The sequence below is a fragment of the Euleptes europaea genome, chromosome 7 (genome assembly GCF_029931775.1).
Source record: "Euleptes europaea isolate rEulEur1 chromosome 7, rEulEur1.hap1, whole genome shotgun sequence".
Classification (NCBI taxonomy): Eukaryota; Metazoa; Chordata; class Lepidosauria; order Squamata; family Sphaerodactylidae; genus Euleptes; species Euleptes europaea.
The window spans coordinates 82,353,707-82,425,795 of NC_079318.1; the positions used below are offsets into that span (position 1 = coordinate 82,353,707).

The following is a 72,089-nucleotide window of genomic DNA, read 5'->3' on the forward strand; positions in this document are numbered from 1 at the left end:
CAGGAGAGCCTGGCAAGAAAAGCTGGAAAACTCAGCAAGGTATGAGGGCTCACACCGAGGCCTTAGGTCAATGGAGAGCATTGCCCGCTCTCTTGCTCCACACACATCACCACCATATGGGTGTGTGTGTGTGGGAGACCGGCTGTGGGCTACTTAAGAATCACAGGGCCTTTTCATGATTTTTAATATTTTCACCTATTTCAAAGTTTTGATGGAATGATGTTCTGCCCATGCACAGAGATACTCATTTTTATTAGGCCTTTTATGCATGGGGTTGTTCCCCTCATCGTCACCCCCCTGACCACTTCGGGGCTTCGTTTTGATTAGGCATGTATTTCCCGACCTTCAGAAGTCTCCCCTTGCGTGTACACCGCGTTTTCAAGATGCTGTTTTACCCCGAGTTTAAAGTCTGCCTCGATCCCAAGTTGAAAGCTGGTCCTGTGCACGTTTGTCACTTTGAGTTCTTCTCCCCACGCCTGTTCTCGCTTCTTCCTCCCACGTGTCTGTCCCCCTCATCCAACCCCTCCCCTAGAAGCCATTTGCAAGTGCACCAGCAAGAGAGACCATGAGGCTACTTAGTCAGTTTCACAGCAAGTGTGGGTCAGTTTCAGATCGAACAGCTGAAAGAAGGCTGAAATAATTACAAAGCAGAGTTTTCAGGAGGGAGGGACTCACACGTGGTTCAGAAGCTCCACATTTTCACTGGGGATGCATAATTGATCACAAGGTACTCCTGGAATTTCTTCGGAGCAAAAAGCCCCTGTGCATAGTGTTTTGAGAATTCAACAGCAAATACTGTGCAGTTCCAGCAGAAACAGGCCTTGTATAAAAGACCTTACTCTTTCATATGTTCCACAGCTAAATTATGGCATTTAAAACCAGGTTCTTGAGCTAAGTCTGGATTTTAAGGTTAGGATATTGCTAGGGTTGTAGGGTTGCCAGCCTCCAGGCGGTAACTGTAAACGACAACCAGCATGGGGCTCAACAGAATAACATCCATGGTTGCCTTTTGAATTCCACACCTAGGACACCCCAATTCTCTGTATGAACTCATTAGCGCCGACAGTTGTTTGATTCTGTTTGTTTTCAGTTAAGTTCATGGTTCTATATACAGCACATGTATTAGAAGCACCAAAGGACTGAGGAGTTATCAACCTTTTGAGGTGTTTAAAGGGAAGTTGTAATAAAAGTATGTTTAGAGTTAAATATAATTACATGGATATGTTATTCTGGTGAGCCCCATGCGGGTTGTCGTTTACAGTTTCTACTAGAGCAGCATAGGTTTCTTGTTTGTTTATAGTAACCTCCAGGTGGGGGCTGGAGATCTCCCGCTATTACAACTGATCCCCAAGGGTTGGGAAATATCTGGAGATTTTGGGGGTGGAGCCTGAGGAGGGTGGGTTTGGGCAGGGGAGCGACTTCAATGGGGTATAATGTCATAGACTCCACCTTCCAAAGCAGCCATTTTCTCCAGGTGAACTGATCTCTATCGCTCAGAGATCAGTTGTAATAGCGGGAGATCTCCAGCCACCACTTGGAGGTTGGCAATCCTAATCTCAGCAGAAGAAAATTTGGTGGAAGAGAATCATACAGTCCAACAACCTACACTTTTTCAATGAAGGATTCAGGACAGATAAAAGAAAATGTTTCCTTACACAATGCAAGTTTACTTATGGACTTGCTGGCCAAGTGTGGGGATGGCCACTGGCTTAGATGACTTTCAAAAAAGATCTGACGTATTTACGGAGGAGGGGAGGTCTACTGACAGCTATTAACCCCATGATAGCAAAATGGAACCTCCATGTTCAGAGGGAATTTACCTCTGAATTCCAATTTCTGAGGAACAGTAGCAGGGGAAAGCTTTTCTCTTCATGCCATTTTTCTAAGCTTCTCTGATGCATCTCGCTGGTTGCTTATGGAAACAGGATGCTGGATTTAATTGGTCTGATTCACCAGGGGTCCTATGCCCCTATTTTCATTGTGAAATGAATGGTCTACACAAGGCATTTGGGGTTATTTTTGTATGGAGTTATGAGCCTCTTGGAATGCAACAGTCCAAGCACAGCATATCCAATGACTTTTGCAGATTCTGGAGAGGTGGGGGTATAAACGCTCTAAAAATAAATATATGCATCCCAATGTTATCTGTAGTTTGGTTTGGAAATGTGTTTTCTTTTCTCTTTCTCCAGGAATTTCTGGAAGAGGTGAACATGGAACAACCTATGTGAGTATCTAGCTCTTAAGTTACTTTGATTTGGGATAACAAGTTCAGGCAATGGTTATGATTCCATGCTCTCCAACTTGTCCATATTTAATAGTGTCTCTGCTGTCTACACATCAAGTTACTCTTAAAAGTACAGCTATGGTGGCACTGCCAACACCTACTCTCACATTTTTCCACATCTTGTGATATCTGCTACTGCAAACTTAATAAACAGAGGCCATTGGAGACTTGAAAGTATGAAACACACTTTGTTGAGTAGTGTACACCCGTGATACTCAGTGGCTGGGAAGCCACAAGCTGCTCTTTTTAATGTGTCCCCTTGCGGCCCTTCTGAGGACTGTCCCCCAATATGGCACCTGCCACATGTTTCAGAAATAGGGTTGCCAACCTCCAGGTAATAGCAAAAGATCTCCTGTTATTACAACTGATCTCCAGCCAATAGAGATCAGTTCACCTGGAGAAAATAGCCGCTTTGGCAATTGGACTCTGTGGCATTGAAGTCCCTTTCCTCCCCAAACCCTGCCCTCCTCAGGCTCCACCCCAAAAATCTCCCACCAGTGGCAAAGAGGGACCTGGCAACCCTACCAATTGATAAAGCGGCCATTTTCTCCAGGAGATCTGATCTCTATCGGCTGGAGATCAGTAGTAATAGCGGGAGATCTCCAGCTAGTACCTGGAGGTTGGCAACCCTAGCTGGTGTTCCCCAGAACTACTACATTCCAGGCACATACTCATGGACCACTTTGGTTCCTACTGTCATTACAGCTCCCCCCAGTTGCAACAGCCAACATCTTCAGTCAGAAAGGATGAGGAACACTCTGGATCAGGCCAGAAAGATCTACAGAAAACTTGGGAAGAATTGGAAGCTTTAAAGGGAAAATTCAGCAAGTAAGTAAAGGGAAAATTCAGCAAGTGGCCATTGGGCAAGGGACAGCTCTCTTATGGGGAGAATTTAATCTGGAGCTAGAAATGTAAATTTTTTTGGGGGGGGGAAACCTCCTGCAACTCTGATACTAGTGTTGTTTCTGTATATGCTTCCTTCCAGGCTTCAGCAAGATTATTCAGACACATGGCAGACTAACCAACTACTGGAAGAGAAACTTCAGAATATTGTAAGGGAGACTTTGGGTTTTTTGGGGGGGGGCGGAGGTATGGCAGAGGATGTATTAGAGAAACCCTTGATTTTAAGCACTTTTGGCAAATTATGTGGGTTAAAGAGCAAACTGGCTGGCTGCTGCACACCCCTTACCCCCTTCCATATCTCAAAGATGAAAACAGGAACACGCTTGTAGCCCCTATTGCCAACAGGGCTGGAGAAAAATGCCCTGTCCCTTTAATTAAGGCTTAATGAGTGGAAATGGGCAACTGAAGGGAGAGCCAGTGTGGTGTAGTGGTTAAGAGCAGCAGACTCTAATCTGGAGAACGGGGTTTGAGTCCCCACTCCTCCACATGAAGCCTTCTGGGTGACCTTGGGCTAGTCACAGTTCTTTCAGAACTCTCTCAGCCCCACCTATCTCACAAGGTGCCTGTTGTGGGTTGGCAATTGTAAGCCGCTTTGAGACTCCTTGCGGTAGAGAAATCAAGGTATAAAAACCAACCAACAAGAGGGAAGGCTCCTTGGGCTAGTTTCCAGCTTTGGTGGGTGGAGTGGTAGGATTGTGGGTTGGATCCATGTCACAGGGAGCAAACTGATCCCTGACGGTACTGCCATCGCCTCAGGGGCTGAAACTTGCATGAGTCCAAGAGGTAAGGGCTGGCATAAGCCATGCCAGGAATCGTCTTCTCCCACACTGCGATCCTAGCATTGTACCTTGGGGGCTTTTCTTGGTTGCTTGGGCAGCCCTGTGTGCTGCTGTTAGGCAAGTCTGGTGTGGATTGCCTGCCCTTGCTGGTGTGCTGTTTTAAAACAATCATTCCCTCACACTGGGAGCTGTCATTTTACAAGCCTATGCCCTGACCTGGATAGCCCCAGGCCGAGATCTTGTCAGATCTCAGAAGCTAAGCTGGGTCGACACTGGTAAGTATTTGGATGGGAGACCTCCAAGGAATACCAGGGCCATGATGCAGAGCCAGGCAATGGCAAACCACCTCCGGATGTCTCTTGCCTTGAAAACCCCACCAGGGTTCGCCATAAGTCAGATGTGACTTGAAGGCAATTAAAAAAAAAAAATCCACAAAGGTCCTTCTCTTTCTCCCTAGGGAACCCTGGGGAAGGTATTTTAGCAAAGGAGGTGAAGAAATCTCTCAGCTGAGCCCCTTTATCAAATCCCCAGAATTATTTGGTGTATTGACATAGCCGTGAAGCTGGTATGAAATGACTGCACGTTTGTATCGTAGCAATGCACACTTCATGTTGCCCTGCCCTGCCATTCCTCCCCTCCAGGCTCAGAGCATGGCCGAAGAGAGGCAAGCGTTGAACCAGCGGATTAATGAACTCCTGGAGAGGCTTGCCATGGCCCAAAATACCATTAGCCCCTTGGATAAACTCAATGTAAGTTTTGGAATCAAAGAGGTGCAGGGAAACGGGGTGTGTTTTGAGGGGCTGTCTGTGGTCTGAGATGGTGGTGCTGATACCCTGGGGAGGGGGGCAGTCCTAAACCAATCTCCTGATAGAAAGATATGGAGGACGTCTCAAATCTTTGGCCTTCAAGTCTTACCTCTACTGGCACAAGAATAAGGACTTTTATCTCTGGGAAATATGGGAATGCAACATTTTAACAAAAACAGTGTGATTGCTATTTGCATCATAATTGAGAGCCAGTGTAGTGTAGTGGTTAAGAGCAGTGGACTCTAATGTGGTGAACTGGGTTGGTTTCCCCACTCCTCCACGTGAAGCCTACTGGGTGACCTTGGGCTAGTCACGGTTCTCTTAGAACTCTTTCAGCTCCACCTACCTCATAAGGTGTCTATTGTGGGGAGGGTAAGGGAAGGTGATTGTAAGCCGGGTTGAGTCTCCTTACTGGTTAGTGGCTCAGGGAATGGGGGGGGGGAGCTTATCTAAATGTTACTTACTTTTTAACCTACTCTTTCCAGGGAGGTCAAGGAAACACACACGATTCCACCACTTTTATCCTCACAAAAACCCTATGGGGTAGGTGAGACTGAGATAGTAAATGGCCAATGGTCCACCCGTTAAGATTTGTGATTGAGTGGGAATTTGAACCCAGATACTACACCCACCACTCTAACTGATACACCAAACTAGCTCCTCCTAACACCATTTTAATTGTGTGGTTTTGTATATGGAATAAATAATGTAAGGTAGTCCATAAAAGGCTTTGCTAGAGAAGATGATTTTTTTAAAAAACTGTGTATCTACACTACAGATTTAAATAGGTTTAGTAGTCAGTCCTCCTCAGAGAATCTCAGGAATTGTAATTCTTCTCTAACATAGAATTCTCAGCCGCATCACCAAATTACAATTCCCAAGATGACACCAAACTACAGTTACCCATTCCTGTGGTTTGATATCAATAAAAAAGTATGCTTGTCTGTGTAGAAGTCATGTCTGACTGGCCTGTGGGGTCTCCTCAATCCCTTGACCCTTTTCAGATCTCAGGGCTGCTATCCAAATCCGATGTGGAGCACCAGCGAAACGAGAAGGCCGGGTCCCCTGACAGTTTTTGTTCTCTGAGCATCTTGGATGTCGCACCCCCTCCTGATTTCATGGACGGCACCTCTGACGCTCATCCCACACCCGGCCAGTCTGACTCGGCCACCGAAACCCGTAAGTTAGGCTGCAGCTCTGAGTCAGACACAGCTGTCCCCAACGGAGAGGAGACCCCACTGTTGGGCTACAAGGCCCTAACGCCACCACCAGAAGTACCCAACATGCTTTGCAGGAGCCACACCCAGGGGACAGCCTTCAAGCCTTGGAAACCGACGTCCACAAGGTTCTCTGTTGAGCACGTCAACTCGACAGAGAGTGAGTACAGTGGAGAGGAAACCACTCCGCTGTGCCCTCTCCCGACACCACGCTTCTTATACTTGAGGCAAGAGGCCCTGGTGGCTCCCTCAGGGCCTAGCAGTTTCCCTCCTTTGCCAGGCCCGGAGTCTGTTGTCTTTGGATTGGGGCATCCTGCTTCACCCTCTGGCTTTCCACCAGGCGGGCAACTGGTGCCAGAGCTCAGCAGCTCTGAGAACTCTGACGAAGGCGAAATTTCATGGTGTCCAGGCTTGATGGAGAAGACGTCGGGATCCCACCTAGATTATCAGGCGGCCCAAAAGATGTTAGACAGCCTGCTCTGCAAGAACCCCGAGCAAGAGAAGAGCCAGAAGGGGAAGGAACCATTCCAGGCTGGTAGACTGGGAGGCTTCAGCTTAGCCAGTTACCAAGAGGGGAGTGGGCCAGGCCGAACTTCGGGCCACCAACACAGAATTCGCTACTGTCAGGACTTCTCAAACCCTGTGGAGGAACTGGTGGAGGGGAAGAGCTACCCCTGCCCCCAGTATGTCAGAGGGTCACTCCCAAGGGGTGCCAAGGGAGAAGCAGTGGGGCTGGAGAGCATCGATGCTGCTCAAGACTCTACATCACTCTGAAGAGGGAAGACTGCCACCAGTGTGGGAGAAAGCACTCAAATGCTGCATGCTCCTATTCCCTAATTCCATAGTATGAGACAGCAACGTAGACTTCCTCTGAATGTGGAGGATCCACTTAAGTGTTTTGATTTAATAGTTCTTGATAACCTTTTCTTCTTCTCTGTGAATGTATTGAGACAGCAAGGGAAGAGGTCTGCTGCAGTACAAGACAGCTCTGTGTGTTGAGTCAGTGGGGGAAAAGTCATGGTTAATGATAACGGGGACTGGATAGAACCGCTATACATTTGTGCTCCTGACTATCCGATAAGCACCAAATGGTGACAAGTTATGTCTTAGCCTGGAATTGTGATAAAAGTTCATTCCCCAGTACAATCGGGGCTCAGTCTTTCTGCTTGTCAACTGCAGGCTGGGCATCAGCTGTAATAAAACTGTTTTCTTGAATAGCGGTCTCGGGTCTCTCTCCTCTGCGAACCTCCATTTTCCCGCAACAATATGTGAGGGAAAGCTGGTTCCAGTTACTCAGTGCTGAGAAGAGTGGTTTACAGGATGTTTTGCCAAATACCTTCATGGCGTTTGGGCTGAAAAGAGGTTCTGGGGTTGTCCAAGTACCAGTGAAGAAGAAGAAGAGTTGCTTTTTATACCCCACTTTTTCTTTACCTTTAAGGAGTCTCAAAGTGGCTTACAATTGCCTTCCCTTCTCCGTCCCCCAACACGCACCTTGTGAGGTAGGTGAGGCTGAGAGAGTTTGGAGAGAACTTTGACTAGCCCACGGCCACCCAGCAGGCTTCAGGGATAACAGTGGGGAAACCAACCCGGGTCACCAGATTAGTGTCCACCGCTCATGAGGAGGAGTGGGGAATCAAACCCGGTTCCCCAGATTAGAGTCCATCGCTCTTAACCACTACACCACACTGGTTCTGACAGACCCTTCTTCCTTCTTCCAGGACGGTCTTTGCTTTGGTTTTGTTTCCCTTTAATAAAAAAGATGTGAAGCTGAAGAATAAAGCTGTCTGTCCTTGCTGTTGTGTGTGAGGTTTTGTTGTGGGATGTCAGGTCGCTTGGATGCAATTTTTGCATTTTAGTTTATTTATTTATATCCTGCTTTTCTCCCCAGTTGGCACCCAAAAGCAGCTCAGAACATCATTCTCCCCTCTTCCATTCTCTCACAACAAGAACCCTGTGAGGTAGTCCAGGCTGAGAGTTTGTGACAGACCCATGGTCACCCACTAGGGTTGCCAGGTCCCTCTTCACCACCGGTGGGAGGTTTTTGGGGCAGAGCCTGAGGAAGGCAGGGTTTGGGGAGGGGAGGGACTTCAATGCCATACATTCCAATTGCCAGAGCAGCCATTTTCTCCAGGGGAACTGATCTCTATCGGCTGGAGATCAGTTGTAATAGCAGGAGATCTCCAGCTAGTACCTGGAGGTTGAGCATCAGAACAAGAACCAGCACGGTGACCAAGTTGCAATTAGTTATGTAATGAATGCAAGTAATATACAAAATATTGGATAATTTGCAAAATCTGAAAGAAAGTAGCGTAGCAACTATGAATCTACAAATTGCATGGAGTGCTATGTAGCCAAACAAGTCTAACATACAATATACATTATAACATGCTCCATGGTAGAAAATCCTATTTAGCACACATTGTGGTAATGGAAAAGGTACACAATAAATAAACAATAATCCATCCACTGTGCGATATAAATTCAAAGTCCAACTCGTGAGGTGAGCGCAAAAAGGAGCGGCCGGCTTCAAAAGATCCTTTTAGAACCGTTCTTCCTCAGTCACGATGATGCAGATGAAATGGACACGAGCTCCTATCGAACACTTTTCCATGGAGCCGAAATCTCAAAGCACTCAACGCTTAAAGCCATGTTTAATCGAAGGTATCTTTGGAAACCTTTCTTGCCAGTTTGTACTGGAAAAAGGCAACCCTATCTGTCAGATTAAACAAATTGTGTGTGTGTGGGGGGTCATATTTGCACTTTAAGTGAAAAAATCACTACCGAGCAGGCTGAAGAGCGAGCAAACCAACAAATCCTGGAAAGCTGCCAACTAGGGCTACATCCACAAGACAAGAATTTTCCATTTTCTATTAATTGCCCCGCCAAGTGCAGAGGCATCCGCACCAGCAACAGAGCGTCCGCACAGGGGTTTTCTGTGCCGTTTCCTTTATCATCCACCAGTTTCCAAAACAAAAGAATGGGTCTGTTGAGAAATCACCTGGTCTTGATCACCAGCTGTCCAAAGTCTGTGTGATTCGCAAGAAAATACAGTCTTTGATGGGCCAGTTGTCATTGAAGAAGCACGTTTGGTGAGTCTGCAACCACTTTTTTACTGCCCATGGCCAAGGTTGAAGCAGAGGACAAGCGTTCACATGATGGTTTTAATGCTGAGCAGTATGCTAATGTCAGCATTAAGAGCGTGGAATGGTTTTGCCAAACAGCATGTAGTCCCAGGCAATATCTTTCGGAAACAGAGCAGAAAACCCCCACAGTGGGGAAAAGTTTCTTTCCAATGGTCAATGCCAAGTATATTGATAGTAGTAGCACTGGGGAGGAACGTAGAGAGCTGCTGCCAGTCAGACTAAGGTCAAGTGCACACATGCCCCTTAAAACGCTCGACACCCCTAGTCCACTGCTACTATCGGGCCCAGGTGAAAAACGAAGAGGCCGTTAAATGCTCAACTGTCAGCTTTGTGATGTGGGAAAAAACAGAAAGGCCATTTTAACCTGTGTGGTTTGTCCTGGGTTTCCAAATGTGTTTCCCCCTCGTTTTATTCCCTGAGCTGTCCAGTTAAAAGATCTCAGGTAGCATTGCTGCTTGACGACTTGGAGAGCCACTTGCCAGTCAGAGAAGGCAGTTCTGAACGACGGGACCAGTCGTCTGATTCAGGTCAGAACAGCTATATGTATGTTAAAGGGAATCCTGTAAATCAGAATGCATTTGTTTAGATATTTAGCCCCTGCTTTTCTCCCCAACAAAATGGCTTATAGCACCCCTCCCCCATTTTGTCATCCCAACAACACCCCTGTGAGGTACGTTAGGCTGCAAGAGAATGTGACTGGGCCAGGGTCACCCGGCAAGCTTCCATTCATTCATTCATTCATTCATTCATTCATTCATTCATTCATTCATTCATTTACTTATTTACTTACTTACTTACTTAATTTATACCCTGTCTTTCTCCCCAAAGGGTATCCGAAGTGGATCGCATCATTCCTCCATTTTATCCTCAGAAACAACCCTGTGTGGTAGGTTAGGCTGAGAGTGTGTAACTGGCCCAAGGACACCCAGCAAGCTTCCATGTTCGAGTCAGGATTCAAACCTGGGTCTCCCAGATGCTGTTCCAAGGGTGTCTGACAGGCATGAAGGCCAAATTACACGTGAAGGGGAAAGGTGTGTTTGTTCATGAATAAAGGAAAATGGTCTGCTTTGAACATGAAGGAGGCAGGCAGGTGAACTTCTCTCTCCTTTACCTTACTTCTCTGTGCTCTTTGAACATTTTCCTTCTCCATTCAGCTCATTTCCTTTTATCAGCCCATCCCAACTGTTCAAAGGTCATGTGAGCACTGAAGATGTTACCCTATCTGTCCCCGCCCAAGTCATAGGCATAGGGTTGGAGTCTTCTTTGTTTCCATAGCCAGCCTTCTTCTTCCTCTGGTACTGGGAGACATGGCAGAATGCAGGAGGAACTGGAAATATATCCTTGCATCGGTGCTTTCTGGCGCTGCAGTGCTGACCATTGGAATCTTGCTTGGCCACTATGCAATTCCCAAAGGCACAGATGGCCCTGCAGCCCCCAGCTGGGTTCACAGCCTGTCACAAGATCTGGATGAAGATCAGCTCCAAGACTTTATGAAGCAAGTGGAGGCCAACAGAATCCGTGAGGACCTCCGGTAACATTGGGAACCATCTCCTAATGTTCTAGGTTTGGGAGGAGGGGAGATGGGGTAATTCTGGTGGGATGTGTATGCTTCTGTAATCCAACCTTATCTAAACAAAAAAGTGTGTGTGTGTGTTAAGTGCCATCAAGTTGCTTCTGACTTATGGTGACTCTATGAATCAATGTCCTCCAAAATATCCTATCATTAACAACCTTGCTCATATCTTGCAAACTGAGGGCTGGGGCTTAATTGACTGAGTCAATCCATCTCATGTTGGGTCTTCCTCTTTTCTTGCTGCCTTCAGCTTTTCCTAGCATTGTCTTTTTCATTGACTCTTGTCATAATGTGACCAAAGTACAATAGCCTCAGTTTAGTCATTTTAGCTTCTAGGGACAGTTCAGGCTTGATTTGATCTAGAAACCACTTATTTGTTTTTTGGCAGTCCAGGGTATCCATAACACTCTCTTCCAACACCACATTTCAAAGGAATCTACTTTCTTACTGTCAGCTTTTTTCATTGTCCAGCTTTCACACCCATACATAGTCATACAGAATTTTATGGCATGAATTAACTTGATCTTGGTGGCCAGTGACACATTCTTACACTTAAGAATCTTTTCTATCTCCTTCATGGCTGCCCTTCCCAGTCTCAATCTCCTTCTGATTTCTTGGTTGCAGTCTCCCTTTTGGTTAATGATGGAGCCAAGGAATAGAAAGTCTTAAACAATTTCAATTTCCGCATTGTCCACCTTAAAGTTGAATAATTCTCCAACAGTCATTACTTTTGTCTTCTTGATGGTCAGCTGTAGTCCTGCTTTGGCACTTTCTCCTTTAACTTTCAGCAGTAGTCATTTCAAGTCTTTGCTATTTTCTGACAGTAATGTAGTATCAACAGCATATCTCAAATTGTTAATGTTCCTCTTCCCAATTTTCACTCCACCTTCATCTAAATCTAATCCAGCTTTCCTAATGATATGTTCTGAATACAGGTTGAAGAGATAGGGAGATAAAATACATCTTTGTCTAACACCTTTGCCAATTGGAAACCATTCTGTTTCTCCATATCCTGTCGTAACAGTACTCTCTTGTCCAGAGTACAGTTTGCGCATTAAAACAATCAGATGTAGTGGCACACCCATTTCCTTTAAAACCAGCCACAGCCTTTCATGATCCACACAGTTAAACGTTTTGCTGTAATCTATGAAACAGAATCTGATTTTCTTCTCAAATTATCTTGTATGCTCCAGTAACCAACGTAAATTTGCAATAAGATCTTTAGTGCCTCTTCTTTTTCTGAATCCAGCTTGAACATCAGGCATTTCTTGTTCAATATATGGTAACTGTCTTTGTTGTAAGATTTTGAGCATCATTTTACTAATGTGAGAAATTAATGCCATGGTCCAATTGGGATGTAAATTGACCCTTTCCAGTCTGTGGGCCATTGTTTTGTTTTCCATATTTGTTGGCATATTCTTGTCAAGATTTTGATGGACTCCAGAAAAAAATATATACTACTATCCACTTGCCCAAATATATTTCAGGATTAGTTGCTCAGGCACACTGGCAGCTCAGAAGAAGTTATCCCCTTCTGATCCCACTGACAGGGTCACACTGTTATTGTTACAGGTGCTAATGTGGATTAGGGCTCATCATTCATCTAATAATGTAGACTCTAGTCCACAAAAGATCCTGCCATTATGAATCTATTAGTCTTTAAGGCTCCTTATTGGTTTTGCTGCAACAAGTTAACATGGGGATTCCCTCTCTCTCTCTATCCCAGTTTGCAAAAGTTTCTGGAGATACTTGTTACTTGCCATAAGTGGCCAGGCCAAGACAGTGCTACTGTCTTCAATTTAAAACCTGTATGGGATTTTAAAATGAAGGGGGGTATTTAGGGGAAGTTTAGAAAGAAGTGACAATACAGGAATATGATAGAGATTTATTAAGTAATCAATATGGAGAGTTTTAAGCACTGCCACAGTTCATTTGCCACAGGATGTGGTGAAAGGCACAAGCGATTGACATTAAAGGACGATCAGTCACATTAATAGAGGTTAATGGCTATTAATAGCTATTAGCCACAATAATTAGTGTATGGAATTTGCAGCCACAAGATGGTGCTGATGGCCATTTGTTTAGATGGCTGTAAAGGGAGACTGGGAAGGAAGGTGGAATGGTACAGCCACATCAGATCTTAGACACATAGCTGTCACAAGGACTTTCAGTCGGACGTGCGCCTGGAATACTGTACAGAAGGTCCCAGATTCGATCCCCGGCGTCTCCAGTGAAAGGGACTAGGCAAGGAGGTGATGTGAAAGACCTACGCCTGAGACCCTGGAGAGACATGGAGAGGGCCGTGGCTCAATGGTAGAGCATCTGCTTGGCATGCAGACGGTCCCAGGTTCAATCCCCGGCATCTCCAGTTAAAGGGACCAGGCAAGTAGGTGATGTGAAAGACCTTTCTCTGCCTGAGACCCTGGAGAGCTGCTGCCGGTCTGAGTAGACAATACTGACCAAGGGTCTTATTCAATATAAGGCAGCTTCATGTGTTCATGTGACACACTCACCAGCCAGTCCTGGTCTTTCATATTAGGACCTTGTCCTCCAAGCCCCACATGGCTACCACTGATGGGGACAAAGAACTGGTGCAGCTGTTGCTGAATCGCTGGAAGAACCCTGAAACTGGTTTGGACAATGCTACAGAGGTGGTCTATGACGTGTTCCTATCTTTCCCCGACTCAGAGAGACCAAACAGCGTGGCCGTGGGTAAGCACTGGATATGGGCTTTGGGGAGAGGTGGGGTAGAAAGGGATTCCTACCTGTTGGCATTTGTTTAAATGTCAGAGGTCATGGTGGCGACCACACATAGTTGGATGTTGTACTATCATTGGGCTATAGCAATAATTTTTAACTGGCTTCCCTTGTCCACAGCAGGCCAGACAGCCCGGCTTAGCTTGAGCTCATCTGAGTTTGGGGGCTAAGCAGGGTTAGCCACAGTCGGATGGGAGAGGGAGACCACTGAGAAAGACTGGAATTGCTCCGGTGGAAGGCAATGGCAAACCACCTCTGCTTCTCTCTTGCTTGGAACATCCTGTGGATGGGGTTGCCATGAGTCACTCGACAGAAGTATCTTCTTCTTCTGTCATCCATACAGGAAAATCCAGTTGTAAATGATTGCTGTAGCACAATGATAGCGCAATATCCATTGATGCATGGATGTAGCCTAAGGTTGTTCTGCCCTGATGTTGAAACCACTCACCTAGTGATACCCAACATCCTGCCCTCAAGCAACATGGCGCCCCTCCAGTGTTTTTCCTGGTCCTCACTTGCTTCATCCCCAAAGCATCTCTTTCCCGCAGCAAACAGCCTATCCAAGTTGTCATCTATTTTATTGGAGGTGCTTCAGATGAGCCCAGGAGGCATCACCTTTGATTCTGCTGGGAGCACCCATTTAGAAACAGTTGCCTCCATCTAAGGAGGGTGCTTGTCTTGGAACCTCCTAACATTTTATGGAACCTTCCAATGTTTTGTGATTGGACTCAGTCCCGAAGGCAACCATTTTCTTATGATGCCCACTACTTGTTGTCAACATTCCAAAAGTGCCCAAAGGTTCAACAAGATTGGGGATCCCTGAGCTTGACTATTGAAACAATAATGAAAATCAGAACCGGAAAACCAAGTAGATAACGATAAGATTTGCACACCACTTCAGGGTAGCTTACCAAATGCAGCTTAGTAAATTCACATCAGAAGTGACATTGGAAGAAGAAGAAACAGAGTTGGTTTTTATATGCCGACTTTCTCTACCACTTAAGGAAGAATCAAACCGGCTTACAATCACCTTCCCTCCCCACAACAGACACCCTGTGAGATAGGTGGGGCTGAGAGAGCTCGAAGAGAGCTGTGACTAGTCCAAGGTGTCCCAGCTGGCTTCATGTGTAGAAGTGGGGAAACAAATCCAGTTCACCAGATTAGCGTCCCCCACTCATGTGGAGGAGTGGGGAATCAAACCCGGTTCTCCAGATCAGAGTCCACCACTCCAAACCATCGCTCTTAACCACTACACCACAGGGATTTCCTGTTTAATAACTGCTCCTAAGCCACTATGCCACAATACCCTAAGCCAGCTAACATTTCCACCCCAAATATATGCTAAAGGCAAGTAAACGTGCTTCATAGTGCCTTATGTAATTGGAAAATTTTATATTTAATTGTCAGGTTATTCTTTGGACCTCATACTTAGCTCTGTGGCAAATCAGATAAGGTCTGCTTGAAGCTCCTTCCTTTCAAGCTATTTTAGAAGCTCTAGTTTAGCAATGCTTTGCTTTCATGAAGTTGCAAATGATCTTCTTGCAGTGTCTTCATTGTGGGCTATCAGCTGCTCAAGATCAGAAAAGTTTTAAAGTGGTAAATCCTTGCAAGACTGAGCCTGGTAGCTTTCTGGACTTAAAAAGATGTCAAAGCTGTGCCAAGAGTTCCGAGTAGATCCAGCAGTTCAAGTTCTGACTGCCTGTTTTAATCAGCACCCCCAACAACCTTGTGAGGTAGGCTAGGATAAGAAAGTTACTGGACCATAGACACTTTATAACTAAGTGGTGATTTAAATCCAAGTTTCCCCAGTCTAACGTGCTAACGTCTACACTTAGGGTTGTGGGAGGTTTTTGGGGCAGAGCCTGAGGAGGGTGGGGTTTGGGGAGGGACTTCGATGCCATAGAATCCAATTGCCAAAGTGGCCATTTCCTCCAGATGAACTGATCTCTTTTAGCTGGAGATCAGTTGTAATAGCAGGAGAACTCCAGCTATTACCTGGCGGTTGAGCAAGGAAGAGTAATTGTAACAAGCACACAAGCCACAAAATTCTGTGATTCAAAGCTGAGTATATTCAAGGTAATGATGCTAAAGTAACATATGTAACTTAAAATGCATAATTGCATCAATACGTATGCACCAAGCAGTACACAAATTCTCTACAACAATATAACAAGACAGGAAAACAGTATCCAAAAGCCAAGCTGGAAAGCTTCCAAAAGCGGGGTTGAAAAAAAGTCCTGCAATAGCAATGAGGAGCATGTGCACTGTAAGTGGCGAAAGGATGAGGCAGGTCGCGATCCTGCGTCTTGGCTGGAGGCTTGATAAATATAGTTATACACAGCAATTCTTGTGCAGACCAAAGTAGAGAAATGGTGAAAACTGTCCTTACACCCCACAACAGGCTGGGTGTCCAAGGCTGCAACGAGGCCTGGAATGTATGAGCCTTGGATAGGATCAGTAATGTTGGTCTGTATGCATGTGAAATGACAAGCACCGGTTAAACTTGTTTCGTATCCTTCTTCAGAAACAGGTAACACATATAAACTCCATCAGACTGCAGCATTTGCAGTTCACGGAAGGACTCGTTGGCAACCCTTTCTACACTACAGCAGCTCTGTAGCAAGGAATTTCCAGAGAAAACAAAACTAGCCAGGATAAAACCGAAATTGGCAGTTTCAAGAAGAAGGGGGAGAGGGGAGATTAACCTTAAAATTTCGTTTGGGGCAGGCAAAATTCTTAGGCCAAGCTATGGAGATTAGCCCGTTTTAGCACAATAAAAAAATCTAGCGGCACCTTAAACAATATTTATTTCCAAATGAGCTTCCGTGAATCCCAGCTCACTTTCTCAGCTATGGAAGCCCAGTAAAGGAATGGATCCAGTGGAATGTAAGTACCGGTAACTATACTCTTAAGAATAGGATGGCAGATTGCAGTACATCGTGCCCTGACCAAGTTCTCCTCCTCTTTTCTGCCAGTGTTGGAAAATGGCACCCAAGCCTTCATTTCCCGACAGAAAGAGAAAAATCTCACAGCGTACCAGGACGACCCAGCAGTGGTCCAGCCCTATGCAGCTTATGCGCCTCCAGGGAACCCACAGGTACAAAATGCGTAGGCCCCTTTTGTGTTGGCTTATACGACTATCTAATCTCTAACTTTACTATCTGTGCTTGGAATTTGCCCCTTTTAAAGGCCAGTCAAGGACGCTACCTCAGGATCCTACAGTGGTTGCCATGTCAATGTGTGCTTATTGTATTTAGTGCCCTGCTGTTGGCATGGCTTCCAGCCCGGCCGATAGCAAAGTGTCCCTGGAAATGATAAAAGGCCCATTTGTCCTTAAATTGCCCTACCGGCAGATAACTCCCAGCAAATATTTGTCTAAGGACTGAATCCCCACTCCGGTTGCCATGCCAATGGTCACTTAAACAGACTGTCCCGCCTCATATTGCCACGGCAACAATCATGGACCCCAAGGAGGAAGATGTGGAGTTGCCACTCTCCAGATGGGGCCTGTGTGGTTCTCCAGGAATTACAGCTGATCTCCAGATGACAGATATCAGTTCTCCAGGAGAAAATGAGAGCTTTGGAGAGTGGATAATATGGTATTACATCCTTGCTGAGCTCCCTCCCCTTCCCAAACCCCACCTTCCACTCCCGAATCTCCAGGAATTTCCCATCCTAGAGTTGGCAACCTAAGGTCAGTTGCTCCCCAGAGTTGCTGTCTCTTCCTGTCCCCAAGCTATCAATGATTCACCCCCAGGTCCGACTGGTCATCCCTTCAGGGTGCCATGCTAATGGGTTACCTCAGATAGGGTTGCCAGCTCTGGGTTGGGAATTACCTGGAGATTTTTTTTGGGGGGTGGGCCTGTGGAGGGCAGGGTTTGGGGAGAGGAGGGACCTCAGCAGTGTACGACGGCATCGAATCCACCCTCCAAGGCATTTATTTTCTACAAAAGAACTGATCTTGGTCATCTGGAGATCAATTGTAATAGCAGGAGATCTCCAGGTGCCACCTGGAGGTTGGCAACCCTACCTCTGGAGATGAACCTGCTTCCTCATTTAACTTCTACGTATGCCCACCTTTCTATCTAATTTTACCCACCCTTCGTCTAAGAAACTCAGGACAGTATAATAGATTTCCCCTCCTCTAATTTATCCTCACAGCAACCCCATGAGGGTGGTTAGTGTAAGAGGGCTTTGCTACACATTGCAAAATTCCCTCAATTGGCCTTCTATTATTGTAGGAAGTTATTTCCGATCTAGGGTACTGTTCTTCCACTAACTCTTTTTTTAAATCACTTTTCCAGGGGAAATTGGTCTATGCTAATCAGGGCAAACTGAGCGATTACCAAGAATTAGTCCGAAATGGCATTGATCTGAATGGTACAATAGCCATAACCCGTTATGGAGGGGCCGGCCGAGCCACCAAGGTGAGGGGCGGGGGCTGGGGGCATACAAGTTTTCTTCCGTGGATATTAAAAAAGCCACAATAACAACATTTCATGATAAATTTTACTGAAATAATGTTCAGTTGTATTTAAGGTGCATTGTTATTATGATTGATGATAAAATATTAATTTGCAAGGTTTAAGACTTTAATCCTATATTTAAAAAATAACATCATTTAGCTCCGTCAGTGATATCATAGGTTGGTTGCAAGTAACATTAAAGTAATTCTCTACTATAACTTTACACAAGATCCATCCATGAGGATGGTCCACCCCAGGAGGTTGATGGACCCGGATGGTTTCATGACATCTCTGGGGAATTTTTCGGCCAGCAAGGTTGGTGTTCCTGTCGCAACCCTAGTCAATCAGTGGAATATGGAGATGACCTAGGCTGTGGACATGATCCCTCTGGAGCGCCCTTTACTCTCCTGCAGAGCCCAGAATGCTCCTTGGTTTTACTGAGGAGCTTGGACATGTGAAGCAGCTAGGCATATGGTTGGAGAGCAAGTTGAGAAAAACTCAACGTCATTCTGACTGATCACAGTTGAGAACGCATCATCGAGCTTACTCAGTGGCAGCGATGGCAGGAAAGTGCGCTCACTTCTCCTCCACCGTTGCATCTGTGCAATGCCGTCCAGTTGAACTTTTCTGGGTTGTGAAGGGGCTCTTATCTAGGGTTGCCAACCTCCAGGTGGTGGCTGGAGATCTCCCGCTATTACAACTGATCTCCAGGTGATAGAAATCAGTTCCCCTGGAGAAAATGGCCACTTTGGCAATTGTACTCTATAGCATTGAAGTCCCTCTCCTCTCCAACCCCCACCCTCCTCAGACTCCACCCCCAACATCTCCACGTATTTCCCAACCTGGAGCTGGCAACCCTATTCTTATCCCAGGCTTCTGTGAATATAGGCCCAGAAAACATGCAGGCCTGGTGTAGGGTTGCCAACCTCCAGGTACTAGCTGGAGATCTCCTGGTATTACAACTGATCTCCAGCTGATAGAGCTCAGTTCACCTGGAGATAGTGGCCGTTTTAGCAATTGGACTCTATGGCATTGAAGTCCCTCCTCTCCCCAAACCTTGCTTTCCTCAGGCTCCGCCCCAAAAATCTCCTAATATTTCCCAACCCGTAGCTGGCATCCCTAGCCTGGTGTGATGTTTTTGCAAAGCACTTTGCAGATAAAATGGCAATTGGCGTGCAGTCTGGTCCCACCTGCATGGATGACTTTCAGCTAGTGTGGCCTGATGAAGTGGACAAGCTGCTCAGAAGTGTACAGCTTGTCACGTCTAGTGTGAAACCTTTGATTTAGGACAATACAAAAATGACCTTTTGCAAGCAAGTCTAAGGTAAAAGAATTTGCAAGGTGTTGAAAACAACAAGAATTTTAGCAGCTGGCCAGTGTCATAGGAAGGAATTAAATCCAGTCTTGGAATCCCACAATTCCTAGCGAAAACTTTGAAATGCATGTGCATTCACCTATCCTTTCTTGACAGGCAATCAATGGGGCCAAATTTGGTGTAGTCGGAGTGGTGGTTTACACCGATCCAGCAGACATCAATGACAGGAAAGCCTCGGCAGAGGAGACGTACCCCTATTCATGGTACATGCCCCCTTCAGGAGTAGAGAGGGGGTCCTACAGCAACCACTTCGGAGATCTGCTGACACCGTACTACCCTGCCAAAGGTGATGACATTGTGATTGCTCAGGGGCTAGGTAGTGGCAATGAGCACAAAACCTCTACACCTTTTATACCAACACCTCTTCCCTGTGTCCTGTTTGCACTATTTTCCATGGCTTGTATCCCACTATTCCCATCAGAAGAAGATTCCTTTGGTGGGAGGAAGACTTCAGATTTTGCTGAGTCTGTATGAGGATCCCTCCACCAAACCTATTCATGGCCAAAGAGGAAATAGATAGATTGTACCCAGCCCTGGCTTCTCATGCAGTTGATTCTACAGCCGGGGCTTGGAAGAGCCATAGCTCAATGGCAGTTCATGATGGCATTCAGGCTGTCTTAGGCTCAATCGTTGATAGCTCTGGTTAACAAAGGCCATTATGCAGGGCTGTTTCCCTTGCATTTGGGTTGCCAGGTCCCTCTTTGCCACCGGCGGGAGGTTTTTGGGGCGGAGCCTGAAGAGGGTGGGGTTTGGGGAGAGGAGGGTCCAATTGCCAAAGCGGCCATTTTCTCCAGGGGAACTGATCTCTATTGGCTGGAGATGAGTGGTAATAGCGTAGGGTTGCCAGGTCCCTCTGCGCTATTGGCGGGAGATTTTTGGGGCAGAGCTTGAGGAGGGCGGGGTTTGGGAGGGGAGGGACTTAAATGCCATAGAGTCCAATTGCCAAAGCAAATTGATCTCTATCGGCTGGAAATCAGTTGTAATAGCAGGAGATCTCCAGCTAGTACCTGGAGGTTGGCAACCCTACCTCACGGTCACCCCCACTGACTGCTCCGGTGCTTCGTTTGGTCTATGCATGCCTTTTCTGGACCGTCAGAGGTTGTCTCATTCTCCCTGCGCGTTTACACACATTTTGCCCATGTTTTCTGGATGCTGTTGTAGCGAGAATCTGGAAAATGCATGCACAATGCATGGAAACGTGCAGGGAGAGCAAGGTGACCTCTGACTGTTGGGAAAGGCATGCATAATCAAAATGAAGCTACGGAGTAGTCAGTGGGGGGGGGACCGCAGGGAAGCAGCCTTGCAAAAATTGGCAAAGTAGCATGAGAAAGACCAGAGATCTTCAAAATGCTGCCTATCTGAGCAGATGAATCAATAGAGTCTGACTCAGAATAATGTAGGTATGTATGCTAGGTAGAGCACATGCTTTGCACATATCAGGGCACAGGTTCCATCCCTGGCATCTCTAGTTAGCATGGGAGAAATGCTGAGGAAGGCCTTGAAGACCTGCTTCTAGCAGAATTGATAGTATTGGCTTAGGTGGACCTATCTGGAAGCCTTTTGTATAGAGTAGGTTTCATTGATGGCAGGAACCTTCTTTAGCTAGTCTTCTTCTTTTGCTGCTCCCCCTGTTGGCCCAAACTGGTACTTAGGCTGAATCCCTCATGCTTTCCTTCACGTTACCAGTTCAAGGTTCAATTGGAGTCTTTGCACCGTTGTAAGCAAGTTCAGCTAGTTACTAATTATGCCCCCCTCTCTATTTTCAGATTTCACCTACAGGATCCCAGAGGACCAGATCACAGGGATCCCTCCAATCCCAACCCAACCCATTGGCTTTGAGGATGCCAGGACGCTGATCTGGTGGGTGATGGCTGTGTGGGTATGTTAGTAGGACCTAAATATGCCAATTCTCAAACAGCTGTGGAAAGGAAGTCCAAAGGTTGAAGCTCTAAGCATGTGAATTTTGAAATCCCTAAATTCAGTTTAAGGGCCACATTGAAAAGGGGGGAGGGGGACAGAATGGCTGCTAAATTTTGTTGGCCAGGCTTTAAGGAAACAATGTTAAGCTCTAACATACCAGTGGTAATACTTTACACTTTTGGTATCTTAAAAAAATAACTTAAATACCCAGTTCCTAAACCCAATAACACTCACAATAGTAATGGTGCAAAAGAATTAGTAGAATAAGGGGAACCTCCATGTCCAGAGGTAGTCATCCTCTGAATCCCAGTGCAAGGAGGCAGCATCAGGGGAAGGCCTTGGCCTTTATGCCCTGCTGTTGTACCTTCAGAGGAACTGGTTAGCCATTGTGTGAGACAGGATGCTGGACTAGGACCACTGGTTCGATCCAGCAAGGCTCTTCTTATATTCTTAATACAGATTTCTCCAAGCAAAAAGTTAATTTAAAAGGTAAGTAAATGGGCCTAGTGAAGGAGAAAAAGACCTTGATATTATCTTGTACTTACAGTAACCTGGCTGGCCCTGCAGCAGATGACTCTTGGCAAGGATCTTTGGGCTGCATCTACAATCTGGGACCAGGATTCCAGAACGGAGGGCTGTTCCCTAATACCAGGTAGCAGGACACATAAAACTTAAACTGGGTTTCTCTTTTTCCTTCCCTCCCAGAGGTCAGCAAGCTATCAGAGCAATCCTGACCAAAGTTACACCTTCCTAAGCCCACTGAAGTCAATGGGCTTAGAAGGGTGTAACCCTGCTTCCGATTGTACTGTATGTCACTAGGGACTGATCACCCATGTGCCCTCAAACATAATGTGTTTTTGTTCTCTAAAGTGCTGCCAAGTCTCAGCAGCCTATGGCAACCCCATCAGGTTTTCAAGGCAAGAGATGATCACAGGTGGTTTGCCATTGCCTGCCTCTGCATGGCAACCATGGACTTGCTTGGAGGTCTGCCATCCAAGTAGTAAACAGGGCCAACCCTGCTTAGCTTCCAAGATCTGATGAGATCAAGCTAGCCTGGGTCGTCCAGGTCAGGGCCACACTGAGAACCAGAGTGGTGTTGTGGTTAAGAGCGGTGGATTCTAAACTGGCGAACTGGGTTCGATTCCCCACTCCTCCACATGAGCTGTGGACTCTAATCTAGTGAACCTGGTTGGCTTCCCCACTCCTCCACATAAAGCCTGCTGGGTGATCTTGGGCCAGTTGCAGTTCTCTCAGAACTCTCTCAGCCTCACCTACTTCTCAAGGTGTCTGTTGTGGGGAGGGGAAGGGAAGGCAATTGTAAGCTGGTTTGAAACTCCTTAAAGGTAGAGAAATTTGGGGTATAAAAACCAACTCTTCTTCTTCTTAATGTTGTGACTGAACGTTTTCTTTCCAGTGATATCCAGGTAAATGTCTACAATCACAGAAGGATTGAGAAGTCTTCTAATGTCCTGGGGCTGATTCGAGGGAGTGTGGAGCCTGGTGAGTCTCCTCTGTGCAGCTAAGCATCATTCAGAACCATCCTAAAGAGAGTTACCTTCTTACGGTTGCGAAGGGGTAGCTGTGTTAATCTCTTGTAGCAAAATAAAACAAAAGTCCAGCAGCACATTAAAGACTAACAATGTCTATTCTTATAGGAGATGTCATGAACCACAGTGAACATCAAACTTGAAATCTTACTTAAGATTGGAGATTAAGATCCATCTTGGGTCCCCACAGCCATCCAGTAGCTGTGGCTTTATGAAAATAAAGGCGAGCCCAAATAGGCTTGGAATGTCAGCACAAGAGATACAGAGCTGGGGGAAGTTATTTCCCCATTTTTGCTGCTCTACGAGCAGGGAATACTCCACATGGAGCAACAAAAATGGGGAATAACTCTTACCAAGCACTGTTTCCTCACAGGAAAACAGTTTGTAGGGGAAGGCAGGAGGCCTTCTCCCCACCCCCCATGGTGGGCTTGCCTTTATTTTTTTAAAACCCACTCCCCGCAGCTGCTGGTGTGGCTGTGGGGAACCCAAGCTGGGTCTGTACCCAACTTTTAAAACCCCCAATATATAGCACATTAAAGACGAACAATGTCTATTCTTATAGGAGATGTCATGAACCACAGTGAACATCAAACTTGAAATCTTACTTAAGGTTGGAGACTAGCCCAATATATAGCTTGATCATGACCGGGGTGGGGATGGGTATTAAGGCAGAGAGTGAATTAAGCCATGAACTTTTGAAGTGTGTGTGGGGGAAGAGGTAGGAAGATTAAGTGTGAACCCTGCCATAAAACTTCAGAGTGTGAGATCTCAGTGTGACTGAAACAGAATCGCAGTTGTGAAACAGTGGATGCTAGGTGTAATTGCTTGATCAGTCAGACTGAGTCATACAAGGATGCCCATCTCTTGATTATCTGTTCCTCCTTATGCCCTGCCATGTTCGGACCCTGCCATCTCCAGCTCAAAGGATCTGGTAGTAGGTGGTGTGAAAGACCCGAGACTCTGAAGATCTGCAGACTGACAGACCTTGATTGACCAATGGCCTGATTTGGAACAAGGCAGTTGCATGCTTTCACCATGGTTAAGCTTTTTATTTCTTCTTCCCCAGACCGGTATGTTCTATATGGTAACCACCGGGACAGCTGGGTGCATGGGGCTATTGATCCCAGCAGTGGGACGGCAGCAATGCTGGAGATCACACGAGTTTTGGGCAAGATGGTAAAGGAAGGTGAGCTGGAGCTTGGGACACCTTCTTTCTACTGGGAGGTGGTGGAGGTGGGGGAATCTTGCGGTGACAGAAGACCTAGATTGGGAAATACCTGGATATTTGGGGGGGCAGAACCTGAGGAGGCCGGGATTTAAGTAGGGGAGGGACTTCAATGCTATAGATTTGCCAAAGCGGCCATTTTCTTCAGGCAAAGTGATCTCTATCAGCTGGAGATCAGTTGTAATAGCAGGAAATCTCCAGCCACCACCTGGAGGTTGGCAACCATACCTAGGGAGCAGGGGCAAAGTAGGGCTGCCAACCTCCAGCTGGGGCCTGGAGATCTCCCAGAATTACAACTGATCTCCAGATGACAGAATTCAGTTCCCCTGGAGAAAATGGCAGCTTTGGAGGGTGGAATGCAGGACATTATACCCTGCTGAGGTCCCCAACCCTCGCCCTCCCAAGTCTCCACCCCCAAATCTCCAGGTATTTCCCAGCCTAGAGCTGGCAACCCAACGGGGTATAATGAAAGAGGGTTGCCAACCTCCAGGTGGTGTAAAAAATACTCACGATACTAGTAACAACAAGTAGAGCAAAAAAGAACTAGCATGACTCAATCATGAAATTAAATAATAATAATTCATTAAGTGCTATTATATAAACCACCACAAGTGTACAATACTTACAAATTAAACACTATAAACATTATAAACAGCTATAAACAAGAGATAGAAACAAATGGAAAAAAAGTCCAAAGTCCAAATGTCTTATCCTATTCAATCCTCTTCTGATCAAAACGTGGATACAAAGTCCGTGTAGGTCCAAGGATATTATAAAGACAACGGAGGAAACGCTATTCCGGATATCTTAGCGCTTTCACCAAAGCACGGCTTCATCAGCCTATAAAATTCATACAATCATTTTTATAATATTTTACATTTTTATAATTTTACAAACAATCAATGATAATTAATAATAGTTAAAAGGATAGACAATAATATTATGCAAAAGCTTACCTCTTAGTGTGATATAAGGCAAACCCATTGGGAGAAATATATTCCATATAATTTCAATTTTCTTTCTTTTTCATAGAACGTATTAGTTTCTTATAATGTGCTATTTTTGCAATTTTTAATTAATTTTTATGCTCCCAAAGAAAAGGGCTGCTAAACCTTCCGGTCTATAGTAGACTATGTGGGTAGATATAGAGCTAATGGGTCACATGCTGCTATACTTACTGATTACTTAAAGGCGCAGTGTCAAAAAAAGGGGGGGGGAAGTCACTCAATTCATAGAAAACAGGACAAATCAAATTCATTGTTTAACCCGTTGGGGGCTAAGGTGTTAAATAAATGTATAAAGCGCATTTCATTCTGAAGAAGCACTTTCTGTGCATCCCTATGGTCATGTGGATGGTCATGATAAATCCACAACACAAAGAATCTCATGTCGGTTTCAGAATGTTTATATTTCACAAAATGGCTCGTTAGTGGAGCCTCAAAATTTAAGGAGCGCAATCTCGATCTGTGTTCTCCTATGCGCAACCGAACTGGGCGCATAGTGCTGCCAATATATAATTTAGAACATTTACATGTGACCGCGTAAATTACGCGGCTAGTGGCACAGTTAGAGAAGTGTCTTAATTGAAATCTAAAGTCTGAGGTTGTTGAGCGAAATTCCTTAACAGGAAGACTCAGCGGGCACACGGAGCATTTCCCGCATTTAAAATGGCCGACGGCCGAGACGTGTGACACAGGTTTTTTAAGAAAATCAGAATGTACTAGACGGTCCCTAAGAGCTTGGGTCTTACGCATTCCGAAAATCGGAGGAACATTACATCCAGGAATATCTCTAATAATGTGCCAATGTCTCCTAATAGCTTGTTTAATTGCAAAAGAGTGTTTACTATAAGTTAAAGAGCAATAGACATTCTGCTTCGGAGTTGGTGCTTTTTTGGAGAACAAAGATTGACGTTCTCTTTCATTGGCTCTATTCCATGCTTGAGAGACAACCTGAGATGGATAACCCCTATTTGTTAAAGCAACAGTCATATTCTCAGAGGCTTTTTCAAAGTCAACAGCACAGGTTGCATTTCTTTTTAATCTCAGAAAATTACTAAAGGGAAGATTATTTTTTAAGTGGATCGGATGATTGGAAGCGTAATGTAACCCAGAATCCTTGGACATACTTTTTTTATAGGGTCTTACAGCTAGCTTCCTATCGGGTCTAACAAAAACTTCTAGATCTAAAAAAGGTATACTTACAGGGTCACATTGGCCAGTAAACGTCAGGTGTTCATTGATGGTATTTAACCATGTAGCAAATTTATCAAATGTTTCAGAGCAATCAAAAAGAAAAAATAAATCATCCACATACCGTTTGTAAATAAATAAATGTGATGCAAAAGGATTATTATTATAATGTTTTCTTTTTGATTGCTCTGAAACATTTGATAAATTTGCTACATGGTTAAATACCATCAATGAACACCTGACGTTTACTGGCCAATGTGACCCTGTAAGTATACCTTTTTTAGATCTAGAAGTTTTTGTTAGACCCGATAGGAAGCTAGCTGTAAGACCCTATAAAAAAAGTATGTCCAAGGATTCTGGGTTACATTACGCTTCCAATCATCCGATCCACTTAAAAAATAATCTTCCCTTTAGTAATTTTCTGAGATTAAAAAGAAATGCAACCTGTGCTGTTGACTTTGAAAAAGCCTCTGAGAATATGACTGTTGCTTTAACAAATAGGGGTTATCCATCTCAGGTTGTCTCTCAAGCATGGAATAGAGCCAATGAAAGAGAACGTCAATCTTTGTTCTCCAAAAAAGCACCAACTCCGAAGCAGAATGTCTATTGCTCTTTAACTTATAGTAAACACTCTTTTGCAATTAAACAAGCTATTAGGAGACATTGGCACATTATTAGAGATATTCCTGGATGTAATGTTCCTCCGATTTTCGGAATGCGTAAGACCCAAGCTCTTAGGGACCGTCTAGTACATTCTGATTTTCTTAAAAAACCTGTGTCACACGTCTCGGCCGTCGGCCATTTTAAATGCGGGAAATGCTCCGTGTGCCCGCTGAGTCTTCCTGTTAAGGAATTTCGCTCAACAACCTCAGACTTTAGATTTCAATTAAGACACTTCTCTAACTGTGCCACTAGCCGCGTAATTTACGCGGTCACATGTAAATGTTCTAAATTATATATTGGCAGCACTATGCGCCCAGTTCGGTTGCGCATAGGAGAACACAGATCGAGATTGCGCTCCTTAAATTTTGAGGCTCCACTAACGAGCCATTTTGTGAAATATAAACATTCTGAAACCGACATGAGATTCTTTGTGTTGTGGATTTATCATGACCATCCACATGACCATAGGGATGCACAGAAAGTGCTTCTTCAGAATGAAATGCGCTTTATACATTTATTTAACACCTTAGCCCCCAACGGGTTAAACAATGAATTTGATTTGTCCTGTTTTCTATGAATTGAGTGACTTCCCCCCCCCTTTTTTTGACACTGCGCCTTTAAGTAATCAGTAAGTATAGCAGCATGTGACCCATTAGCTCTATATCTACCCACATAGTCTACTATAGACCGGAAGGTTTAGCAGCCCTTTTCTTTGGGAGCATAAAAATTAATTAAAAATTGCAAAAATAGCACATTATAAGAAACTAATACGTTCTATGAAAAAGAAAGAAAATTGAAATTATATGGAATATATTTCTCCCAATGGGTTTGCCTTATATCACACTAAGAGGTAAGCTTTTGCATAATATTATTGTCTATCCTTTTAACTATTATTAATTATCATTGATTGTTTGTAAAATTATAAAAATGTAAAATATTATAAAAATGATTGTATGAATTTTATAGGCTGATGAAGCCGTGCTTTGGTGAAAGCGCTAAGATATCCGGAATAGCGTTTCCTCCGTTGTCTTTATAATATCCTTGGACCTACACGGACTTTGTATCCACGTTTTGATCAGAAGAGGATTGAATAGGATAAGACATTTGGACTTTGGACTTTTTTTCCATTTGTTTCTATCTCTTGTTTATAGCTGTTTATAATGTTTATAGTGTTTAATTTGTAAGTATTGTACACTTGTGGTGGTTTATATAATAGCACTTAATGAATTATTATTATTTAATTTCATGATTGAGTCGTGCTAGTTCTTTTTTGCTCTACTTGTTGTTACTAGTATCGTGAGTATTTTTTACATAACTTGAAATCTCGCTATGACTCAGAAAATACCAATGTTTACTTTCTCCAATGCGGAGCGTGAAAGACTGTTAAAAGCAATGCCCTCATTGTGTGACTTTGAAAATGTTGACTGTTTGGATAATGAGAAACTGATGAGCTTACTTAAAAAGAAAGCTCGCATAGAGCTTCATGGGTCATCTTTAACTGACTATGCTAAGGCAAACCTCATCCCTAGAGGTTTACGCATACAGAAGGGACCAGCCCTCTTTAACGATAATAGTGCTTTTAAAGAAAAATGGGCAGCGGTTTTGAACCGCTGCTCCATGGATTTGATGCTGCTGATAATAGAACAAGCAATGTCCGAAATTGAAGTGGTAACTAAAGATATAGACTTGATCAAAAGTAATCTAAAAAAAGATCTATCAGACCAGGAATTTAAGACACAGATTGCCAACATGGAAAAAGATTTGGCGGCATACGTGTCTAATATAAAAACATATAAGTTGCGTAAATTCAATCGAGATAAGGACGATTACGCCAAAAATAGAATTTATAATTGGGAATTTAAGGAAAATATGGCTTTCAATAGAAATAGAAATAGGAGACCCCTCCACCAAGATTCAGATCAAATGGGATCAGACCATGAGAGCATTAGTTCCTTTAGCTCTTATGGTTCTAATTCTTCCGCAAAAACTTACCAACTCAGGTCACAGGGGCACAATAGAAATTTTTCCCATGGAGCCCGACCGCACGAATATCAACGGAAGAAACGATAGTTGTTAATCTATCCTCCCGAATCCTAAATGATAAAGAAATTTCTGTACTCAATCTTGGATTGGGTTTCGTACCTAGTGCTCCCTATTCGTCTTTTCAAACACAAATTGAATTGTTCAAATTATTTCGTAACATTAAATTAAAAGATTTTTTTCGAGACAAACCACAACTTTCTGATATCATCCAATTTCGAGGCAAGTCCTCATTCATTCCTAATAGCTCTAACCCGTTGATTAGTACCTTTCAACATCTGGTAATGCGCGATATAGAAAAAATTGAAAATCACAAATGGCAATCTCCCTCCAATCTTACTCGTGAGCAAACTGATATTCTTGCCAATTTGGCTGAAGATGATTCCATTGTAATCCGCTCTGCGGATAAGGGAGAGGCTGTTGTTCTCCAAGATACAGACGCATATCAAACAGAAATCATGAGACAATTAAATGACCATAATTTTTATACTAAAATCTCAGGCAATATTACCAATAAATTATCCAAATTGATTCAGGTAGTGATTACTGAAGGTTTGAATCTCGGCTATATAAACCAGCAAGTAGCAGATTTCCTTACTGTTGCGTTTCCCAAGGTTCCGACTTTTTACACCCTCCCTAAAATTCACAAAGACACCCGGCCGGTCTTAGGGAGACCTATCGTGTCATCATGTGGATCCTTGCTTGAGCCTATATCCAAATTTCTTGATTATTATTTACAACCATTTGTTACTCTGACCCCTTCCTATGTCTTAGACTCTAGAGACTTTATACAACATGTTGAGGATTACTTTTTGCCTGTTGGAGGAGTTATGGCTACACTTGACGTTAGCGCGTTATACACTAACGTGCCCCTGGACGATGCTAGGAATATCATTGCAGACAGATTAGACTCTAGATCTGATCCTTCCCCCCCTACACATTTTTTGTTACAGTTGGTTGATCTCATGTTTGATAATAATTTTTTTAGATTCGGCTCCCAGTTTTTTCTGCAGAAAAAAGGTGTAGCAATGGGCGCTGCGTGTGCCCCTGCAATCGCGAATCTTTTCATGATTGATTTTGAATTGGCTCACATTATTAATAATAATCCTTTTGCATCACATTTATTTATTTACAAACGGTATGTGGATGATTTATTTTTTCTTTTTGATTGCTCTGAAACATTTGATAAATTTGCTACATGGTTAAATACCATCAATGAACACCTGACGTTTACTGGCCAATGTGACCCTGTAAGTATACCTTTTTTAGATCTAGAAGTTTTTGTTAGACCCGATAGGAAGCTAGCTGTAAGACCCTATAAAAAAAGTATGTCCAAGGATTCTGGGTTACATTACGCTTCCAATCATCCGATCCACTTAAAAAATAATCTTCCCTTTAGTAATTTTCTGAGATTAAAAAGAAATGCAACCTGTGCTGTTGACTTTGAAAAAGCCTCTGAGAATATGACTGTTGCTTTAACAAATAGGGGTTATCCATCTCAGGTTGTCTCTCAAGCATGGAATAGAGCCAATGAAAGAGAACGTCAATCTTTGTTCTCCAAAAAAGCACCAACTCCGAAGCAGAATGTCTATTGCTCTTTAACTTATAGTAAACACTCTTTTGCAATTAAACAAGCTATTAGGAGACATTGGCACATTATTAGAGATATTCCTGGATGTAATGTTCCTCCGATTTTCGGAATGCGTAAGACCCAAGCTCTTAGGGACCGTCTAGTACATTCTGATTTTCTTAAAAAACCTGTGTCACACGTCTCGGCCGTCGGCCATTTTAAATGCGGGAAATGCTCCGTGTGCCCGCTGAGTCTTCCTGTTAAGGAATTTCGCTCAACAACCTCAGACTTTAGATTTCAATTAAGACACTTCTCTAACTGTGCCACTAGCCGCGTAATTTACGCGGTCACATGTAAATGTTCTAAATTATATATTGGCAGCACTATGCGCCCAGTTCGGTTGCGCATAGGAGAACACAGATCGAGATTGCGCTCCTTAAATTTTGAGGCTCCACTAACGAGCCATTTTGTGAAATATAAACATTCTGAAACCGACATGAGATTCTTTGTGTTGTGGATTTATCATGACCATCCACATGACCATAGGGATGCACAGAAAGTGCTTCTTCAGAATGAAATGCGCTTTATACATTTATTTAACACCTTAGCCCCCAACGGGTTAAACAATGAATTTGATTTGTCCTGTTTTCTATGAATTGAGTGACTTCCCCCCCCCTTTTTTTGACACTGCGCCTTTAAGTAATCAGTAAGTATAGCAGCATGTGACCCATTAGCTCTATATCTACCCACATAGTCTACTATAGACCGGAAGGTTTAGCAGCCCTTTTCTTTGGGAGCATAAAAATTAATTAAAAATTGCAAAAATAGCACATTATAAGAAACTAATACGTTCTATGAAAAAGAAAGAAAATTGAAATTATATGGAATATATTTCTCCCAATGGGTTTGCCTTATATCACACTAAGAGGTAAGCTTTTGCATAATATTATTGTCTATCCTTTTAACTATTATTAATTATCATTGATTGTTTGTAAAATTATAAAAATGTAAAATATTATAAAAATGATTGTATGAATTTTATAGGCTGATGAAGCCGTGCTTTGGTGAAAGCGCTAAGATATCCGGAATAGCGTTTCCTCCGTTGTCTTTATAATATCCTTGGACCTACACGGACTTTGTATCCACGTTTTGATCAGAAGAGGATTGAATAGGATAAGACATTTGGACTTTGGACTTTTTTTCCATTTGTTTCTATCTCTTGTTTATAGCTGTTTATAATGTTTATAGTGTTTAATTTGTAAGTATTGTACACTTGTGGTGGTTTATATAATAGCACTTAATGAATTATTATTATTTAATTTCATGATTGAGTCGTGCTAGTTCTTTTTTGCTCAACCTCCAGGTGGTGGCTGTAGATCTCCCGCTAGTACAACTGATCTCCAGGTAACAGAGATCAGTTCACCCGGAGAAAATGGCTACTATGGAGGGAGAACTCTTTGGCATTATACCCCACTGAAGTCTCTCCCCTCCCCAAACCCTGCCCACCAACCCCCAAAATCTACAGGGATTTTTCCACCCAGAGCTGGCAACCCTAGAAATAAAATTATCCTGACTACCTCACCCTCTGGGGTCTGTTGACTCTTAACCACTTTCTCCTCACTGGGGAAAAACCAGGACTTATAGCATTCCTTGTGGTATCTATATTGATGGAACTGTAAAAAAATTGCCAGGTATCCCAGAGATCATTATCCCTGGATAAATATCGCTGCTTATTTAAACAGCCAATCTCTACCAAGATGGAAATAATCTCTTTTTGCAATGTTAGGTGCATGTGATCCTATCCCCTCTCTGCATATGGCACCTGAGAAGTTCGTATTTCAGGTCTGGCCTGATTTCTTTGCAGGGAAATGGCGCCCCCGAAGATCCATTATCTTTGGCAGCTGGGGGGCAGAAGAGTTTGGCCTTATTGGTTCCACGGAGTACACTGAGGTAAAAGGGCCAGGAGGGTGTGAGTCTGTTAGTGGCCTTATCTGTGCTATCTGAGGTAAGAAAGGAGGTAGTTAGTAGTAATTTCAATTAAGAAAAAGAACATAGGGCCATGCTATAATTAGTTATTTACAATACTTTTCACTCACAGTTCTACAAAAAGGACTTGAAGTGGATTTCAGTGTTATTTCAAACCACGACGAAACAGAAATACAAATTATAACACCACCACTATCTGGTATAAGAAAAGCCAGAATGTCAGAAAGCCTGTTTTTATTTAAACAGGCAGCAATATAGCCTTCGCCTATATATAAATGGAGATTGTCCACTGTAGTAGCCAATGCTGCAGCTGTTCAGAAGCCGGGTATTAAAGTGGATTGAAAAGGATCAAAGGCAGAGGTGTCATCCAGAATAGCCTAGAACTGGTTTACCAAATGCTCTCTCTGTCACCTTCCCCAAGAAAGGGGGATCCGAAATAGGATTTTAATTTTACTTATTATTTATAGTCTGCATTTCTCACAGTACAATCAACAAAATGGGACATTCAATAACCAATACATTAGGATTTTAGGAGTCTGGAACCACCAGAAAGAACTGAAGCATAGCATAAGTATTCACATGACAAGCGGTACGGAGATTACATAATAGGATCCGACTTACTTATACAACAACCTATACACAGCAGTATAGACCACAGTCCCGATCCAAGTAAGTTTGTGAACCATTTTGTACAGTGCAGGATGATAGCTAGACCCTGTTTATCCTATGATGGTTACATTGACTGCTTCCACACTGGATTTTTCGCTTCCTGGGGAGCAAGGAGCCCCCTCAATAAAGGGGAATGTCCAGATGACATAGGGCTCAGATCTGGGCATGATTCATCTGGATTCCTTTTCCCTCTTTGTCACACGTGAAGCTGCCTTATATTGAATCAGACCCTTGGTCCATCAAAGTCAGTATTGTCCACTCAGACCGGCAGCTTCTGCAGTGGGTGAATTTCCCTCTCCTCTAATGACCTCGGAAACACCCCTTGGGTCAGAGAGCTATTAATAATACACATCAGTGGCTCTTTCACCTTCTCCTTGCAAGATTTTAACAACCAAAACAGGCAAGTTATCAAGACTCCCAGTGTGCTAGCCTTTAACAACACCCAGAATCTGTCGGCACATAAGGGGAAACCAAGGTACCCATAAATGGACCAGATGGTACAGCAGACACTTCTACTCCATGACCTATGTTTCTCCTGCGCAGGAATTTTTCAGCAAATTGCAACAGCGCAGCGTGGCCTACATCAATGTGGACATTGCAGTCTTTGGTAAGCACCACTGGTCTCACTCCTGCATACCGTCAAGCTTTTAGCCAGTAAATTGACCAGTTTCCAGGCTCTGAATTTTCTTATTGGCTGCAACTGGGCAATGAGCAGAATTTGCAAATAAAAGAAGAACACTCTCTGCCCTGATTGGCCAATAGGATTGCCAATCTCCAGGTGGTGGCTGGAGATCTGCTATTACAACTGATCTCAAGCTGATAGAGATCAGTTCATTGGGAGAAAACGGCCACTTTGGCAATTGAACGCTATGGCATTGAAGTCCCTCCCCACACCTCACCCTCCTCAGGGTCCGCCCCAAAAATCTCCAGGTATTTCCCAACTCGGAGCTGGCAACCCTACTCAGGAGCCCCGCTGGGGTGGATGGAGATGATCACTCTCCTCATGCCCTTGGCTTCGGAGGGCCTCTTCTTATGCCTCTGCTTCTCCTTTGACAGCCAATGCTACCTTGAGGGTCCAGGGAACCCCACCTGCCCAAAGTGTCGTTTTTAAAGCAACCAAGCAGGTAACTCAGTGTCGGATTTACGTATAAGCTAAACAAGCTATAGCTTAGGGCCCCACTCTCTTGGGCCCCCCCAAAAAAAAATCAAAGGAAAAAAACACCTGGATGTACATTTCCAAAATCAACAATTACTTTGATAAAAAAACATATTTTGTTATGTGCAAATGGCTTTAGATACCTATTAGGTCCATAAATTACCATATAGCATATATTCAACACAAAAAACAGCGACAATTTGTTGTTGACAAAGGACAGCTGGACATATAAAGGACCCCATTACCTTTAATAGCTTAGGGCCTCATCAAACCTAAATCCAGCCCTGAGGTAACTTGTCAGTTCTGGGTAAAATTGCTGGAAGAAAAGTAGCCCATACCCTCTGCTCCTGTTACTTTTACAGTGGCCTGATCCACAGAAATCAGCAAGTGAAGCTCTTCCAGGCACTGAGGAAAGCATCACTTGCTAATTGCTGCAGATCCAGCTGTTATTAAAGGGACAGCTGATTCAAGAACAGGCAAGCCTAATTAGAGGAATGGGGTTTACCTATGTGCAGGAGAAAAGCGCGAATAATTATTCAGGGGGATATAAAAGCTGTTAGCCTGGATGGATTACTAGCATTGGTACCTTTTGCCTCCATGGTGTGTGATTTTCTGAAGTTGCCAGTGCCATCATAATGGTTTAAAAGGACTGCTCTCTCGCTCTCCCCCCCCCCTTCTGGCTGTTTCCACATGGGGGCAAAAGGTGGGCGGGGAATGGGTCTATGTACCCCATCCCTGCGCCACTAGCTGCTGTCTCTGCCCCCACCCCACTGCCTTTCTGTTGTGTCAGCAGAGAAGTGCCCCCGGAGTTCAGCAACACCTCCTCCCCTTCACAATTAAGTGTGGCTCGTTGCTGAACCGTGGCTCGGCTTGGAACAAAAATAAAGCCTATTAAAGTGCTTAGTGAGGGTAGGGAGCAAAACAGAGTGTAGCTCTGCCATTTTGAAGGCAGAGCTTGGCTCCACACACACACACACACACACACACACACGGACGGATTGGCTGCACACAGAACTTCTATACAGATGTTTTCTCAGCAGTCATCCTCTTAAACCAGTCCCTTTTAAGGTCTTTTATGCATGACTGTTTCACTCGCCGTCACCCCTCAGATGACTTTGGGTCTTTGTATTGATTATCCATGCCATATCCGCCCATCAGAGGCCGCCTCGCTCTTCCCCTGCATTTCCCCGCATTTTGTCCGCGTTCTCAAATTCGAGATAAAACAGGTCTCTGAAAATGCGAGCAAAACGCGGAGAAATGCAGAGGGAGAGGCGACATCTGACGGTCAGAAACGGCATGCATAATCAACACAAAGACAACACAATGTTGTGGGAGGTGTGATGGTGAGTGAAACAGCCATGCATAAAATATTTAAGTCAGGGCTCTTTGCTCTGGTTTAAGTGGGAAAGCCTTCTTACATGTGGAAACAACGTGTCAAAAATATTCCTCACATGCTTTTTCTCTTTAGGTCCAGACTCCAGGAGATAATTCCGTTTCAGTATACGATAACTGGATACTCCACTTCAACCGAAACAGCTCCATCTATGGAGTCATCCCCAGGTAAAAAGGCAGTGGAAGGGAGGGGTCTTTTTTATTAACTAAAATATTGATACCCCAATTTTTGATTAAAGTCTTCAAGGTAGCTACTAAACATTTCACCAAGGCACAGACTAAAACCAGATAAAACCACCAAAGAAAGCAGCAGAGCACAATGAAAAAGAAAATATCAGCAGCAGTTCTCACAGGTTCGTATGGGAGCAGGTGGACCTTACTGTATCACGGGCTTAGACCGTTTAGAGCATTGAAGTCCAAGAGTATCAATTTGACTTTGGGTCTGGAAACCAATTGAATGCCAATGCAGGTATAAGGCTGGCTGCACCTCCAGCAGCAGCCCTTTTGTGGCTGTGCCCACCACCCTGTAGGAATTCCAAAGGTGCCCGCAGGCTCAAAAAGACTGGGGACTTCTGGAATATAGAACGTAATTGGAGGAGTACAGCCTTCAGCAATAAGGAGGGGATTGGGTGCAGTAATTGTGGGTATGAGCATAGGAGCACAGCAAATACGTTGCCAGGTCCCTCTTTTCCACTGGTGGAAGGTTTTTGGGGTGGAGCCTGAGGAGGGCGAGGTTTGGGGAGGAGAGGGACTTCAATGCCATAGAGCCCAATTGACTTGGCGGCCATTTTCTCCTGGTGAACTGATCTCTATCGGCTGGAGATCAGTCGTAATAGCAGGAGTTCTCCAGCTAGTACCTGGAGGTTATGGCAAAGCAAACAGTCAGCCTGCTGTAATGTTAGTTGCACTTATCCAAACAGCAGAACTCAGCCCAATATTCTCAATACAAAGAGTGCTATGCTTTATGTACAAGTGAATAATCGCATTAACAATTACATTAACAATAGATCACAACATACTGATATTTTTCTGGAATCATTGTCCATATTCAAACATGATGATAAGTCCAGAGTCAAATAAGTAGACGACTCGCTGTCTGGTGCATACGTGGAATAATATCCCGATTATTATTCCATAGCAGGTGCACCTCCTGCTATGTGAAGCTTGGGTCCCACAAACCTTGCAGTCCAATGTATGCAATTTACAGGGGTCCGGGTGTCACCCTGTTTCGATCCTTGTCTTCATCAGAAAATATTCAAGGCAGCTAGTATATCTGCTCTTGTAGTGTGAGGAACGTAACGTTCTCCAGCAAGCAGTGCTGGAGGTTATGCACTGCTTATTTTGCTACAAAGGCTTGTGTAAGTGGTGTTTGTTTCTGAAAGATGCACGGTCCAGTCTGAGTATGAAATGGTCCTTTTTTGACTTGCAGTCTTTCTCCTTCAGTTTAGGATCTCTAGGTGCTGGAAGCGATTATGCCCCTTTCATTCACTATTTAGGCATCACATCCATGGATATTGCTTATACTTATGATCGGGTAAGTGCTTCCTGAATGAAGATGCCTACAGTTGTATCTCAAAAGCAATCTTCACCATGGGTTTCCTCCCCTGGCTTGTACAGGCCTTCTCTATGAGAAGGGCAAGTGCTTATGCTGCTGATTTGAGTGCTGGCGTAGAGGGCAGCTTACAATACATAAAAACAGTACTTTCCAACAATATATAAAAGAAGCGGTACAGTATATATTTGTTTGTATATGATATGGGGCGAGTGTTCAAAAAGTCCTTGTTTCCCTCTGTGAAGGAACAGACTTGCAAACCCCTCCCTGTTCCTTCCATCTGGACCCCTGGAAGGTTGGAATAAACCCATGGCTGCCCTAAGTCTCTGCTGTCTCTTTCCCTTGTTCCTCAATGGTACCGATTACAAACTGGGTAACCAAAGATTGCCACCAATAACTCAATATCAAAACCTTTATTGGCATAAAATAAATAAATACATATTAGGATAAAAGGAGGTTTTGAAACTTGAGTAAGACTCTTCCTTAAAATCATGCACATGGTTTAAAATAGTTTAGAAAAGTTTAAAAATAAGTCCCAGGAAGCTGGCAACTCCTGCAGTAACCTGAGAATGACTATCACTTAGGAGAAATCTGAACAGCTCGTTGTCGGTGCCGCCAAGGCAATCTTTCAGGAGGGGTTCGATAATCTGTTCTCAAAAGGGTGAGCAGTGATCACAGTGTAGCAAAACATGGGCCACTGTTTCAGCTTGGTCGGTGGCACAAGAGCACACCAATAACTCTTAAGAGTATCTCCTGTCTGACAGAGTCATGAATATAACACTCCAAACCTGCATTGCCATTTAGAGTTCCCACCCAGTTGCTGTTCCTCCCTCTACAGGCAAGTGCCAAGGGGAGGGGGCTGTATCACAGCTTTGCAATTCAGAGCTATCGTACTCCATGGATGGCAAGCTTCTTCACCGCCTTTCCTCTTTACTTAAATGGTGGTGGAAAGTGCCGTCAAGTCGCAGCTGACTTATGGCGATGCCGTAGGGTTTCCAAGGCAAGAGGCATTCAGAGGTGGTTTGCCATTGCCTGCGTTGCAATCGTGGGCTTCCTTGGTGGTGTCCCGTCCAAATACTAACCAGGGCTGACCCTGCTTCTCTTCCAAGATCTGACGAGATCAGGCTGGCTTGGGCTATCCAAGCCAGGGAATGCTTTAGATAGCAAGACCAAATAAGTATGGTGAGTTTCCAGAGGTCAGTCTTAGAGGATTCAAAATATAAGTTTAATAAATGAATAAAATAATACACATGTTCTGTCCAAGTTTTTGGGCTGAGCAAGGGAACAAAGAAAAGGTGAAAATGCGTGCGCACACACACACTCCTCTTGAGGTATTTTCTAAATGATGTTTAATTTAGGACAGGCTAGCTTTACTTGAAGCTGCAGTAAGTCAGAGTTCATCGTGACCTTAGACTTTTCTCCATTGTCCCCTGCCTTGTGGACAAGATGGAGTCCATAGGCATGAAGCTTAGTCCATTACAGCTTCTGCCCCTCCAAGGAGCTGTCCAAACTGGAAGAAATATTCCTTCCTTGTGTCTTGGGAATTTATAATCTACTCTGAGGGAGTCTTTCCCACCTGGGGGTTATTTGGATCTTCCTGTCCCAAGAGAAAGAGCTTATTTTCTCGGCTGTTAGCAATCTCTGTCCCCTATGAATGTAACCTGGAAGCAAGGAGTGAATCAGTAGCCATTGTCCTGCTTTGGCCAGTGTCACCAGCATAGCTAAGAGCCAGTGTGCTCTGAGCCGGGAGCTTGATGGCTCCTCCCCCCCCCCCCCGCACTTTCTGCCAGCTATGGTTTTGCAGCTGGGCTCCTGTACAAGATCAGAATGTAGTCACAATAAATGCAATATTGGGGTGCATTTCTACACCCTCCAAAAACAATATATGTCACTACTGCTCTAAAAGCAGCCCCCGACTTCTGCAAGGTTATTTCATTCTGGACTGTTTTGGATTGTCTGATCCTTTCCTTTTCCTAGAGCAAGACGTCGGCTCGCATTTATCCTGCTTACCACACGGCCTTTGACACTTTTGACTATGCAGATAGGTTCATTGATCCAGGTAATAAGTGGAAAAATGGGGGAGAGGGGATGCTTGCCAGAAGAGGCAGGTGGTCTCCAGAATTGTTCAGCACCATATCTCTCCATTACATAGCTCAATGATTCTTAAAATCCTCTTGCTTCTCCTCTTCATTGCTTTTTCTGACCTTTCTCACACCTTCCTGTCAAAAAAAAAATCTATGAATGATGAGAGCAATTTCCCCCTCTAGCCCCTCTCTTGCTGTTAGGGTTGCCAACCTCCAGGCGGTGGCTGGAGATCTCCCAGTATTACAACTGATCTCCAGGCAACAGAGATCAGTTCCCCTGGAGAAAATGGCCTCTTTGGCAACTGGACTCTATGGCATTGAAGTCCCTCCCCTCTCCAAACCCTGCCCACTTCAGACTCCACCCCCAAAATCTCAAGTTATTTCCCAACCCAGAGCTGGCAACCCGACATGCTCTCCCTCTCATAATGTTCGAACTCAATGAAATTGATTGGGTGCTGATTCAAGACAGAAAAAAGGAAGAGCTCTTTCACAAAAAGCATGATTAATATATCGAACTTGCTTCTACAGGATGTTAGGAGGGACAGGTCTATAAATGTTTATCAGCCATAATAGGCTCCTTCTCTCACAGGATTCACCAGCCACCAGACTGTGGCACGGACAGCCGGCAACATTTTGGTGCGCCTGGCAGATACCTTGATTCTTCCGCTCAACGCCACAGACTATGGAGAGATGCTGGAACAGATGTACAAGGCTGCTGACCGTGAGGATATTGTGACAGACTTGAAAAACCACAACATCTCACTTGGTGAGACGGGGAAGGGCAGTGGCTCAGTGGTCGAGCATCTGCTTGGCATGCAGAAGGTCCCAGGTTCAATCCTCGGCATCTCCAGTTAAAGGGACTAGGCATGCAGGTGATGTGAAAGACCTCTACCTGAGACCCTGGAGAGCTGCTGCCAGTCTGAGTAGACAGTACTGACTTTGATGGACCAAGGGTCTGATTCAGTATAAGGCAGCTTCATGTGTTCATGGGGTACTGCTATGGGGCTGTTTTGCTGGTGTGGGGGGGGGTAATAGCTATGGAGGAATGGGGGGTTAACTGCACAAACCTCTGTGAGATTGCCTGCCGGGTGAATCTCACATAGTTTTCATCTACGTGAAATCTGATCTTGTGCAGAGCTAGGTGTACATAAGGGATAGAAATCAAGGGAAATATATATCCCCTGTATAACTGAAATTAGGCACATGCTTGTTAACTCCCCTCAAAACAAGGATCACTGTCCAAACCCTCCCTTCCCCAGTATTGTGTCTTGCCGAAGACTCTATTTGGTCTGCTGTACTGACTTACCATGCAATATCCTATCCTACGTTGATTTAAAAGCCAAGAGAGCTATGTTGTTTAAAGATATGTTAGAAGTTCCAAATGAATCTCAACAGCTGCAGGGCAACACATGGCAGACAATGTACCACTGTGTGCACTAGTGTTCATGCACAGGTGTTGACCGTAAAGACCACGCTCCTGCTCCCCATTCTGAGATATACAATGCAATCTGAAGCAGCGATAAAAACTTAAGAGCCCTGCTGGTTCCATCTAGTGACTAGTCCATGGCAATACAAGTAATCAGCCTGCTGTAATGTTAGTTGTACTCTATGAACATCATTAGACCAAAATAGCGTTGCAAAAAAGTGCTATATGTACAGTGAACAATTTAACATAAACAATTCTTATATACAATGTTACTTATCTAAACAAACCAAAAATTTCAAACACTTGAAATCATTGTCCATATATATTCCATTCAAAGTTGTAAATAGTTCAACTCCTTGTTGTTAGGTGCATACGTGGAACTATCCCGTTTGATGCACTGTAATACAAAGTTGGGGTCTCTTGAACTATCCAGTCCGGGGCATGTATTTACAGAGCTCCGGATTCTCGCCCTGTTTCGACCCTTTGTCTTCGTCAGAACATGTCCAAGGCAGTTAGTATATCTGCTCTTGCTAAAGGAGGAACCCAGCATCCTGTCTCACACAGTGGCCAACCAGTTCCACTGGAGGACCAACTACAGGACATAGAGGCTAAGGCCTTCTCCTGATTCTGCCTCCTGGCCCTGTTATTCAGAGGGGTACTGCCTCTGAATATGGAGGTTCCATTTAGTTACTATGGCTAGTAGGCACTGATTCACATCCTTCATGAATCTGTCACACCAGTACTACTCACACCCTTCTAAGCCTGTTGATTCCAATGGATTTAGAAGGATGTAATTCTGTTTAGGATTATGCTGTTAAACTTGGTTAAGGCATAATGTAAAACCATGGTTTATTTTAATTATGATTAGTCTGCCCAAGCAGGATTCCGCTTGCAAACGGCCACTGAAATGCTGGGTTAATTGCTCTGGAAAGGCCTTTTATACATGGTTGTTTCCCTCGCGGTCACCCCTCCAATGACTTCAGGTCTTTGTTTTGATTATGCATGCGGTTTTGGACCGTCAGAGGTTGCCTCGCTGTCCCCCTGCGTTTCTGCACATTTTGTCCGCATTTTCAAATTTGTGTTAAATCAGGTTCCCTGAAAACCCAGGCAAAATGCATGGAAACTCAGGGGGAGAGCGAGGCGGCCTCTGATGATCAGAAATGGCACGCATAATCAAAACAAAGACCCGAAGTTGTCAGAGGGGTGGCGGGGAGGGAACAGCCATGCATAAAAGCCCACGATCTCCAAACTGTGGCATAATTCTAGAGAGCTCAGGTGGGATCCTGGGAAAAGTAAACCCATGAGTTGAGGTGCGGAAACAAAAACAGGCAATAGAAAGAACTTCCAGTTTTATAACTTCAGCGGCTACAGTTGCCCACTGTGTGATATTGTTTCTTAGTGATTTTTTTGTTAGCGACCCTGAATACTTTAATTGAAAAGAGGGGTATACATATTTTGATTAACGAATACGTTTGTCTCCTTCCCTCCCACCCTTTCCAACCCTTTCCAGCCCCACTCCAGGCTGCAATTGCCCAGTTCAAGTCAGCAGCTGCCGGTCTCGACCAGCGCATAGCAAGCTTGCTGGAAGAAGAATCTCCCAGGTCAGCAACCTCCCTCCCTCAATAATGTTCTGCAGGATTTATATAGCATTCAGGGTACATTCAAAGCTCTTCACACCTATTCATCTCAGTAATCCTTACAACAACTCTTGAAGGTAGGCTGATGGGATTATCCCCAGTGCTGCAGATGAGGGAGTTGAGAGACTGAGGGCGTAAGATGAGTGTGGCTGGAACAGAGTTGCCAACCCCCAGGTGAGGCCTGGAGACCTCCCAGAATTAAAACTGATCTCCTGACTGCACATAGCGGTTCCCCTGGAGAAAAGTGCAGCTTCAGAGGGCAAATTCTATGGTATACCATAGGTCACGGGTCTCCAGTGTGGTGCCGTGGCACCCACCAACACCTTTCCTGGTGCCTGCCAAGTGTTTTTAAAAAGTAAGCGGGGCCAGGTGAGTCTTATGCCCAGCGGAGCTTTTGGTTGGCCATTGGAGATCTGATTGGCTGTACAGATTTTTTAAAAGTTGCTTCAGCAGCAGCTGCCACCACAGCACAAGAATCTTCATTGTATGTCTGAAAGTAAGTTGTGTGTATACAAGAAGATACTTCAAATAATATGTTCATTTTAAAAGGCATCTTGTTTAACAGAGCTTCTGCCTGAAATGTTGAAGAGTTACTATTAGTTATGCATTACCTCACTCCCTGATATTGTGTGGTTGGCTCCGCCTCCTGTGGCAGCCATTCTGTAGTTGTGCACACCATCCTGTCTCAGAACTGCAAAGGTGACTGCAAGCTCAGCAAAGTTGGGGATTCCTGCCTTAGATTCTAGGTGAAATCCCTCCCCAAATTTCCCCTCCACAGGTCCCACTCCCAGATTTCCAGGACTTTCCTAGGCTGGAGTGGCAACCCTATGTGGGGATGAAATTTGATTTGGTTATCTCTGTGATCATGGCTCAGTCTCTTAACCTTTGAAAACTTAATATTAGCTAGATGTGCTGCAAGAAATTCAGAGTGATGATTAGAGGAAGACTTGGAATCAAGTATAGGCTGAACACATTCCTAGTGTTATTTGCTGACACAATAAATCCTATAAAAATCAGCTGGTGTCAGACATTGCCTCAGAGAGGCAAATGCATCAACAGCTTTGTAAATGAACTTGGGTTTCACTGGCCATCTAGGATTTCTCTGCACTGAATAAATGGGCAACGAAATGGCAGATGGAATTCAGTCTAAGTAAAGTGATGCATGTTGGGACAAAAAAAATTCCCGATTTCACACAGAAACTGGATTGATGGTGGTAGACCAAGAAAAAAGATTTTGGTGGATAGCTCAATGAAAATGTCAATTCAGTTTGTGGTGGAGATATGAAAAGGCAAATCCCATGCCAAGGATTATCAGGAAAGGGATTGACAATAAAATATCCAATATTGTAATGTCCTTATACAAGTCCTTGAAGTGACCTCATTTGGAATACTGTATACAGTCCTGGGCTGCAAAAAAAAAAAAAAAAAAAAAAAAAAAAAAAGGATATTGAAGAGCTGGGGAAGTGCAGAAAAGGGCAACCATAATTATCATGGGATTGGAGTGCCTTCCCTTTGAGGCAAGGCTAAAACATCTGGGGCTTTGTAGTTTGGGAAAAGAAGCGACGGAGGTAGTAACATGACAGAGGTCAACAAAATATTCATAGTATAAAAATTGGGTTGAGGTAAACCTTTCTTCCTATCCCATAATACTAGAACCTATTGGAGGTCACTCTATATGTGGCTGTAGGTTCTAGGCAGACAAGAGGGAATAGCACTTCAGAGAATGGGTGGTTTACTTGTGGAACTGCCTGGTCCAAGATTTGGTGATGGTCACTGTCATAAATGGATTTAAAAGGAGGTTAAAGAGATTTTTAGAAGGTCAGATCTGTCATTGCTTATGAGCCCTGATACTCTAATAGGACCTCCTCGTTCAGAATCACATGCTGGAGTAGCAGAGAGCATGCAAAGGCTGTTTCCAGCAGGCTCTGCTTATGAATTTTGTTTTGGCAGCTCACTGGACACTGTTGGAAATGGGATGTTGGACTAGCTAGACCGTTAGTCTGATCCTGTAGAGTTACTCTTATGTTTGTATCTCCATGTACTTTAATAGGGGCTGTGAGGCTCAAGAAACCTCTGAGCCAGCCCTCTTCCCCTTCCCCCTAACTTGCTTCTCTCTCTCAACAGTCCCCTCCATGTGCGGATGGTGAATGACCAGCTGATGCTGCTAGAAAGGGCATTCTTGAACCCCAGGGCCTTCCCCGATGAATATTACTACAGGTAAATGGATCAATAACCCACTTTCCTGTTCCATCCTGATTTTGTGAAATTGTTCCAAGACTTTTCCTTGGCACAAGGTGCTTCTCCTTGCCTCAAAAGGCTCAGCAAGGTGCCTAGGGAAAGGGCCACCGTTAGTGTGGGATAGATCTCTGGGATCCAATCTAATCATATAGGATCCTGCACCCATTGTTCCAGGACCTGATTTAAGAAATCTGTACTTTCCCTGCTTTACTTTACTGTGTTCTGTTGGCAGAGGAATTTTTCTCCCAGGCCAACTTTGACACTGAAAATTAGTTAGATTGCCTGAAACAGTTTCCTATCAACCTAATTCACTTTCAACATTAAAGTTGTGCTGGGAGAAAACTCTACACACACACAAAAATAGAGCCTCGGCTTTACACATGAATGGGCAGACAGGTGACTAAATAGATGTGGACCTCTCCCCCATCACCATCTCTTTTTGCACAGAGTTGAAAGTCAACATTTTCCTTCTCCTTTTATATGGGAGCCACCCTGGGCCTGGCTTTCTGGGAAAGGGTGGGGTATAAATCGCATAAAATAATAAAATAAAATATCAGAACCTCACAGCTGCTGATTGAAGTGACAGCAGATTCAGGTCAGGAAAAATGTAAGTAGTTCTTCATACAACACTTGGTTCATTTATGGAATTCAGTGCCAGAAGATGCAGCGAGGGCCACTAACATACATGTACCTTCTACGTTAAAGAGCCTGCCTTAGAATAAGATCAGCTAGGGCATGTAAGCAGAGGGAGTTGGCAACTTTTTTTTGCCTTCCTTGTTCAATCCATTCTTGTGCAGAGCGTAAGTGTGTGGACTTTTTACTTTTAATAAATCCTGTCCTGTTTTAAACTGTGGAAGTTGTTCTCTATTCCATGTACAATTCCATCATTCGAACACCCTATTCAAAACAGGTGCCAGGGGGACAGAGGAGGTCAGTTGCTGGATTGCTAACCATCCCCATAGTAACCAGACCTTGGGTAGTGAAAGACATCGGCACTAGGTGGAGCCTTAGAATAGCAACATGATAGGGAAGTGGAGAGTAATGGCCCTCGGAGGGGGGTAATTCCTAAAAAGACCAGTTTGTAGCAGAGTACTGGAGAAAGAGAGAGAGAAAACAGCCCGAGAGCTGGGTGAGCCAGGAGAGTGGCACCTTGATACCTCACAGAGTCAAATGGAAGAGTGCTCATGGGTCAGCAGGACTGGTACCCACACCCAGGTCCAAATTCATGCTTGCTGTGAAACTGCACGACCTTGGCCCAATAATTCTCTCTCAGTCTAATCCGCCTCACAGGTGGGCTTGGCAGATCTCCCACTATAGTGGGAGACCTCCCAGGAAACTTGGAACTTGCTCGCCAGCACCTGAAGGGGTGGCAGGAGAAAATGGCAGCAAATTGGGAGCATACACTGTCATTGCACCATCATGCTGACATAACTTCCAGCAAAACCTGGTTATGCTCAGTTGAGCAGCAGGGGGGAAATTGAGGGGGAAACACCACTGGGAAATCATGATGATCTAGGAATTTCAAATTCTTATCTCACTGCAGATGCTAATTTTCTGCCTCCAAGCATTCCCCTCTGTGCTAATCAAGCTGATTACAACCCTGAGTTCCTTTTTTGCAACATCCCCACTTTCTCACTGAGATATAAGGACTCCAAGCTCTCCATTCCAACTTGTATCTGACGAAGGGAGCTTTGACTCTTGAAAGTTCATACCCTGAGAATCTTGTTGGTCTCTAAGGTGCTCCTGGACTCGAATCAACTTGAGGTTAAGAAATCCTGCCTTGTGTTGTCACCTTGCCTACACTGAACTACACAAACACAGTTGCTTAACGTCTATGTAATTTATTCAGATTTCATTGCTTCTTTTTTTACATTCTACACTGTTTATTGCATCAGCCACCAGTCCTGCATTTCATCTCTGTTCCTTTAGTTGTATGTATGGCACCGTTTTTCACGTATTGCTCTATAATTTTGTAGCCCAGTCTAATATTCACACATGAACACATGAAGCTGCCTTATACTGAATCAGAACCCTGGTCCATCAAAGTCAGTATTGTCTACTCAGACCGGCAGCGGCTCTCCAGGGTTTCAGGTAGAGGCCTTTCACATCACCTACCTGCCTAGTCCCTAACTGGAGATGCTGGGGATCAAACCTGAGACCTTCTGCATGCCAAGCAGATGCTCTACCACTGAGCCACAGCCCCATCCCATGCAGAAATGGGTGAGAGGTGAGTTTGAATCCTCAGCAAGGAAACCAGCTGGGGGAGCTGGGCTAGCCAATTCAACATTGTTTCTATGTTCTCTTGTGTTCTTATTGCATTGTTTTCAATTGTGTAATCGCCTCGAGTCTCAGCAAGGAAGGCAGCCTATCAATGAAATAAATAGAATATATTTTTAAAATGTAATCGATACATAAATGTGACCTGGTAAAAGCCGTCCTTTCTCACTTCTGCCTCTCTCTCCCCATGCAGCCACATCATCATGGCCTCCAGGTCGTCTACCATTGCCACCTTCCCTGGCCTCGCTGATGCTTACTCCAATGCCAAGGAGTCGGGCAGCTGGGAGAATGTCCACCAGCACCTGACAATCGTCGTCCAAGCGATAGAAAATGCTGCATCCATCCTGGAGCCTGTGGCCCAATAAGGGCAATATTAATAATGCCAGTCCTTTATCAAATGCTTGAGGCCATTTATGCTTGGTAATTAGCAGCGCATTCCAGGCTGAATTGCCCTGCATATTTTTTTTAGTTTTTCACGCTGAACCATCATTCAGGAAGTGACTGCGAAGACGGCGCATACCTGCTTAGCATTTCTTAAGAGCCCCCTTAACGCGACCTTTTGTGTTTGCTCTACCCCCGCCGCGAAGAATCCCCTCTCGGAACCATGCAAAATTACAGCCGCGCATTAGCTATGCACAAGGCTGTTGCTAATGGCTATGCAAACAGGAACAAAGGAGCAGGCGAGTGGGGTGGTGGTGGAATTTCTCCTTTTGCATTGGGACCGTGAATAGGCATTTTAAAGGTCCCATTTTTAAAAAGAGCTTTGAGCGAGCATCAAAATTGACCCTGCATAAAGGGCCTTAGCGTGCTCAAAGGGAGTTGTTTGTAACGTGTAGGGCTGCCAGGTCCCTCTTTGCCACCAGCGGGAGGTTTTTGGGGTTCAGCTGAGGAGGGCGAGGTTTGGGGAGAGGAGGGACTTCAATGCCATAGAGATCAATTGCCAAAGTGGCCATTTTCTCCAGGTGAACGGATCTCTATCAGCTGGAGATCAGTTATAATAGCAGGAGATCTCCAGCCTAGTACCTGGACGTTGGCAACCCTAAACATGTGCAACAGCCCTACAAGGCAGGAAAAGGTTATTATCCCCATATTGCAAATGGAGAGATGAGGGGGAATGGGGTTTAGCAAATAATGGGGTGGATCTAGTCACTCTGCTTACCACAAATTTGACGCCTTCCTCCAGCCGAAGAAGCCACCCTCCAACTTAAGTGGCTTCCATTGTTTCAAGCACATCACAGAGCCAGGCTAGGATCTGGAAAACTCAGGTACGAATCTCCATTCTACCATTGAAGCTCGCTTTGGGCTAGTTACTCTCCCTATCTCGGTCTAACCTACCTCACAGGGTTGTTGTTGTTGTGAGGATAAACTGGAGGAAGGGAGAACAAAACCTCTTTGCAGGTTCTCATGCTAGACCTCAAACTGATAATTGTGTCCAAGCCAGCTGTCTCTTCCCTTTCAACAGTGCAAAGAAGCAGCGGTGGGATTACTCTCTTCCCCCACCCCCGCAGTTCTTTTAATGCAATGACTTGTATTGATGTCTGAGCAAAACCATCTTTCACATCTTGAATTCTGCCATCATTTCAAATTTACCTGGCAGTTTCTAGGAACATGGGGGAGAAAGTGAAACAGTTTTTTAAATCAACTTTTATTTCTAAAATCACAATTAAAATTCATGGAAAAAGAAAGAAAAATCCTGGCCAGCATCCATTTGTTAACAAAAGAAGCATGTGCCTCGAAATTTCACATTCTTTTGACTGTTGCATTCTAGCAACATTTGTTCATTCCTGGGTCTGTCTTGCTCATGGAGAGAGAGAGGGTATTGTTGGTGGATCTGTTTTAAACATCAAAAGGGGCTCATAGGTAATGGGAACAAAACCGGTCCCACCCAGCCTGACTTTCCCAACCATCCGAGAGCCAGCGTGGTGTAGGGGCTAAGAGCGGTGGACTCTAATCTGGAGAACCAGGTTGGTTTCCCCACTCCTACACATGAAGCCTGCTGGGTGACCTTGGGCTAGTCATGGTTCTCTCTGAACTCTCTCATCCTCACCTACCTCACAAAGTGTCTGCTGTGGGGAGGGGAAGGAAAGGAAATTGTAAGCCAGTTTGATTCTCCTTAAAAGGTAGAGAAAATGGGCATATAAAAATCTTCTTCTTCTTCATTTTGACCATCATGGCTACCCGCTTGAAACAGTGTCCTTTTCCACATTCTCATTTTCCTCGCTTCTAAGGCTCAGTTTCTCCGTGTGTGTGTGTGTGAGTTTCAGTTCAGCATGTATTTTGTTCCTTTTAGTGGTCGATTTGATATAAAACAGGTTTAAATTCAGTGTATTTCCCTGCAGATTTAAACTGCAGGTTTTTGTGCTAGACTTAATCTTGTGTTATATTGATTTGACCTGTTTGTTTATAAACTAGCCTGCTTATTTTCACCTTTACATTCCTGTTACACATTCCCCTCTCCTTAATGCCCTGAAGTATTTAACAGAGGGGAATGTAGGCATGCTTGCAAGACTGTTGTTCTTCCGCTGAGCATCTGCTAACGCTGCCTGTCTCTCAGTCATATGACACATTGCTGGAGCGTCTGCTGCACAAATTAGGATTGCCAACAGGTCTGGAGAAGAAACTCCTGCCCCTTGAATAAAGCCTTATTGTGTAGGAATGTGCAGCTAAAGCTTTTCACAGCATGGAGGTAATCTAGGAGAGTTGGTTTTTATACCCCTCTTTTCTCTACCGTAAGGAGTCTCCAAGCAGCTTACAATCACCTTCCCTTCCTCTCCCCACAACAGGCACCTTGTGAGGTAGGTGGGGCTGAGTTCTGAGAGAACTGTGACTGGCCCAAGGTCACCCAGCAGGCTTCATCTGGAGGAGTGGGGAATTGAACCCTGTTCTCCAGATTAGAGTCTGCTGTTCTTAGCCACTACACTGCCATACTACATCCCCTAGTAAATAACACCCCATTAAGTCTCTATTAAAGGGGAAGGAAGTTCTTTTCTCCAGGCAGCTGGCAATCATAACGGAGACCTAAACCACAGTGGTCCTGGACTGTAGCTACGTGGGCCTCCGCAGGCCCCATCCTGTGAAATCATTAGGTTCCGCCCCTGGACAAATGTCTGACTGTGACTGGAGATGCCCACAATGACTTTGAATAAAAGAAAAATGGGGAGTGGGGGGCATCACACACAGTCTGTTACAGTCCCTCATTAGACCCAGTGGGTACAAACTGGTAATTCCCAGTTTGTGCATGTTTACTCAGAAATCATATTCAATGGGGCTTACTCCTTGGTGAATAGATATATTCATAGACTTGCATGCAGGGAACATTCAAAATTCTTGAATAAAGGGATGTGAAGGTAGCTTTAGGGTGGGGGATGTTGTGGGAAGGAAAGAGATGGAGACAGGACTGTGTCTGACGCGGGGACTGACGCAGGGAGATTTGACTCTGAAAAGCTTACACCCTGAAACTCTTCTTGGTCTCTAAGGAGCTGCTAGACTCAAATCTAACTGTTCTACCCTAGGCTCTGTTGATATGTGTGTTTGTGTATGTATGTATTGGCTTGCCTTAGTTCAAACAAGCTGCTATCCAGAGTACTGAATGAGCAAATAGGTGCAGCCGTGAACAGGGCCAATGGAGGCCTGGGCCTCAAACTCAAGAGAGGGCCTTTTGGCATTGGATAAGTTTCACAACTTATACACATTATGTGTTATCATTTTTAATTATTATGGCTAACGGCCTCTAACGCTGGAATGATCTGGGTCTCTCTGGATCCCCCCCCCCCAGGCCTTTTTAATCCAGATCTCCTGAGCCTGGCAGTGCTGGAGAGGGTGGAGTATAAATGGAATAGTGAATAAGTAAATATAAATAAACCCTTGCTGGGAAAAGCCCCACCTGGCCCACCCACTTTCTAAAAATACTTGGCGGGCACCAGGGAAGGTAATAGTGAGCACCATTGTGGCCATGGGCACTACATTGGGGAACCCTGACCTTAGAATCATAGAATTGGAAGGGACCACCAGGGTCATCTAGTCAAACCCCCTGCACAATGCAGGAAATTCACAACTACCTCCCCCCACACCCCCAGTGACCCCTACTCCATGCCCAGAAGATGGCCAAGATGCCCTCCCTCTCATGATCTGCCTAAAGTCATAGAATCAGCATTGCTGACAGATGGCCATCTAGCCTCTGTTAAAAACCTCCAGGGAAGGAGAGCTCACCACCTCCCGAGAAAGCCTGTTCCACTGAAGAACCGCTCCGTTAGAAAATTCTTCCTAATGTCTAGATGGAAACTCTTCTGATTTAATTTCAACTCGCTGGTTCTGGTCCAACCTTCTGGGGCAACAGAAAACAACTCAGAACCCTCCTCTATATGACAGCCCTTCAAGTACTTGAAGATGGTTATCATATCCCCTCTCAGTCTTCTCCTCTTCAGGCTATACATACCCAGCTCCTTCAACCTTCCTTCATATGACTTGGTCTCCACAGACCCCTTGGTCAACATACACACAAACTGCCTTTCTGCCACATACAGGGAGCCTCCTTCATGGCCTCATTCTGCTTATAATAAAATGCGGTTCCAAGACTTGATCCAGCTCACAGGGGCCATGTGAGTAGGAGAGAGAAGAATGAAAAATAGAGGGACATACAACGGGTTGGTAATGCTTGAGCAAGTTAATTTTATTTTTCTATTTCGAAGCGAGCTGACAGGGCCAAGAGAAACAGGGAGGGTGGGAAATCGAGGAGAGGGTTTGAGAGGAAGACAGATGACCCCTTGCAATGGGAAACCTTCCAGATATGCGCCTAATAGATATCACAGCCCAGTGGTTGTTTTTCTACTTGCAACGTGCCTCCCCACAGCAAAAATTGGCCATCAGGATCCAGAGATGATGTCAAATCTTCAGTCTTTGTTTTAACTCCGCAGAATAAATGGCACGCAATGGTGATCAGTAACAACCTCGTGCTTATACTTGCTCCTCGCATCCCGAAACAATGTGAATGTGCACTCCTCTATCTGAAAACAGCCAGGGGTGGGGTGGGGAACAAAAGAAACAAGACAGTGTGAGTGACTTGGTGGAGTGCAGGGCTTGATCGCACCACAGCAGAGAGGGGCATCACAGATTCCGCCGAGCAAGCATGGCAACTCATCCCGAGTGTGGTATTCAAAATCCAGAAAAGTTCATTATTTAAGAAACTTTAAAAAAAGATCCCTTAAAGACGAATCTCCAAAGTTTGAAAGTGCAGCAATGCTTGCTAACAGCTCAGAAACCAGAAGCACCTCACAAGTTCCAGGGGACACATTTAATAGTTCTCCTCCCCATGTATAGCAGAAACAGGAGGAGGAGGAGGAGCTGATTTTTATATGCCGACTTTCTCTACCACTTAAGAAAGAATCAATCCGGCTTACAATCACCTTCTTTCCCCACAACAAACACCTTGTAGGTGAGGCTGAGAGAGCTGTGACTAGCCCAAGGTCACCCACCTGGCTTCATGTGTAGGAGTGGGGAAACCAACCCGGTTCACCAGAGTAGCCTCCGCCGCTCATGTGGAGGAGTAGGGAATCAAACCCAGTTCTCCAGGTTAGAGTCCACCGCTCCAAACCACCGCTTTTAACCACTACACCACACTGGCTCAGATTTGCTTAATGACTAACTGTGCATGGCTTAGGAAGAGCAGCAATGTTGCTTTGGAGAAGAGGAGAACATATTTCCTGCAAGACAAGACTGAGGGGAAGACAGCACAGTCTGTGGGAGATTAGAAAAGAGCAAGAGTCCAGTAGTGTCTTAAAGACTAATAAAGGGAGATTAGAAAGGGAGACTGCTGAATTACACCTAATAATGAAGTCTACGCATTCTCCTGGGTTGAATAGAGATCTTGGATTCCTGTCTCATTACCAATGCTCCACACCCACTGCTCCTCTGCATATCACACCTAATCCAATGTCATTTATTTGCTTTGGACATTTACAGGCTATTGCCTTTGGGTGTCTAATTCATTCTTCTCTGCTTAAGGATAGAGGAACTCACATTCTAGCTGTATCTGAAGAAGTGAGCTGTGACTCACGAAAGCTCATACCCTGCCAGAAATATTGTTAGTCATATGGTTAGTCTTTATGGTTAACCCCCAGCGGCATCTCCAGTTAAGGGACCAGGCAAGTAGCTGATGGGAAAGACCCTTGCCTGAGACCCTGGAGAGCCGCTGCCAGTCTGAGTAGACAATACTGACTTTGATGGACCAAAGGTCTCATTCAGTATAAGGCAGCTTCATGTGTATGGTGCTACTGGACTCTTGCTCTTTTACTCTGTGTTTTATTCTGAAATATACTATTTTTTCAAGGCCTACATGCCACAGAGGAGGGCGGAGTTTGGGGAGGAGAGAGACTTCAATGCCATAGAGTCCAATTGCCAAAGCAGCTATTTTCTCCAGGTGAACTGGATCTCTATCGGTTGGAGATCAGCTGTAATAGCAGGAGATCTCCAGCTAGTACCTGGTGGTTGGCAACCCTACCAGCATGCTAGACATTTGCAACAGTTCAAATGCTGGGAGCTTCAGGAGCTCATCAAGATTGGCTCTCGGGCAGCAGGTCTTGGGAAGAACTCATCCCTGCCTCAGACCTTGGAGAGCTGCCGCCTGGCAGAGGAGAAAACAGCGAGCCAGGATGCGGCACTTTCATATGGTATAGTGCAGCGGTTCCCAAACATTTCGGGTCACCGCCCCCTTGGTTCCACAAATTCAACCCCAGCACCCCCTTACCCTATCCTATAAAAAGCATTATTCAAAATAGGGGTTTTGCATGACTTGCTAAAGAAGCTAATGACAATAAAATTTCAAAACAGTAACAATTAACTGCACATCTATTCAAAATCAAATTAAAACTTTTCAGTTGAAATTTATTCAGCCAAACTGATGAACTTGATCTAGTGGTACCAGCTCTTCAAAGTCTGGAAAAAAATTCTGATAGTTTCCACCAAATTTGCCAACATGGTGCCATAGCTTGATCTATTGTAAATTAGTGAACAACACAGTTGAAGGGGCCCACCTCTAGCGCCCCCCGCTGCCTCCTTGCCTCTTAGTGCCCCCCTAGATAATCCCACTGCCCCCCAGGGGGTGGTACAGCCCACTTTGGGAACCACTGGTATAGAGGAAGGGGCACAGTTTGTTGGTGGGACACCTGCTCTGCATTCCGAAGAGCCCTCGGCACCTTGAGCAAAAAAGGAGTCCAGAAACTCTTGGTTTTGGAAAAGACCCAGGAAGCTGCTGCCAATCGGAAAAGAAGATGCTGGATGGGGGGGTCTTCAGCAAGGTCAAGTAGCATCATATAGTCATGAAACCATAGCCCAGAAGTCTCCAACCTTTTTTAGCCTGTGGGCACCTTTAGAATTATGACATAGGGTGGCAGGTACAACTACAGAACGGTTGCTGCAGGAGGTGCAGCCAACCATTAAACATCAGTAGGTTTGCCAGGTCCCTCTTGGCCTGAGAGGTTTTTGGGGTGGAGCCTGAGGAGGGCGGGGGGAGGGAGGGGAGGGACTTCTGTGCCATAGAGTCCAATTGCCCAAGCGGCCATTTTCTCCAGGTGAACTGATCTCTATCGGCTGGAGAGCAGTTGTAATAGCAGGAGATCTCCAGCTAGTACCTGGAGGTTTGTGGTAAACAAAGGTTAGCGTGCTGTAGGATACTCAGCAAACTAGAAACAGCACTTCACAAGCTAGACACAATGATTATAAAGTAGTGGTATTTAATAACATATCCACCACTGATAGTATATAGGCAAAAACATGTATTGTTGATTATTGCCTTAAAAGTAACACCAAAGAGAGGACTATGCCTCAGTTTGCTGAGTACCTGGAGGTTGGCAACCCTATACACCAGGGAGTGAGGCCATGCATAACTCTAAAACCATTTATGTGGGGAATCTGGGGACTTTTCCCCGTGGTCACCCCTGCCGACTGCTTCGGGGATTCCTTTTGATTATGCATTCCTCTGCCGACCGTCAGAGGTTGCCTCGTGCTTCCCATGCATTTTGCCCCCATTTTCCAGATTCTGGCTGAAACAGCATCCGGAAAACACGGGCAAAATGCACGGAAACGTGGGGAAAGTGAAGCAATCACTGACGGTTGGGAAAGGCATGCATAATCAAAAGGGAGCCCCAAACCAGTCGGCGGGGTGACCACGAGGGAAACAGCCCTGTATAAATGGCCTAACAGTAACTCTTCAACATTTCAGGCAGAAGCTCTGCTTAACAGGATGCCTTTTAAAATGACTATATTTTAAACAATTCTTGCGTATACACAGCTTACCTTTAGATGTGTGATGAAGATCCTTATGCTGTGGTGGCAGCTGCTTGCTGAAGCAACTTAAAAAAAAACCTGTACAGCCAATCAGATCTCCCATGGCACATCAGAAGCCCTGCTGGGCAAAAGGCCCACCTGGCATCACCTACTTTTTTTCAAAACTCTTGGGTGTTTTTAAAACACTTTCCTTGCCCTAAGTATTACGGACTTGGGTAACAGTAAAATTGCCACGGGCACCCCATTAGGGACTCCCGCTGTAACCTTTTCCAGACATTCCATTCTGGTGCACCAACCAATCCCTCCCAAAGCTTCGCAGAAAAGCAGGTTTGGGAAAAGTCAGAGAAGAGCTGGAGAGGTGCATGAATGCCGTCTGCAATGCTGTGGGGAAGCGGTGTGTGTGTGTGAACCTCCTTCCTTTTGCAGCGTCATACCCAGGGCAAATAACCTGTGTGGAAAATGTCAAAGCATCTCGGCTTGGATCCTGAGGTGCCGTTCTATTGGCACGGATGCTGCTGCGATGGAACGGCTTTTCTATCTATGAAGGAGGGGCCGTGGCTCAATGGTAGAACATCTGCTTGGCATGCAGAAGGTCCCTGGTTCAATTCCCGGCATCTGCAGTTAAAGGGACTAGGCAAGTAGGTGATGTGAAAGAGCTCTGCCTGAGACCCTGGAGAGCTGCTGCCGGTCAGAGTAGACAATACTGACTTTGATGGACCAAGGGCCTGATTCAGTGTAAGGCAGCTTCATGTGTTCATGTGTTCAAGGAGGGGAAGGAGGGTTTCCAGCCTCCTGCTGCAGACAACCACTTTGCTCCCCACACTGCTCATTTGGGTCTACGGTTTTGGAGAGTATGGAAGGCTGCGGAATAGAGATGCCAGCCTCCAGGTGGGATAGGGTTGCCAGGTCCCTCTTCACCACCAGTGGAAGGTTTTTGGGGCAGAGCCTGAGGAAGGCAAGGTTTGGGGAGGGACTTCAATGCCATAGAGTCCAATTGCCAAAGCGACCATTTTCTCTAGGTGAACTGATCTCTATCGGCTGGAGATCAGTTGTAAAAGCAGGAGATCTCCAGCCATTACATGGAGATTGTCAATCCTAAAGTGGGACCTGGGCATCCCCCCTCCCGCCCCCGGGAATTACAGCTCCAGACTACAGAGATCAGTTCCCCTGGAGAAAATGGATGCTTTGGAGGGTGGACTCTATGGCATTGGGCCCCACTGAGGTCTCTTTCCTCCCCAGGCTCCATCCCCAGATCTCCAGGAGTTTCCCAACCTGGACCTGGGAACCCAACCCACCTCATCCCCTGCTGGTGGCCAGGGGGGACCTGGCAACCCTACTGCAGAAGGAGGTGGGGACGTTCCCTTCCCCTTGTGTGACCCTGATCATGCTGCTTAGGATCCAAGTCTGACTGTCTTCCTGTGGCCCAAGTAAGAGCAGGGCCTATTTGCTTCTCACCTCCTGTTCAGGATCTGGAGGCACCTCACAGCGTTTCCTCTCCAGATTGTTCGCCATCTCCTCATCATCAAACATTGCTTGTAGCCTTAGAGCCTCCCCTTCTTCCTTCGTGCAGTTGGTCCTCACCAACAAAAACGTGACGTATATCGTTGTGCCGATTGCTTTCTGGAAGGGAAGAACAAGAAACATTTCCCTGCTTTTGGCAGCTTGGACCTTTCCTTGCCCTAACTATTATGGACAGGGACCCAGAGGGAGGGTGATGTGCAGATGGATATATTTTGTTTTTCATTTGGGCTTAATTGGAACTACAGAATTTAGGCTAATCGGGGCTCAAGTCTTGGAACGTGCAAAGTGAGGGAGATGCAAGCGCCCCAAAGACTAATCAGAGAGGGCTTCCCTCACCACTCAGTCTTCACGCCTATCCCTCTCACGTCTGGCTTGCGAATCCAGACCAGAGGATGCAGCTTCAAAGAAGGTCTCGTCTTTGGCCCCTTTCTTTTGGGAAGCAAGCGCTGCCTTCATTTCTTCTGCTACCATTTGCACTCAGGGCTGAAAATTATGGTCGTTTATGCATAGGAGTTTCACCTGAGGTTCGTTGCTGGCTGGACCCACACTTTCCTGTTGGGAATCTATGCACCAGCAGTCTCCAAGCTCAAATCAAGTCACCACCCTTTTAAATGCTGCTGTGTAATTGGCTTACTTTGTAGTGCTTACTGTGAGAGAAAAGTCTCCACCAACCCAACAGCCACATAAAAAAGCATTTGAAGAACAAAAAAAGGAGCAATCTGAAAGGGGGGGGGGAATCCAAGCCTCAGAAAGAGCTCCAAGGAAGCAGGAAGCATTTAAATCCCCACCTCTGGACATGCTGCTTTGTAATTAGCTGTGAGAGAAACCAAGCTTCTGTGTCCCACTCTTTGCCTTAAGCATGAAGATTTCACTCAGGCTTAGCTCAGGGGAGAGGGAAGAATCGGGTTAGCAGAGGAACCAGAAGTCCCTCGGATTTGTGAGGACTAGATGCGAGGTCATTTCTAATGGACAGAAAACTCATGCGTAACTCCAAGGAACAACTGAGACAGACCGGGGGCGAACGTGAGTGAAAGTCCCCATGCATAAACAACCTATGAAAGACAGATCACATCTCTGGGTCTGTCTACTGCCCCATCTCCCTTGGGTTCCCACGGCACCTCCTTCCATTACCTTAATTTTTACATTTCCATTCTCATATGGTACGGAAAGATAATCGCTTTTCTGGTTATGGTAGTGCACAGCCATTCCCTTCAAGAATTGTGCTGAATGCCCGAAAGGACCGTCGCGAGAATTGTCTAGCCATAGTCTGCTTTGTCTTGCCCTTTCTTCTATTTCTTCATCTGGAGGACCGTACAGCATCTCCAGTTCTTCTAAGTTCAGTGCCTGCCTCCTTATGTCCTCCAATGTTAGCTCAGGATCTGCTGACTCTCCTGACACTGCCTCCTCCGGCTCCTCTGCTTCTTGCGATACTGGCACCGGCCCCTCTGTCTCAGCTAAAGGGGGCTCTTCTGAGGCATCCAAGTCTCCAAAGACCGGCTGGCCCAGTAGCAGAGCCCACAAAAGGAGCAGCTGCCAGCACACCCGGGAACCCAACATAGCGGCAAAGACAGGGATGCAGAGATTGCCCGGCTGGAGGTGGAATGCCTGCTGATATAGGTCCCAAGGAGCTGGGAGTCTCCACCCACTTGTTGGAAGAATCCTGCCTCCTGCAAGGCCCACCCAGATGGCAGGGACATCAGGAAGGAGTCTAAAGACCTGTGCATGTCACGCGCCCATGTGGCAGAGAGAGGCACTTTCACACACCCTGAAAAATGCACGTTCAACTCACTTCCTATACACTTTGCAACTGGATTTTACTGTATGAAAGGGCAAAATCCACTTGCAAATAGGGTTGCCAGGTCCCTCTTTGCCACCAATGGGAGATTTTGGGGGTGGAGCCTGAGGAAGGCAGGGTTTGGGGAGGGGAGGGACTTCAATTCCATAGAGTCCAATTGCCAAAGCGGCCATTTCCTCCAGGGGAACGAATCTCTATTGGTTGGAGATCAGTTGTAATAGCAGGAGATCTCCAGCTAATACCTGGAGGTTGGCAACCCTACTTGCAAATGATCACTGAAGTGCACTAAAAGTGGATTGAGAGTGCATTATTCAGTGAGTCATTAAGAAGAAGAGTTGGTTTTTATATGCCGACTTTCTCTACCCCTTAAGGAAGAATCAAACCGGCTTACAATCACCTCCCCTTCCCCTCCTTACAACAGACACCCTGTGAGGTGGGTGGGGTTCAGAGAGCTCTAAGAGAACTGTGACTAGCCCAAGGTCACCCAGCTGGCTTCATGTGGAGGAGTGGGGAAACAAATCCAGTTCACCAGATTAGTCTCCGCCGCTCATGTGGAGGAGTAGGGAATCAAACCCGGTTCTTCAGATCAGACTCCACCGCTCCAAAAAACCACCGCTCTTAACCACTACACCACGCTGGCTCCCATTTAAGGCCATTAAGGTCATTTATGCACGGTACTTTGCCTCGTGTTCTCCACTGGTCTGCTTTGGGGCTTCATTGGAGTTATGCATGATTTTTCTGACCTTCAGAAAGTTGCTTCACTCCCATTTGACACTTTCCCCAGGTTTTCAGGATGCTGTTTTGCCACGAATTTAAAGTCTGCTCCGAGTCCAAATCACTGCAAATTGATCCAATTTCTGTGCACAGCGTTAACTTTGGGGTTCTCTCCCCACACCCATTCTTGCTTGTCTCTCCATCCAACCCCTCCTCTAGAAGCCATTTTGGTGAGTTTCAGCAGTGAGTGTTTTAAGATCTCAGGGAATGAAGCCGGCTGTGTCCCCACCCCCCCGCGCCTCATACATGTCCTCCCTGGTCAGTTTCAGCAGCAAGAGTTCTTTTTAGTTTGCCAGTGGCAAACCTCTGCTTGCCAATGGCATTATACCCCACTGAAGTCCCTCTCTTCCCCAAACCTGCCCTCCTCAGGTTCAATCCCTAAAATCTCCAGGTATTTCCCAACCCGGAGCTGGCAACCCTACCTTCCCTCATAGCCCCAGTTCAACTGGACAAAATGACTGCATTGGAGGCTAGATTCTATGGCATTATACATCTGTGAGCTCCCTCTGCTCCACACCTCAAACACTGACCTCCCCAGGCTCCACTCCCCAAAATCTCCAGGAATTTCCCAACCCAGAGTTGGCAACCCTAGAAGGGTGACAGCAGAGCCCAGCCTGTTAGGGTGTAAACTGAAGCTGGCTCTTTTGATATCACCTGAACTTTTGCTTGGCTCTTGGGATGTTTGTAAACCAGGCACTGCTGATATACGCATGAATAAGGCACCCGGTCAGCTCTTGCCAATGCAAACCCTTCTGAATTGCTCTCTTCAGAATTGGAACTTCCTGTTCATTGTTTAAAAGTATCTTGAAACAACGTGCGGTTGATGTAATTTGCACGCATGTAACATGAGCTGTGGTTGATGGCTTTGGTTGTCCTTGTTTGTTTTTTATAGTGCTTAATGTCCCATGAGACTTGGGAATCTCTTATCTTGGGCGTCTTTGCAGTTACTTTGGGAAGGAGGCCACTAAGGCCTGGGGGTGGGGTGTCAGAAAATGCAGTGTGCTGTTGGCTACAATGACCACCTAACTTCAGCCTGGGCTACACATGGAGCAGAATGAAAAAACCCTGAGGTTAGGGTAGCCAACTCTGGGTTGGGAAATTCCTGGAGATTTGGGGGGGTAGAACCTGGGGAGGGCAGGGTTTGGGTAGGGGAAAGACCTCCACAGAATATAATGCCATGTATTCCACTCTCCAAAGCTGCCATTTTCTCCAAGGGATCTGATCTCTAGAGATCAGTTGTATTTCTGAGAGCTCTCCAAGCCTTACCTGGATGTTGGCATCTCATGGGGATGGGAGGCATTTTGATTCTTTTTGTTTCCTTTTATAATCTCTCTACTGTATAAAAAGGGGGAGTTGAACCACTTTGGGATCACTCATTCCCATTGGTTAGAGGTGTGTAAATCAAGTGTTTTAGGATGTCTCTAGATCAGGGGTGTCGAACTCATTTGTTACGAGGGCTGGATATGGCATAAATGTCTATTATATTATATTGCCTATTATTAGGGTTGCCAACCTCCAGGTACTAGCTTGAGATCTCCTGCTATTACAACTGATCTCCAGCTGATAGTCCAAGCTCTGCTCATGACCTGAGTTCGATCCCGACTGGTTTCTGGTAGCTGGCTCAAGGTTGACTCAGCCTTCCATCCTTCTGAGGTTGGTAAAATGAGTACCCAGCTTGCTGGGGGTAAAGTGTAGATGACTGGGGGAGGCACTGGCAAACCACCCCGTAAACAGAGTCTGCCTAGTAAACGTTGGGATGTGACGTCACCCCATGGGTCAGGAATGACCCGGTGCTTGCTCTGGGGACTGCCTTTACCTTTTAAGTGTAAATTAAATCCAAGATCTTGGTTGGAACTACATTCTCAGGTATGCAGGGGCCCAATTTAGATCAGGACTGGGGCTAGGGTTTCCAACCTCCAGGTGGCACCTGGAGATCTCCCACTTATATAATTGATCTTCTGACTACAGAGGTCAGTTCTTTTGAAGGAAATGGCTGCTTTGAAGGGTGGACTCATTGTAGGCTGCTGATGTCCCTCCCCCCAAGCCCCACCTTCCTCTGGCTCCACCCCCAAAATCTTCTGGTATTTCCCAACCCAGAGATGGCCACCCTAACTATGGCACTTAGGGAGAGGCAGCTTAAGCGTCTCCCCCCCTCCCTCGCATGCTCTTTCCCTGACCTGAAATTGCCCCCCAGAGCTAGCAAATTTAATCCCCCACCTGATACAAGGTGAAAGATTAAAGGGGAACAGCACTCTAGAGTTTTAAAATTTTAAATAAGTATTTCTTTAAAGTATTTCATCACCTCTCGGGAACAAATAAGGACACCTGACAATATTATCCTATGGCCCAACAGTGACCTTTGCATCAACCCAAAAGGGAACAGGAGGAGCTGGCTTATTAGGGCATAAATCAAAGCTGTCCCATCTTTTGAGACCACCTGAACTTTTGCTTGGCTCTTGGGATGTTTGCAAATCACGTAACTCTGATAAACTCGAATAATGCACCTTTATCAGTTCTAGCCAATAAAAACCCTCATGACCCGCGGCCTTCAGAACTGGAGCTTGGTAATCGTTTAACCATATTTTAAAACAACACCATTGTCCCTGGTCTAATTTGCACTGGACACCCAATGCCGTGTGGTGGTTGAGCTACTTTCAATGGCCTCGGTAGTCCTTGGTCATTTTCAAGTTCTTAATATGATCTCTCTTATCTTGTTGGTCTTTGCAGTCACTTTGGGAGAGAAATCCTGCGTGGAGGGCTTTGGGGAGGAGAGGTTGCCACTTCGTGCTGGAAGGGATGGCCACATGACGTCAAAGCTGAGATGTTGCGGGAGCCTGGAAACTAATTTAGGCCTTTAATGCAGGGAAATTTTAATTACCTGGATATCTGTTGGAAGTCTAACTCTGCTAAAAATGCAAGATCCAATACATTCCTGAGTTGTCTTGCTGACGACTTCATATTCCAGAAAGTGGACAGGGAAACAAGGGGATCTGCTATCTTAGACTTGATTCTCACCAACAGGGAAGAACCGGTCAATGAGGTTAAAGTAAAGAAAAAAGTTAAAGTAAGAAAAATCAAATGCATAATTATAAGATAGGGGAGACTTGTCTGAGCAGCAGTGTGTGCGAAAAGGATCTTGGGGTCTTAGTAGACCAAACACTGAACATGAGTCAGCAGTGTGATGCAGTAGCTAAAAAAGGCAAATGCGATCTTGGGCTGTATCAACAGACGTATAGTGTCCAGATCACACGAAGTGATGGTATCACTTTTCTATGTTTAGACCTCGCCTAGAGTATTGTGTTCAGTTTGGGGCACCACAATTTAAGAAGGATGTAGACAAGCTGGAAGGTGTCCAGAGGAGGGCAACAAAGATGGTGAGGGGTCTGGAGACCAAGTCCTATGAGGAAAGGTTGAAGGAGCTGGGTATGTTTAGCCTGAAGAGTTGTTTTCTGTTGCCCCAGAAGGTCGGACCAGAACCAACGGGTTGAAATTAAATCAAAAGAGTTTCCGTCTCTGAAAAAAGGGGAGACAGATTTATGCTGGAAATGTGGAAAGGAAAGAGGTACCTTTATGCATGCATGGTGGACATGTAAAAGAATTAAAAAATTCTGGACAAAAGTTGTAAGACAAACTAATAATTTGATTAATATTAGTGTAAAAAGAAAGCCGGCATTTTGTTTAATAGGAATCCCACAAGGTAATTTGAATAATAATGACAGAATTATTTGTCAATGTAGTTTTGCTGCTGCAAGAATTGTAATTGCAAAAATTTGGAAGCAAGCGAATAAACCTTCAATAAATGACTGGAGAGAGAAATTATGGACTTATATGAGGATGGCCAAATTAACGGAATTCCTTCATGGAAAGGATATGGAAGAATTTAAAAATATGTGGGAAAGGGCCGCCACATATTGGGATAAACTGGCAAAAACGGATTTTATTAAGTTACTTAGTGAGGTATAGAAATTAGTCTTTTTTAATATCTATACATTATATTAACAATAAATAAGTTTAAAACTGATAAGACACTTCTGCGGAAGTCAGGTGAAGGGTCACATGAGGTGATGGGTGGTGGGAAAGGGGGTATCTTATAAGATTTAATAAACATATCTTAAAATTGTATTAATGAATATATATTGATACTCCTGGTTTTTCAATGTTATTTTAGTTTTATATATATATATAATTTTTTTGTATGTTATAAAACTTAATAAAAAATTTATATAAAAAAAGCGTTTCCGTCTAGACATTAGGAAGACTTTTCTAACAGTTAGAGGGGATCCTCAGTGGAATAGGCTTCCTCGGGAGGTGGTAAGTTCTCCTTCCCTGGAGGTTTTTAAGCATAGGCTAGATGGCCATCTGTCAGCAATGCTGATTCTATAACAGGCATCTCATGACAGGGAAGGCAACTTGGCTGTCTTTTGGGCATGGAATAGGGGTCACTGGGGGTGTGGGAGGAGGTAGTTGTGAATTTCCCACATTGTGCAGGGGGTTGGACTAGATGACCCTAGTGGTCCCTTCCAACTCTAAGATTCTATGACGTTTCCCAGTGGCCACCCCTGCCAACTGCTTCAGGGTTTCCTTTTGATTATGCATGCTTTTTCTGACCGTCAGAGGTCGCCTCACTCTCCCTGCTAGGGTTGCCAGGTCCCTCTTTGCCACCTCTTCCTGCCAGTGGCAACCCTATCTCTCACCCAGGCCTCGGTCACACACTTCAGGTCCACTTCATGGGCTGCAAAATAAGATTGCAAAGTTGTGGCCTTATTATTAATGGACCTTGCATTACATAACATCAGTGCTGGAGAAGGGCTAACATTCCTAACTCCACCATCACTGTGTCTCAGGATGGGACAGAGATTGGGAGGAGACTAAGCATAACCATATCTCCGTCTCTGTCCTTCATAGCACCTCTTCCCTTTGCCATACCTCCCAACCCCCCCAATCACAGGTATCCCTGGCCCCATGCTGGCCTCCCCGTTAGACATTTGACCCATCTCCACTCCCAGTGAAGTCGGGAAGGGGCTTGGAGCAACAGGGAAGAATCCTCTAAGCCATTTCCATGTGGATGCTTTGCTTTTCCTTCGCAGCAGCGGTGTTTTGGGGAATGTCCCCTGACGTTGTCCTCTGTTTATCATGTTTCCATATTCTCCTCCACTTTGTAACCATCTTTCCCAGAACAGTATGATCTTTTTGGCAATTTTGCAGTCACAGTGACTTTGGAGGCAGCGTGCACAGTAAGCTATGCATTTTTGCTGGTCCTACCTACATTGGTACTATTTCCCTTGCCTCAGCCATTCTCCCATACACTCACACCAAAGGCAGACCGTCCAAGGAACCTACTTCTTGACTGCGGGAACGGGTGAGTACTGCCAGCCCCGGCACCTCACCCCGTTGTTCCGGAGTGAACAGAGAGTCAATGGGGCGGTCCGCCTTACTCTGATACTGAGGAAGCCGGGAGAGAGCATCAGCCAAGTGGTTCTCCTTACCCAGGACATGTTTAAGAACAAACCAAAACTTGGAGAAGAAGTCCGCCCAGCGCACCTGTTTTGCTGAGAGCTTCCGTGTCCCCTTTAAAGCCTCCAAGTTTTTGTGATCAGTCCAAACCTCAAAGGGTCATTTTTCATTTTTTTGTTTAAAAACAGAAATTGCTCTAGTGCTATGGTGGTGGAAAGCCGTCAAGTCACAGCAGACTTATGGTGACCTCATAGGTTTCTCAAGGAAAGAGACGTTCAGAGTGGGTTTCCATTGCCTACTTCTGTGGAATAATCCTGGACTTCCTTGGTGGTCTCCCATCCAAATGCTAAGCAGGGCTGACCCTGCGTAGCTTCCAAGATCTGACAAGATGGGTCTAGTCTGGGCCGTCCAAGTCAAAGCTATAGTGCTGTTACACGTTGTTATACTTTTACATTTTCTTGTGTTGTTGTTTAAACATTTATTGTTAGCTGCCCTGAGCCTGGGTTTTGCTGGGAAAGGGTAGGGTATAAGCCAAAACAATATAGCAGCCCAAATAACCCAGACTAGCTTTGAGTCAGATCTCACAAGCTAAATAGGCTTGGCCATGGTTAGTACTTTGGGACACCACCCAGGAAGACCTGGGTTGCTATGCAGAGGAAGGCAATGGCAAAACGACCTCTTCTCATCTCTTGCCTTGAAAACCCACAGGGTCACTATGAGTTGGTTGTGACCTGATGGAACTTAATGATTACTTATAACGTGATATTGATTTCTTGCCACAATCTATTAGTTCCCACCATTCATTTTTTGGGGGTTATATCTACGCCTTTTTCATTGCAGAGTTCTGACCCATCCCCAACCCAACCCACCCCCCCAAAGGGAAGTTTTACTCCAAAGATATTTCTTCTTGGTTTTTTAAATGACTGTGAAGTTTGCATTGTTTGTTGATATTGGATTTACTGGGGTGGGTCCAGTCAGCTTTTCCGCTGACAAGAAAGGGGAGAGAGGATCTCCTTGATCACCCAAAAACGTTACGCTGAAGATCCTAGGGCCTGCATGGACACAGCTTTAGTAAGTTAGAGAACTGAGTAAGATTGACTGGAAAAGCTGGTTGGGTCTCTACACCACTAACAGCAGCAAAAGTCGTGATTGTGAAAAACAACCGTATTTCCTAATTGTTTATGTGTTTGAATACTCCTATGCCATATGTCTTTACTTACAGGGAAAACAGATTACAAGGGAGGAAGGGATAACCTAAGCATGCAATCATATACAGTTATTCCAGTCTAAATCCATTGACATTAATGGACTTGGACTGCAATAGCTCTGCACCACGACAGACCATGAAACTGTTCAGATTAAGCCACATTGTCTACAGCAAAGTCTGGTACATCCTGAGATCTGTATTGTATTTTGGAAACATAGCAGTAGTTTAATGTGTGGAAATGGGTAGATAAAGCTTGTTGTGGATTGGAGGTGAATCATATCCCCTGGTATTTCCTGTAGATCAAACCGCTATTAAGACTTTTTCTTTTTAAAGGAACAGGACATTTTTGTCCAGACCTGTTGGCAACCCCAGTGGCAGTATCAATCTCTGTTTCTGAAGAATGTGAATCTCGATTATGTTTGCTCGTTTTCCTTCCTGCTCTTGATAGAAAATTGTGCAGGCTTGTAGTTTTAATTTTTTTCTGCCTGTCTTTGCATTTGTTCAGTAATACAAATTAAAAAGGATGATGCTTGAGCAAGTAAATTTTATTTTTCTATTTCAAAGCAAATACATGTGACTAAGAGAAATGGAATGGATAAGAGATCAGCTAGAGGCTGTGGGACCTTTCCAGCAGGACATCTAACAGACGTGCATCGAACAGATTGTGTCGAAGTGGTAGAAGGAAGGTGGTAAACCAAGCAGATGTTTTTCTACTCATCAGCGAAATAGGTCTGGAGGCAAAAACATGCGTCTTCTGAATACATCATCGGACCTATAGCATTCTTGATCGATGACAAAAGGGTTGGCTGGGTCCCTCGCATCCTCAAACATTGTGAACTTACAATCTAGTATCTGAGACCAGAGGGAATGCAGGGGAGGGTCAAAGAAAACAAAGAAGATTGTGTGAGAAACCCAGGGACACTGCTGAGGCAGAAGAAGAAGAAGCAGCAGAAGCAGCAGCAGCAGCAGAAGCAGCAGCAAAAGAAGCAGCAGCAGAAGAAGAAACAAAAGCAGCAGCAGAAAAAGAAGCAGCAGCAGCAGAAGAGTTGGTTTTTATATGCCGACTTTCTCTACCATTTAAGGAAGGATCAAAGCTTACAATCACCTTCCCTCCGCCCCCCGCCACAGCAGATACCCTGTGAGGCAGGTGGGGCTGAGAGGGTGTGACTAGACCAAGGCCACCCAGCTGGCTTCATGTGTAGGAGTGGGGAAACAAATCCAGTTCTCCAGATTAGCCTCCGCCGCTCGTGTGGAGGAGTGGGGAATCAAACCCGGTTCTCCGGATAAGATCCACCGCTGTCAACCACTACACCACGCTGGCTCTCAATTTGGCCAAGCCCTCTTCAGTTTGGGGTGGGGGGAGAGGGGCTCTGCTTGTTTTGTTTTTAAAGCTATGCAGTTCAGCACTAGAAGGAAATCCACAGAAGGCCAGTCACACAACGGATATAGGTAGAACATAAACTTGGGCAGTTAAAGGCCGCATTGGCTAAGAGGTTTTTGTGTGTCTTGGCTTCCAGACTGGAGCACTTTTCAGGGGACAGCACCATGCTCCAATCATTCTGTTTCCAGAGTTTCCCTGCTTTATTTCAATCTTTTCAGGGGGGAAACCCTTTTAAGAGCGATGGCATGCCACCTAGACAGGAAAGTGTACGTTTCTGAAGGTCCCACCCACATTAGCGCCATTTCTCTTCCATTAATCCCTTACAGCCCAGGTTGCCAGGTCCCTCTTCACCACTGGTGAGAGGTTTTGGGGGCGGAGCCTGAGAAGGGCAGGGTTTAGGGAGGGGAGGGACTTCAATGCCATAGAGTCCAATTGCCAAAGCGGCCATTTTCTCCAGGTGAACTGATCTCTATCGGCTGGAGATCAGTTGTAATAGCAGGAGATCGCCAGCTAGTACCTGGAGGTTGGCAACCCTACTTTCCCAGCCAGGCCACTGCTGTAGCAATTACTGATTAAAGAACAAACTCCAGTGACATGGAGGAAAATAAAACCAGGGAAATGAATCAAAATAGAGAATCCCTGCCATGAGTATGCAGCCAAAGACATCTACTGTCTATTAAAGACAAGGCTGGGAGTTTCTCATCCGGGGTAGACTGGCCATTTAACTTACAGGGAAATTTCCTGCTGGACCACTGCCCTGGAGTTCTGCTGGCAACCAGGAGCAACCGGAGCCAAGCCCTAGTAACTTTGCTAAGCACTGTAGAGCCCACTCCACCTGGCTTGCTCCGGGGCCATTTTAACTGCCCACACCATGCCTGTTCTCACCTCCTCTTCCGAATCGCTCAGGGGTTCACAATTTCTCGGATATCGGTCAGCATGGTACAGGCGGTAATAATAGCTGTGGTCACTGTCCTCCTTTCCCCTTTGGTCATTGGTGCAATTGGTTTTCTTCAGTGTCATGTCGAGGTATATCATTGTCCCGATTGCTTTCTGGAAACAAAGAACAAGAGAGATTTCCAACTTGGGCTGCTGGCCCTAGCCATTGGTGCCCTGGAGGTAGGGTGCCCCCCTCCCACCCCTGCAGCCATTTTGTGGTGGGGTCCATTACCCTTCCTCAGAATCCCAGTTGTGCCCACCAGCTCAGCAAGGGTATGTAGGGTATCAAAGGTAATAGGCACATACAAGAAAGGGGCCAGAGGAAGAGAGACATTAGAGGGCAGTTGACTGTACTGTACTCACAATCTCTGCCCTCCCTCGGAAATTATACTGGCATCAACAGAACAATGCTTTTTGTTCCTTTTCTACCTAAGGACTAGAAATAGTTCTTTGTTTAAATGAATATTTTGTAGGGATCATGGAGCAGGAGAGTTTTCATAAAGAGGAGAAGGAGAAGAGTTGGTTTTTATACGCCAACTTTCTCTACCACTTAAGGGAGAATCAAACCGGCTTACAATCACCTTCCCTTCCCCTCCCCACAGCAGACACCCTGTGAGGTAGGTGGGGCTGAGAGAGCTCTAAGAGAGCTGTGACTGGTCCAAGGTCACCCAGCTGGCTTCATGAGTAGCAGTGGGGAAACCAACCTGGTTCACCAGACTAGCGTCTGCTGCTCATGTGGAGGAGTGGGGACTCAAACCCGGTTCTCCAGATTAGAGTCCACCACTCTTAATCACGCTGGCTTTAAGGTAAGGAGCAGTTAAAATAGATCTGTTATGACTGGCTATCCTGTCTTTTTTTCACAGGTCAGGGTAAATAGAACAAGTAGCCCCATGAAGGTGAAAGGGGCAAGAAGAGTAGTGCCAAGTTTCCTAAACAGGACACAAGTTTCCTAAACAGGATACATCTCCCAGCCTAGACTCTCACAGCAATTGCTTCCCTTACCTCGGTTCTTAGATTTGCATTGTCAAATGGTCTGTAGTATTCTTCGCTATGCTCATGATGGTGTTGCAAAACCATTCTCTGCATATAATGCATCTCATAACCAAAGGGTGTGGACAGGTCTTCCTGCAACCATTGTCTTTCTTCACTTTCATCATTTTCCAGTTTTTCATCTGACGTCAGTTCCTTCTCCTCTAGCTCTTCTGCCACTGGCAACTCTGGCTCTTCTAAATCTGACACTGCCTCCTCCGACTCTTCAGACACCGGCACCGGCACCTCTGGTTCTGGGGATGTTGCCACCGGCCCCGCTGCAACTGGTAAAGAGAACTCCTCTGAGGCATCTGAGTCGCCAAAGACCGGCTGTCCCAGAAGCAGAGCCCACCCAAGGAGCAGCTGCCAGCATACCCGGAAACCCAGCATGGTGCCAGAGAAAGGGACTCTGAGATTGCCTGGCTGGAGGTAGAAAACCTGCTGATATAGGTCCCAAGAAGCACCACCCCCGGTGACTCCACCCACGTGCTGGGAGAATCCTGCCTCCTGCAAGAGAAAGCCACATGGCAGTAACTGAAGGAAGGAAGTCAAGTTCTACAACTCGGCATACACTTGGGTCTATGATGACAATATTTTATGTTCTCTTTAAATACCTCTCGTGGGCCCCAGATTTCTTTCAGCTTAGCATGGTGGGAATTCTCTGGTTCACCTTTTGCAATTCTCCCTAGTTTATCTGTATGGTCCTTATTGTAGCATTTATCGAAAAGTAAGTTCTGTACATAGCTCATGGTGATAACGTACCCAACATTTTCTTTCTTTTTCACAGAATGCAGCTGCTGGGACTACTATTTAAAGAGGAACGCAGGTGTGCTTAAAAAACTCTTTTTTTCTCCTTCGATCATTATTGCACTGAAAATGAGCCCCACCCCCTGATAGTTTTGGCTGCAGTTGGATAAAAACATGCAAACGTGTAAGTTTTCCCCAACTGAGCCAAAAGCAGTTTTAGAGGGATGGTGATTGTCAGGAGGAAAAAAAAAGAGATAAATAATTCTTTCTCTGCCACAACAGATCAGCCTCTCATTTTACATGTGTCTTTCTGCCCTGAAGTAAGTGCCACATAATCTGACTCTCTACAGTATAATTTGTTCTGCTTCCTCACATAAATAATTCATGTGGCCCAGATTCCTTTCAGCTGAAAATCTGAAAACTCTGTGGTTCTCCCGCCCCAATTTCCCTGAATTTTCCTTCATATGGTCTTTCTCTTCAGCATCCGAAACAAATCCTGTCATGTAGTTGCTAGATATTATTGTGACACCCACCTACTAACTCAGGAATAACTGCCCTGTTGTTTTGAGGGAGTGTATGGTCTGGAGGGACAACAATGTTATTTCAGAGAGAATTTGCAATCTATCCACCCATCTGTTACATTTTTATCTCACCCTTCCTCTGAGGATCTTGGTGCAAGACATACATGGTTCTATCTTGTCACGACAGCCTGTGAAATAGGTTAAGCTGAGGGAAAGAATGACTGCCACAAAGTGACTGACAGTGTAGTCCTCGAGAGTGATACAGGCCATTTATGCTTGGGAAGTTTGTGTTGGGTTTGCCGCTCTGCAGAGGCATCATTTTCTGATCTGAATTCTCAAAGCTCTATGCATGGGGGCTTTTTGCCCTGAAGAAATTCCAGGAGTACCTTGTTATCAATTATGCACCCCAGAGAAAATGTGGCGCTTCTGAGTCCCTCCCCTTGAAAATGCTGCTTTGTAATTGGCTGTAGTGTGGCTCAGGAAAGAAAATACCAAGACCACGGTTACACAGCCCGGATAACCTACAAGAACCAATGGCTGTAGTGTGTTTATAAAATATGTCGCCAGCCCCGCAATGGGATTCTTTCCTTTTAATTGAACTGAGTGGCAATTTTACAGTCAATGCAGAGAATTTTTTTCCTGGCTATCTCACTGCAGGGATCATAAGAAGACTCCTGCTGGGAAACTGGCCGGTGGGGAGGGGATTAGCCCAGCTCAGTTCCCTCCTCTATATCTGTAAGCACACTGTGAAATTGACCAAGAGAAGGGGGGAATCAACCCATCTCTGGTCCCAATGACTTAAACATGCTGTGAAATTGACCAAGAGAAGGGGGCAATCAGCCCAGCTTTGTTCACTACCAGATGACTGTGAAATTGACCAAGAGAACACTTATGTGGGGAGGGTGGGAAATCTTGTCCTGGTCAGCCAGCACCCCCTCCCAGTATTTTTCCTAGTGCTATTTTAGTGTGGGGGACGACGACACTAAAATTGTAAATATAAATGAAGAGCATCTGACAGAAAGACCTTGCTTTCCCTTGCCCCCCTATTCAGGCAACTTGGTGGTAAATTGCCCAAATGTGGAAGGTACACAGGGTCTGTCACTCAGTTGCTCTTCATTTATATTTACAATTCTAGTGGGGGTTTTTTTTGTTGTTGTTTTTTCTAAAATAGCACTAGAAAACAACATGAGGGCAGGGAGCCCTGGGTCTGCAGCCCCCACCAGCCCCACAGCAGGATTTTTGAATTTGATTTGAACTAAGTGACCATTCTACAGCCAAAGCAGAGAAGGAACCCCCCAAAAAACTAATTTGTTTCTAACTTAAAACAAGAACTTGTTGTGGTTTGTTCCAAGCATCCTCTTGATAAACCTGCCCTGGCAAACAAACAAAAAACTCTCACTGCTGAAACTGACCGGAGAGGACATCTATGAGGCTGGGGGGGGGGGGAGCTAGCTCTGTTCCTGAGATCTTAAAACATTTGCTGCTGAAACTAACCAAAATGGGTTCTAGGGGAGGGGTTGGATGAGGGAGGGACAAGCGAGAAAGGGCATGGGGAGAGAAACCTGAA

The 72,089-nt window shown here is 45.2% G+C and overlaps 1 protein-coding gene across 1 annotated transcript; it reads left to right on the top strand.

Moving 5' to 3' along the window:
* The first annotated feature begins 10,439 nt into the window (after nt 1–10,439).
* NAALADL1 (N-acetylated alpha-linked acidic dipeptidase like 1) lies at nt 10,440–47,242 on the top strand. The gene is made up of 19 exons (XM_056853442.1): nt 10,440–10,663; nt 13,245–13,417; nt 16,438–16,559; nt 17,767–17,889; nt 19,400–19,589; nt 21,070–21,163; nt 21,771–21,875; nt 22,638–22,723; nt 23,837–23,956; nt 32,325–32,410; nt 33,659–33,722; nt 34,172–34,239; nt 35,740–35,831; nt 37,107–37,197; nt 39,193–39,274; nt 39,889–40,065; nt 42,236–42,326; nt 44,487–44,579; nt 47,071–47,242. Exons 1-19 carry the CDS (start codon nt 10,440–10,442, stop codon nt 47,240–47,242), a joined length of 2,253 nt encoding a protein of 750 aa, XP_056709420.1.
* Nucleotides 47,243–72,089: the final 24,847 nt, after the last annotated feature.

What these genes read in the sequence shown, in the direction of transcription:
- NAALADL1 (XM_056853442.1), top strand. Translation starts at nt 10,440, where the DNA reads ATGGCAGAATGCAGGAGGAACTGGAAATATATCCTTGCATCGGTGCTT. An exon ending in CGCCTCCAGGGAACCCACAG is followed by an intron (nt 16,560 to 17,766) that starts GTACAAAATGCG and finishes TCACTTTTCCAG; the next exon opens with GGGAAATTGGTCTATGCTAA. An exon ending in ATCTATGGAGTCATCCCCAG is followed by an intron (nt 35,832 to 37,106) that starts GTAAAAAGGCAG and finishes TTTCTCCTTCAG; the next exon opens with TTTAGGATCTCTAGGTGCTG.